The sequence below is a fragment of the Sinocyclocheilus rhinocerous genome, unplaced genomic scaffold (assembly GCF_001515625.1).
Source record: "Sinocyclocheilus rhinocerous isolate Xijiao unplaced genomic scaffold, SAMN03320098_v1.1 scaffold584, whole genome shotgun sequence".
In the NCBI taxonomy this organism is placed as follows: domain Eukaryota; kingdom Metazoa; phylum Chordata; class Actinopteri; order Cypriniformes; family Cyprinidae; genus Sinocyclocheilus; species Sinocyclocheilus rhinocerous.
This window is the reverse complement of record NW_015630348.1, coordinates 2,419,023-2,491,111: the sequence shown is the minus strand read 5'-3', so window position 1 is coordinate 2,491,111 and position 72,089 is coordinate 2,419,023. Positions and strand designations below refer to the sequence as shown.

General features: G+C 37.2%; 4 protein-coding genes and 1 pseudogene across 6 annotated transcripts in view; 4 read left to right on the top strand and 1 right to left on the bottom strand.

Annotated features, from left to right (window-relative positions):
- The first annotated feature begins 22,789 nt into the window (after positions 1 to 22,789).
- On the top strand, positions 22,790 to 38,879 carry LOC107740144 (glycine receptor subunit alpha-4). Its single transcript, XM_016552478.1, has 8 exons — positions 22,790 to 22,883; positions 23,461 to 23,528; positions 24,373 to 24,596; positions 25,976 to 26,058; positions 30,249 to 30,386; positions 30,665 to 30,879; positions 33,779 to 33,928; positions 38,079 to 38,879. Exons 1-8 carry the CDS (start codon positions 22,805 to 22,807, stop codon positions 38,370 to 38,372), a joined length of 1,251 nt encoding a protein of 416 aa, XP_016407964.1. The 5' UTR covers positions 22,790 to 22,804; the 3' UTR covers positions 38,373 to 38,879.
- LOC107740146 (uncharacterized) lies at positions 32,357 to 33,496 on the bottom strand (annotated as a pseudogene).
- A 15,247-nt stretch (positions 38,880 to 54,126) lies between the features above and the next one.
- gla (galactosidase, alpha) lies at positions 54,127 to 58,411 on the top strand. The gene is made up of 7 exons (XM_016552476.1): positions 54,127 to 54,387; positions 55,041 to 55,215; positions 55,916 to 56,093; positions 56,181 to 56,272; positions 56,887 to 57,048; positions 57,163 to 57,360; positions 57,466 to 58,411. Exons 1-7 carry the CDS (start codon positions 54,227 to 54,229, stop codon positions 57,751 to 57,753), a joined length of 1,254 nt encoding a protein of 417 aa, XP_016407962.1. The 5' UTR covers positions 54,127 to 54,226; the 3' UTR covers positions 57,754 to 58,411.
- An 882-nt stretch (positions 58,412 to 59,293) lies between these two features.
- Positions 59,294 to 70,261, top strand: LOC107740143 (tyrosine-protein kinase BTK-like). The gene is made up of 18 exons (XM_016552477.1): positions 59,294 to 59,339; positions 63,049 to 63,211; positions 63,764 to 63,868; positions 64,710 to 64,791; positions 64,976 to 65,104; positions 66,558 to 66,622; positions 66,713 to 66,903; positions 67,160 to 67,222; positions 67,339 to 67,394; positions 67,458 to 67,539; positions 67,782 to 67,909; positions 68,001 to 68,075; positions 68,331 to 68,502; positions 68,914 to 69,130; positions 69,216 to 69,280; positions 69,367 to 69,485; positions 69,570 to 69,727; positions 69,866 to 70,261. Exons 2-18 carry the CDS (start codon positions 63,071 to 63,073, stop codon positions 69,932 to 69,934), a joined length of 1,917 nt encoding a protein of 638 aa, XP_016407963.1. The 5' UTR covers positions 59,294 to 59,339; positions 63,049 to 63,070; the 3' UTR covers positions 69,935 to 70,261.
- An 881-nt stretch (positions 70,262 to 71,142) lies between these two features.
- Positions 71,143 to 72,089, top strand: part of LOC107740185 (magnesium transporter NIPA2) — a 3,269-nt gene continuing 2,322 nt past the window's right edge. Inside the window, exons 1-3 of one of the 3 annotated variants that reach the window (XM_016552527.1) lie at positions 71,143 to 71,227; positions 71,740 to 71,875; positions 72,026 to 72,082. In XM_016552527.1, the coding sequence (XP_016408013.1) occupies positions 71,740 to 71,875; positions 72,026 to 72,082 (193 nt within the window). In that variant the 5' untranslated portion in view covers positions 71,143 to 71,227. The other 2 variants (XM_016552530.1, XM_016552529.1) reach the window with 2 other exon arrangements.

Here is a 72,089-nt window from a genome sequence, read left to right as displayed (position 1 = left end):
CTGAAATAGTTCAAACAAGGACATACTAATAAAATACAAAGTGTATAAACTGTCCATATGTATAAAATACCACTGAAAAAAGCAAACAGCAAACCTTTTAAATGAAGCAAGTTGCTGGCTCTTTAGTGTGTCATTGTGGATCAGGAAGAGGGTCATCACAGATACTTGAGACTGTAATTCAGTCCTCTCTGGATGAAAAAAAGACAATCAAGCTTAATTGTTACGTGCACCATATTCAAATAGGGACGTTCTCAAACTGAGAGAGTAATATGAATAGAGAACCAAATGTAAAACACCCCTTAGCCATGTAAAATTTTGATTAGCTGTCTAAATATCTCTTTGCTGCTTTTAGACTGTCACAGCTTTTGAGATCATTTTATGTTGTAGTTGTAACTCAGTCTGTTCGCAGTCTAAAAGGGACAGTTTAAGCTTCATACTATGTTTCATTCAAATATTTTAATATTTTTAAGGGCTGTCATTTAACATGTTGAAATAATACAATTAATTATTCATAAAATAATAAGATAAAAAGTAACACATTTAATCACTCCTCCAGACTTGTACACAGTTCTATAAGAAATTTGAATTGTATTAAATGGTCATATGTTTATTATGTGTATTAACTTACTTAACCTAACCTAATAACAAAACAAAAGAAAAAAAAACTGAACAAAAATGTTTTTTACACATTGCAATAATTAACCCACATAAGGAGATAATTCAGAGACATTACATTAATGCATTAATCAGTGTCTCATTTTGTAAAATGCAAAAGACAACTCTAAACCCTACGGATCAGAATAGATTTGTGAATAAATGCTCAGTGATACCTGCTGGTGGATTCACTGAGTTCTGCAGCACTACAGTACAGTGAATCGAGAAGGCAACAGGACTCGTGAAGCTGTGAAGGACAACAGAGACAGACAACGGGTAAAAACGGGTGACTTAGCAACTTGATTTGTGGCCAAGCCATAGCAGCCAATAGGGCAAAGATGTCACAGCAATTGATATTCGACTATATTTGGTTTCCACTTCTATGCCCTTTCATGGTGTTTGGTCCCAGCAGGGTGACGGAGGCATCTCCAGCTCCATATGTCAGCAGTCCTATAGGGCCATGTGAGCACCATACACAAGGGAAACCAGAAAGTCAGCTCAGCATAAAGGTGCTACAGAAGTATTGGCATCTGCAGCCTTGACACCCCTAAGCTGAGGGGTACAAACACAGTCCATATAGTTTCACCTCACCAGCCAATGTTTTTTTATTGCAAAAAAAAGATAGATAGATAGATAGATAGGGTTATTTTAGGCTGGATTCACTTTGGGATGTTCTGAGGCAATGAATTTCACGGTCATAACAAAGAACAGAAATGAAGAAGGGTTGCTTGTGTTTTCAAGCTTCACATTTCTGATTCATTCTTTTAACAGGCTCTAATGCATCTTTCATAAGCCAGGCTCTGTACACCAGAAGCCCAAAGATAATTGCAGAGGTGAGTGTTTAATCTCACATGTTTTCCCCTGAAAAGATTAAAAAGAGCGAGACCTTTATCTCCTTAGGAGACGGTGGTATCAGCGGTGTCATCCGCTGAGAAGATGAATGACTCCAGCTGAGGTAATTTGATGGTCAGGAGCCACAAGTAATTTTTCATTCAGAATGAAATTTCTCATGTGGTGCCTTTTCATCTCGAGTTTACAAAGGAAAAAACAGCCCCTTTCAAAAAAGAAATTTCTTCAGCACCCTGCTGAATGGAATTTCCATGCTGGTCTGAGATGGTTTATACAGGTTTGGTGCTGGTCTGAATTATTCAGATTTAATTAAAATTTAATTTAATCAAATGTATTTATAATTTAATTAAATATACTTTTTCTTAAAATATTTTCATATTTTACTCTTGTTTGTAACGCTAGAGGAACAAACATTACACTGTTTAAATTTTAAATGCTTAATTAGAGTAGGTGTCACGTATATAATGTACATACTGTAGGCTATTCTCCATTATCACATTAAGGTACATGGTATTTACCATTATAAGCCAGCTTTAAAATATTAATATGAAACCTAGCATATGTTATAAGCACATCTCTTGCTCTCATGTTTTTGGATCTCCTTCATTCCTTCAAGTACACACACACACACACACATCTGTGCACTGAAGCAAAGCCTTAAAGTGGTTAGTCCTCCACACTGAGAAAAAGAGAGAGAGAAAAAATAACTAACATAAAGCCAGAAAAAAACTCCATCCCCCTCTCTGATCTCTTAGATCCTCCTCTTTCTGCTCCGCTTCTCAGTGGGCTCACCGCACGCCATCTCCCTGCCTTCAAATGCACTGCTGGCCCTTTAAATCCTCTCCATTATAATTCCTGAAGCGAGCAGCTGGCCATAAAAAAAAGAGCAAGAAAGAAAGGGAAAAGCACATAGTCTCTTCAAATCACAAACCCAGACACACAGACATGCTTGCTCTCTCACCTATTCTCCCTGACATCTGAGGGTGGGGGGGGCCACTGTGGAGGATTTTCCAGCCAGCAGAAGTGAGCAGGGAGGAAGGCAGAAGAAGTTTCTTCACAGACAGGCTCGGATCACTCTGCAAGACAATGCATTCATGTCGAGTTTTACCTGCTCCTCTCTGGATTTGGTAATTCTGTAGACTGTAAGTTCTTCAAACGGTCTGAGAGAGAAAGAGAGACTGACAAGAGAATGCTCCCTCAGGTCATAAGGATTTTATACATCTTGTCTTTTTTCTTTTTCCAAGGGGGCTTTATCAGGTAAGACAAGTAGTGGTTTTTCATAGCATGCATGTATTTGTTGTGTGGTTCTTTGCACAATGTATATTGTGAGAAATGTCATATTGATTTATTTTCTTCTTTTCTTAAGAGTAATAGTTGGAAGAGATTTTGGGTCAAACATGCAAAAAATGCATTACTCTGCTTGGACTGTAAACTAACTCTATGTTGTATCTGGAAACTTGAGTTGAAGCTTAAACTAGATGAGAAGAGTTTTCTTAGTTTATTTTTATAATTTCAAAATAATGACTGGTAAATTTAAACTTTCTCAACACAGAGAACAGTCAGTCTATGGAAATGTGGTCATTTTTTAAGAAAAATACAATGCTCCTCTCCCAATTCAAGCAAATGCAAAAATTCTATGCAGCATTTTTAAAGGAGAGATGAAAGCTGCTGAAATAATCTCTTTGTAAAATAAATAAATAAAAATTGTGTGTGTGTGTGTGTATTGATCCATTTTGTTTAGCAAAAAAAAAAAGATATTTTTATTGCCTGGAGTGCCTAAGAAACCACATAAACAATATCAAACAGCACAAAACTCATTAGCTCACAGTAAGGGTTTTGTCTCTATATTTTATTAATACAACAACAAAGCAAGATTTTGAAGAATTTGAAAGATAGAGAATCTCAGTGCTATTTAAATCATATGATAGCTTTTTAAATAAAGAAAAACATCCAACAATTTAAAGAAGCTACATACAGCAACTGTTAAAAAAGGAAAACGATTTTCTCCCTCCCTCTCTCTGTCTGAATTTAAAAAATGAAAAGTTTTGCAGCAAGTGCACTCCCTGTTTCATGCCCCATTGCATCCAGGTGTGAACAGGCTGGAGTTAAATTTGCATAATCCCAAAGCCTGGGTCTGCCGACGAGCATCCGCTCTGAGAGAGCGAGACACTGACGGGAACTCCATCGAGAATCAGAGTAAGGGATGAAGAGAAGATGGAGTGAAGTCTTTCTAGATGAAATTACAGGAAAAGTGCTGGGAGTCATGATGATGTAACGAAAGGTACAACTAGTGAAGGTGTGAGAAAGGTGACAGGGTGACTGGCACAGGAACATGTCGTAGATGTTGCGGTATGTCACATGTTACATGTACACACGAGCACAGAGGCTTCGGTGTCTCTGAAAGGCCTGTAGTGTGACTTGCAGGCGGGAGATGACATCCCTTAGCGATGGCACTCACCAGCTCAGTGTGTCAACCTGCAGACACTGTGTGGGCGATTCAGAGCGGACAGAACATGGAGGCAGAGATGAGCGGTGTTTGGGCTGAGCTGTCCGACTCTGAGGTGAGGGGGCGAGAATGGCTGTGAAAGGAGCCGTGCAGAGACCTGGGTAGAGATCCAGCAGGTGGCTGATTAGCAGGTAGACAGGTCACGAGCGTGGCCACTGATATCGGCAGGAACTTACAAAACATACTGGGAGGCAGAGTGATTCAGAACAGCCTCAGCGTGTCTGTGCAGTCTACAGGTCAGCTGTGTGGTGATTGAGTGAAGATGAATATGAGAACGTCACTATCTGTTTTCACAGACATCTTTCGGTTTCATAAAGAAAGTTTTGAACAGAGTATAACCTCAGGGAAAACATAGGAAGAACATTACCTCGAGAAAAGAGACGCGTAGTTTGAAAGAGCATCTGGCACTGTGTGAAATAAAGACGTCTGTCAAGGCACAAACAGTGGGATTTGTAAGGAAATAAAAGATGCTGAGATTGAAAACAAAAGGGGGTTTGCGCAGCTCAAACTTTGTGTCTAATTAATAATGAAGCAGTAAACAGTTTTCAGTGCTGGACTGCGCACCAATTTCAGGCATGAGTACACCATTTCCACCAATCAGGAGTGTGTGCCAAATTTGACCCCAAAGTCACACCAGCACAGCTCTCAGCAGCAATACTAATGCAGAGGTCAGGGGCCACTGAGCAAAACGCTTGTTATATATAGATTCTCTGCACACACCTATTGGATACTTTATTCTGATTGGCTAACTGAATTGTGAAATATTTCTGAATAATGCCCATTGTCCACAGCAGTATTGTACCTCAAGTGCTCCAGTCTCTATATGATAAATATTTTCAACTCTAATAAATATTTCACATGTAAACACATGATATAATATAATATAGGTAACACTTTAGTATAGGAACCAATTCTCACTATTAACTAGTTGCTTATTAGCATGCATATTACTAGCACATTGGCTATTTTTAGTACTTAAAAAGCACATATTCTGCATGGCCATATTCTACATCTCTAATCCTACCCAATACCTAAACTTAACAACTACCTTACTAAGCAATAATTAGTAGTTTGAGGTGAAAGTCATAGTCAGCAATTAATTAATAGCGAGAACTGGACCTTAAAATAAAGTGTGACCATAACATAACATAACATAACATAACATAATATACAAGTAGCTGTGCTGATAATATATAATATAATTAATTATAATTAATATAATAGATATAGATACAATAATTTTTCTTAGCATTTACATTTTTTTTACATTTTATATAAACTATACTCACCAAGGCTGCATTTATTTGATAAAAAATGCAGTATATTACATTTTTTTATTGTCACTCAATCTTTCAAAAATCATTCTAATAAGCTTATTTGGTGCTCAATAAATATTTCTTATTATTATCAATGTTGAAAACAGTTATGCAGCTTAATATCTTTATGGAAATTGTGATATATATTTCAGGATTCTTGATTCTTGATTCATGAATAGAAATTTTAAAGTAGAATAGTTATATAAAACAGAAATCTTTTGTAATAATGTAAAATAAATGTTTAATACTTGTATTCTATTACAAAACAAATTATAACTAATTTAGTTCATTTTAGCCACTTTTTGCATTATTTTAAAAATCTGCTAATCAGGATTCAACAAGCAACTCTGATACAACATTGTTATTCACCCATTTTGCTCCAACAAAGCAGTGCTTGCACCTCTCCCACAAATATTTGTCTGTCTACCTCAGCAGCTCTGAAAACAAAGAGAGCATACAACAGTATGCAGAGTGGTAGATGGCGGGGCAGATTTAACCCAGGGTTTGCAACAAAACTGTGGGACAGCAGCACAAGTGGTTCAGTGATGCGAGCATGAACATACAGCTGAGAGGTGACAGACTGCTGTGCAGCAGTGTGAATCATTGTTCCTGGCCAATTTCTCTTACCATTGAGGTGTGAGAAAAGTGCGTGCCCTTCGCTTTTTACAAAGTGTAAGTTGTACTGCATGTGGGGCACCCAAAAACTCTTGAGAGGTCTAAAAGGATGAGGGATCTTGTTAAAAGTTAAGCAGTGATAGAGAAACCAGTACATTTGTTCAGAAATGTTCCCAAACATAAAGTATTCCCTTACGTTTTTGGTACTTGACTCTTAACCTGGCAAAAATGATTTTGAGCCTGAGTGCATAGCCAATGGGCTGTGGTGAAATGAATTTCTTTCCACTGCCAGCTACCATTCAGCACCACAGCAAGAGAAGCACAACATGAAGTGTAACTAATGCGGTTGGGCCACAGCGCCTCATTTAAATGAAGGGCCTGTGGGATTCTCCTCCTGCTCGTGGTTTGACAGATTGAAGCCCTGTTGGAAAAGCCCTACTGGAGGTTGCTACATTGAGCTATTACTTTCAGCGCAATTAAAAGCACATAAAGGAGTCTTTATGTTGTTACTAATTCAGAGACGGCAAAACAGGTTAGCGTCCAACGAATTAGCGGTAAGGGAGATGGAACATCATATAGATCGATGTTTGAAGAAATCTATACTCTATAGAAATGTATGTATTGCACTGTTCCAAAATGTAATCAAAGGCAACTCATTACATAGGACCCTGTCTTCTATGGAAGCATCAATACCACCACAGAACCTCAAACATGGAATGTTCATAGCAGCAAGTCTCTGCTCTGCACAAATAGTGTATGGGAGTACTTTAATGTTAGCCTGTTGCTAAGCTAGCAATACTGTCATAAGCTATACTCACAAATATTGTAAAATATGATTACACCAAACTATTGTAATAGCTTTTTTATAACTAAGGTTTTTAGTATTGAATTAATAAAGTGTTGCATGGACCTCAGACCTTCTAGGGTCATAAGAAAATTCTGTACATTTTAATGTTCAATGCATCACTTTTAAAGAGAAACAGCCTCAACCCTGTTTCAGTGAACAAGATTTAATTTTCTTTGCACTGACTTTAGGGACTTAACTCAAACCTTTTTTTTAGTTGTGATAGTGTCTCTGTTCACATTTTATTGTCATTATTCATATTTTTATTTATTCATTTTATATCACTAAGAAATACATCACTATTGTAATAAAAGGATGGTACTGGTAGCAATGGTACACTACAGTAGCAAAATTACAATAATTATGTCTTCATTTCTAAATGGGGTTTACTACAACATTACTGTCATCCGAGCCATTCTAAGATGCTAAAAACAATGGATCATGAGCTGCTCGATATAAATGAACACAATGCAAAAGACTATTAACGTATATAATGAAACCGCAACCTTTAGCAATTTGATAAATGCATTAAGCCATATCGCGATTTTGATTAGTTCGACTGATGCTTTGCCAATGAAATGCAGCAAAACACAATGTTACAGATCTTTTATGCTGTTATGAGAAGTCTAAGTGTAGACTTAATGGGAAACACTGGAATATCATATCTACAAAGAATTTAGCCCTAGAATTTGGCCAAAACATAGTGTCCTAGGAAGTAGCACCGCTGGTAAACAGCCTTTCCTTCAAATTCTGCCTCTATATTCAGCTCACTATAGGTTTTGGAACGGAGCATTTGTCTTGCCACTGTGCATGCTGGTCACTTTGTCACATCCAATGATAGTACAACAAAGTTGTTTGGCTGAAGCAGAAGATCTCATAACAGCTGGACAGCTTTGACTCATCTAATCCTGAGGGGAGATCTTTCAAAAAGATAATAGGACACAAACAGAGGTCTTGGCAGGAGGTGCTGTTTCTAATGAAAAAATAATACAATCGCATAGCCATTGGGAACGAATGAGCACAATACCTGCAGATCAGGAAAATGAAGCATGCAAACAGCACATCCCCAGGCTACATGACACAAGGTCATTTACTTTAGGGATGGATAGTAAACACAAGTAACAACAACCACCAGGACACATCAGTCTCTCAGTCTCTCTCTTTATCTTTTGCTCTACTTTCCTGTTCACCAGCCTATGTCACGCATGGCTGGTGAAGCAGTTTTGGGAGGTAGGTGGGGAGAGATGGAAGTTGAAGTGGGGATTACAACTGTGCGCGTCAGATAACACAATGTCAGGGAGCGAGGCGGCACTTTTTTCGGCATGAAATGAGAACACAAGCACGCTGGAGCCATGTAATTCCACTGAACGCTGAATAAATTATTACCCTCTGTAAGGGCACCCCTTGACTCCGGCCCACTATTGTAGAAACAAATTAAATTCAATAGTGCTAATCACAACTTTTCAGTAAATGCCTGACTAACGCTCTGACCTCCAGACGGGCTCAGAAACTGGGCCACGCCGACCCAGTGTTTGGTTTATTGATATTTCTGGTGTCACAGCAGTTACGAGAGCGCCGATGCTAACGGCTGGAGATTTGCTCTGCCGGTCAGTTGCCATGACAATTCTGATTTATTGATCTATTTAGCTTATGGCCTTATCCATTAACCCTGTACCACAGATGATTTTTTCCTAATGGAAAAACGGAAGCAGCTGCAGTTTCTCAAAAGCAAAGCAGCAGTGGTCAAGGAGGATGCAAACAGCCTAAGGTCACGCCACAGGATTCAGAAATACATTCAGAACCATTAGCATGACTGACTGGCTTGACAAGGGAAGTACAACAGGTCATGAGGATGGAGCCACTGAGTCTGAATTAATGGTATTTACCGTAAAATACTATTGCTATATTTCTAAGACAAATAGACATAAGGCCATTACAGAGAAAGTTATGTCAGTTCTTGTGACTGTATGGCATCAGTCTAATAAACAAATAAAATGCTCATGGTTCTAATATACGTAGGAAGCTGTTTTATTCTGAAAACAATCAAATTGTTCTATTTACTTTAGCCTGCGTAAAATACTAATTTAGTTGATTTAAGGGAGTGGAACGCCACCCATGCTATAATGTATCATGAACATCAATATAGTATGCTATAGGAGTAACCGGAGCTAGTAGTCTCACTTTTGACTCCAGTGAAAATTCCATGGGTTGATTTGTACTATAAAAAAGCACTGACATTTTTACCATCATTACACAGGAAAAACAAATACAGTTTAATGAACACATGTTGACCTCCTATAGTGCAGTAAGTTGTCACAATGTGACTTGCCATTAATCATCCTATTATGGGCTTTTCAGTACAATTTAAAGTAAAATTATGAAAATTAATGAAAATTAATTAAATAAATATATAAAAGCATAATTTATTCACCTATAAACCATTTAACTTCAGTTGTTTAACTAACAGGAACAGTACAAATTATGACATTGGGTTTTTAGTTTGGAAGATAAAATTAACAATTCTATAGCTGCAATTAAAAAAAAATATTTTTTAAGAGGCTTATGAAATAAAATGGGTGATTGAAACCAATATACAAAGAAGCAGCCAGAGACTCACCTCGCCTTCAAAATAATCCAACTGAGGTGCATAGACCAAAAAAGTTTCCCAAAGGTGAAGAGCTTGAAAAACGTCCGCACACTCAAACATCAAAGAGTCACAAGCGAGATGAAAACAATATAAGCAATTTACTGAGTGAAACAAGGCAAACGTTTCGGTCACATGTTGACCATTTTCAATGCCAAGCTAACTTGCTAACTAGATTGTTAGCTTGGCATTGAAAATGGTCAACATGTGACCGAAACGTTTGTACAAATACAAACTACAAATTACAAATATGAAATATACAAAGCCACTGCTAGGCAATAAAGCATTTTTGTAATTTTACTTTTACTCAAACCCTTATTTACTAGCCCTTTTCACACCATCTCTATGTGACAAGTAGTCCCAGTCTTGCCTGTTTAGAGTTCTATTTAACCAGCTAAGACAACAGAAAATTATTAAGAAATATATTACATATACAACCTGTATATACTCCCTTCTGTTTGCCAGGGGTTAGAGCTAGAGCCAAAAGATGGAATTAGACATGCATGACCATGCCGACTTTCTCTTTATCTCTGTCTGCACAACCAGCTGCAAGCCCATGCCTCATCCATTACCCAAACGCTCCACTATCAGCTCATCGGGGCTTCCCACATCGCTTCCCTGTTTTCCCTTTCTTCTCTGTCTTTATTTTCACCCTCACCTTGATGTCCAAGAAGAAGGTTTCTGGCCACCAATCTTCCTGGCCCAAGCCAGACTACATTAGACACTGTTTGCTCTGACTAATGGCACCAGTGCAGGATTCCTGGAGGTCAGAGAGAATATTTGCATCCATACAATGGAACATTTCTGTCTGTGTAACTGTTGTGTTGTCGGTGTACTTTCTAGATTGGAGACTACATTCCCTGCTTGAACACAGCATGAAAGAGCACAGAGCTATTAGCGGTTCAATCAGTGCAGAGCAATTCAAATCATGCAGCATGGTGACTTCATCTGAAAGACTGTTTCTCAAACACCCCTGTAAGGATTTTACTTTCAAACGTTTTAGGGCACTTCACGCTAGAGGTTTTAGTGTGACATGAGGCCATTTGTTAAAGTTACAGTTGTTTGGTTGGTGTGAAAGATTTTTTAAAGAAAATCGTTTGTGTTGGCTAATAGCTGATTAAAAACACAAATCAAATTATTAATACACACTAAGGAAAGAATTTAAAGTTTCAATGAAACGGAAGTAGCACAAGATCCAAATGTAACAGATTACCTTAAAAAAAAGAAACAACTTTGTTTTATCCATCGGCTGTTGATTTGGATTCTGAATTGTGAGCATTGCAATTTTCATCACATGCCATCTTTATAGAATACAATAAATACATTTAAAAAAATACTAAATCAAATCTTTTAATCAAATCAAACTGTGTAGTCAACCAAAAGCCAGTAAATCACAAATCAAACGGATTCACTGTTAACCCAATGATTAACACTGCATTACAGTGGCAAACAGCTGACATTAGTGCTTGTGATGCTGACATAGCATGGTTTAAACCTAAAAGTGCATTGTTAAAAGAGACCAGTAGTGAAATTAAAGTTTGGAAAAAGTGTGAAAACAGCCTTATAACAAGAGGAGATTAGCTACTTGCTACTTTAGCTACTTTAGTAGATTTCACAAGAAAACAACACTTTAAGCAATGGAACAATCACAGAAATCCGAATCATCTTTGAGGTAAATGAATTTTACTCTCTATAGTTGTTTTTAGTAAGAAGCAGTGCTGTGACGATAGTCACTTAGACTTATACAGTAGATGAGCTTCTGGGAGTGAGGCCAAACTTAATCTAGACTGTGGATCCCTTTACCCCCTTAAGCGAAGTATGGACTTTTCCCACTAAGTGCCTCTAGGATTCTTGTGTATGACATACCACCCACACTGAGCGCTTCAGGGGAGAGCAACTGTACCTCTCTCTGTTTATAAAGATTAATCACAGCTCTTCCTGTATGAACCGGCTCCAAAATCTACTCGTTTGCAGTGGGTCAACAGTGCCTGAAAAAATCATTTGTTACTCTGCCGGTGTTCAGAGTAGTGAGGTGCATTGGAGAGTGCTCCAATTAAAGTGGTTATTTCAGGTGTGCTTGAGCAGACTATCTAAAGTCCCATGTGCCTCACTCCATAAAGGTGAGAGGAACATCCTGACCTCACTACGCTAGCATGAGAACCCCGACGGTTCATCCAGACCATTTGTTATCATTTATCACAGTACCTGCGTTCAAAATCGCATACAGATGTACTTCTCGTACTACATTTGAAAAAAATTCAAATGTGCAGCATCCATGCAATTCATTGTATGCAAATTGTTTCTACGCACGAGATATTCAGACGACACTGCATTCATCAAAATTTCAAACTTCCTCTGCAGATTTCAGAAACTGAAATATGCAAACATTCAGCCATCTATCTATATCTATCTATCTATCTAAAACAATTAAAGAACATGGTAAATCTTTGACAACTTTTAATGTCCCAGGTGTCCCACAAACTCATTATAATAAATATAGCTCTGTCATAATTTAGTGTGAAATAACAGCAAATGATGTTTCACTGTATGTCATTACCTCTCGTAAGCACCGTTATTCAATTGAATGAGGACTGCAATGTGTCTGTGAACGGCCGCTTGCTTTTTTCAATGTTTCTGTCTGTGTTCAGATGAGCTAAAAGTGAATTTATAGTAATGTGTTACCAGCAAAATTACTCAATACTTTTTTATATTTTAAATATTTAAACCTTTAAATATTAAAATTATTTTTAGATAAAAAACTATATTACAATACAGTATCAAAAGCACACTTTAAAAACGACAATGCATATGTTCAGAAAGAAAAACAAAAATTATTTTTGAAACATGCTGAGAGGCCATAGCGCACCACAGGACCTCAAAGAGTTCCTTTCCCATAATCCCAGGAAGACTGGAAACCGCACACGCAAACACAAGCCATTGTGGTCCTCACTCTCTTTCATGCAAAGCAGAAGCACACACTGACATTGAGGTCTGGAACAGCTGGAGGCTCTAAAACACAGCGAGTGACCTCTCCGCACACTTTTCTGCCCAAATCGGCTTCCAGACTTATAGTACAGGCTTCACAGACAGGTGGAGCGTTGTTGAAGCCATGTGAAGGTAGAATGAGTCAGGACCACCTGAGGGAGAGCTAGTGAAAACAGGGAGGAGAGCTGTGAACTACCCAGCACAACTGCACGAGCGCCACAGCCCCTAAGGCGAGCAGACGGGAGGGCCTCATTACCTAAACAAGCTAGAGAGTGTAGCAGATAAATGTGTGAAACAACAAGAAGCAGATCTCGGAGTGGATGGATGGCGTACAGAGACTCGCTTAAGTCTGTGGAAATAATCCAGAACCTGATGAGAACTGACACGTCCATCCATATTCATACAGCACAGGCATTTAATGGACCACATTTATCATTCTGTGGTAGCATGCTGCAGGTCCTAATTAGACATTTACTGTACATACGTACACGTGTGAGATGTGTTGTTGGGTATAAGCAGGAAATATCGTTGTCTGTCACAGAGAAGTGAAGCAGAGAGTGACTCTGCGCTGCTGCTCAACTTCACTCATTAAACTCTTCCGTTTCCTGGCCTTCATTTCTCTGTCACACCTGAAATCCAGCCCAATTTCTCTGAACTCTCATTTCATTAACCTGAATGGGCACACAGAGAAAAATCACGGCAGCGCTCCTCTGCCAGGAGGCTAATCTTTCTTCTCTGTGGTGACATCTTTGCATTGGAGACAGTGGAGCAGAGAGTTTCCATTTAGGTTTCAGAAAAATTATGCATTTCAGATAAAATCGTCATTGAATTTTTTGAGATTCTTTCTCTTACACTGTAAAAAATCAAAGGTTGAGAAAACTTAAACGTTTAAGGCAACCAGCTTCAGGAGATTTTCGAGTTTCCTCAACTTGTTTTTGTAGGAGATTTTTGAGTTTTCTCAACTTTTTGTTGTATAAACTGAATACAAGAAGATGAGAAAACTCAAAAATGTCCTGAAGCTGGTGGCCTTAAACGTTTAAGTTTTCTCAACTTTTGATTTTTTACAGTGTGTAGTACATATAGTACAAAGCACACAAATTTTGTTTAACAACAAAATTTTGTTGTTTAACAACACAAATTAAAACTTGTACTGTCAGGATATTTTAAAGAAGTCAGTACTATTCAGAATTAATTAATACAAATATTAATACTATTTAGCATGGATGCATTAAATTGATCAAAAGTGACGACTTTCACACTGTTATGAGAGATTTCTGTTTCAATGCTTTTCTTTTGAACTTTCAATTTCCCAAAGAAATTGAAAAAAAAAAAACTATCACAGTTTCTACAAAATATTAAGCCACACAAATCTTTTCAACACTGATAATAATAAGAAATGTTTCTTGAGCAAATCAGCATATTAGAATGATTTCTACAGGATCATGTGACAGACTGAAGACTGGAGTAATGACAGGAATTACATTAATTACATTTTTAAATATATTAAAATAAACACAAAGAAGGGAAAGACTTGCTTGATTTTCCAAGATTGCAGGCGAGGTGAGAAAATCATAAACATACCTAAATCGCTTAATATTGAAAAGTATTAATAAATGATAAATGGCATTATGCAGCAAGGCTGCTAACCAAGTTCTGAAACAGAGTTAACATACGCTGGCCCTTACAGAAGGGTTTGATTTTTTAAAACTAGACCATCAGTTACCACAAAAATGTGTAATGAACACACTGAAAAAGGAAAGGTCTAAAACACTGGATGGCAGATTGACGATCCTGAAATGTCATCCATGGTCCCTGATGAGAGAGACGGGCCTGTGGGACCCTCTTGGGAGGGTGAATCTGATAGGCTTCACTGCTTATTGCTCTGACAGTGTAGATCACGTCACAAAAAGACCCATCACAGCTCTCGGTCAGAGTGCTGGCACCATCAGACAAGTAATCAGAGAAGTTGGAGCGCTGTCTCACAGACTGACAACAGACATTCCCGACTGACCCAAGGTCTATCTCTGTAAGGGAATAAAATGAAGGCGGAGAGGACAATAGTAGATATTGAGAAACTTTCTTTTACATTTAACTTTTTTAATGGTGCTGTATCTTAATGGTAATGTATTCATATCGTTGTTTGTTTGATTGTCTACAAATTAAGTGGGAAAAGCAGGTGGGTTCATTTGTTGTACATTTTTGTGAGATGAAGTACCAATTAGCTATGCTACGGTTTGATTACAATTAATGTAAATGACAGCCTTGGTGAATAAACAATCAGATGAGTGGTTTTCACAAAAATTACTTGCACAACAAAGCCTATTCTATTAATTGACACTATGGGGCTTTATGTAACCAAGCAACACTGATGACTTTTTTTTCCCACTACATACTGTACCGCCAATTACGTCTAATTTTTTTCAAAAGACAGTTGCTGGAAGATGAATTGAGCATTCAGTTTCACATTGAAATATTTATGCAAATCATTCAATTAATTCCTTTTGTGATCAAAAAGAGAATAATAAAGGCTACAACAAACAAGTACAATTTATTACATTGGAGAAAAAATGCTTACAGTATCAGTATAAACTTCAAAAACAGCTCTTGTGTCTTAATTATGGCACACCAGAGCATTAAGCTGATAGCTTGGGAAAGCTACAGCTAAACCACAGTTTAAACAAATCGTGAATCTGGGGAGAACGGTGGCTAGGGGCAAAGAGGAAGATCAGATTAAAAAATGAGACCATCACGGCATTAAATGCATTTCTCAAGGTTTTCAGCAACAGAGAATAAATTTAGCGTTGAAACATGATCTGATCTAATGGGTCTTCTGAGATGTCAGAGACAGCCTCCCCCAAGGTTAAAGACTGCATTATGAATTAAAATGTGCAATCTGTGGGCTGTGAGGAGTTTCAGCTGAGCTCGCCATTTATAATAAAGTTATGAGCTGAGTTATATACATTTCCACTGAGTTGCTTTTGCACCACATCATAGATCTAGTTTAGAACAATGAGTTTTCTACAGACACTAATAATGATGCAGGATTTGTAAACAGCGAGGAATAAACCTTCTTGGGAAAGAGCTGTGAAGCATCGCTAATGATTTTAAAGCTTTCAAGCTCACTCTAAAACCAGATTGATGAAAAAACTTCTACAGGTTAAAAAAAATGCTAGCAATATACTCTAAATTCACCATTACTACAGCCACCAGATATTTAGTGGTCTGATTTCTGCATGGTCCGTCTATTCTACCTTTTACTGCTTCTGGTAGTTCCTACGTGAATGTCAGCCTAGAAAAAAAATTCACTGATCGCTGACAAATGTAGTTTATTCTAGAGTTTTTTTCACTTCCATGTTCACAAAGGGCAGCTTTGACCTATATGTGTGAGCCGTGTCAGATTCCAAACATGTTTTTCTACCGAGGCATCTGTCCAGTCACTGCTTAAGGGCAGTGGGTGATTGAGTCCACATACTACCACTATATCCCCCTGTGTCTCCATGGACACAGGAACATTACCACAGAAGGGACATAGATCACATCAGCCAAGACAAATGCACCTCGGAAAATTGCAGAACGAAAACCAAATCCTATTCCTCTGATGATGCTGTTAATCAAAAGTAAAGCATGGATAGAAAAAGTAGCTTTTGGAGAAGAAACCAAATGGAATAGCCAGACTGATATTGACAGTTTTTTTAATTACAGCAATTTGGGTAAAAAAGCACGAAACTGGCAATGGAGTAGATTCCATTCTAATTCAAATACACAGAACATTTTATTCAAATTATTATATTTAAACCCCCACAAGAAAGACCTGAAGATCCAAAGGGTAAAATATGGTTGAGTGCGAGCGTTCAAGGAAATGATCAGAGATGTATTTTGATGACAGGTCGTAAGACCTGTAAAAACTCCATCTCATATTATGCTAATAGTCCTAAAAATCGAGTGTCTAATGACTATCATTTCCCATGCCTTTGGTAAAAAGTGGCCACTTTGAAAATTAATATGCTTTCTGATTACTGGCTCCCTAATGAAAAGCAATTAGCAGCATATGTTTGCAAGTCATGTGCAAAGTGTATGCTGGGACTAAATGAAACCAGGGTGGTAACTGTGATTATCATGCTCTATGAGACGAACTCCCATAATGGTTAGTACTGGTTTGGCTGGTGAACCAGCATAGCGATGCAAAGCCTGAAGAAACTCTGATGAAGCTTGTTGCTAATTAAAACAAGCATCTAAAACCCAACATCTTTTCAGGAGGTTTACAGCAGCGTTACCTTTGTTAAAGTTCCTCTGTTTCAATGACAAACCATTTTAAAAAATACTCAGGTGAAAGTGTGAGATTGAGATGGCCTCAGAATTCTTAAAGGGATTGTTCACCTAAAAATACAAATTCTATCTGCATTTACTCACCCTTATATCATATTCTAGAATTCTGGGGCCATGATGAGTCATATGGAGAAAGGATAACCTCAAAGTGTCCAATGGGCTCTATAATAGACAGCCCTTTGAAAGGGCTTTAACACCTAATTCACTCAAAAATGAATAATCTGTCATCATTTACTCAACCTCAAATCATTCCAAATCTGCATGATTTTTTTCTGTGGAAAACAACGAATATATTTTGATGTGAAAATCACCCTTTAAATAATGATATTCTATATTCTCAGTAGGTTCTGACAAAGTCTGTATTTTTAGCATTTATCTCTGATTGAATATTATCTGAACATCTGTAATTGTGGTTTCAGAGCCCATGAGAGAAACCAGTACTTGCTGAGGGTCACAGTACTTACTGTGAAGAACATAAGGACTCAAATCATGTGTATCAGCAGAGTCAGACCTCTTATGAAGCTTCTCATTCCAGCATGTTGCCCCAAGGCCTGTCTGATAATATTGCAGCTGACTGGGCTGAAATCTATCCAGATTTACTTTCCTTTGGAAGAGTTGGCAGATTATAGCACTGTATAACGCATGTGCAGAGGCTAATTCTCGCCCCTCACAATTAGCCAACATAAAAATATGAGAGCTGATACTAAGAACAAGTGTACCAAAGATGTGAAAAGTTATCTGAATAGCAGAACATATCTGCTATCAAATATCAAATAAAAACCAGCTAGAAAAATGTTTGAACTTTTGCTGTATTACAGTTTTATCAACAACACATTCTAAGAAAGAAAGAAAGAAAGAAAGAAAGAAAGAAAGAAAAAGAAAGAAATATGTTAAAAGATGTGATGTATCAAAAATTACAAATCTAAATTATGTTTTGTTGAGCTACACTGCCATTCAAAAGTTTGGGATCAGTAAGATTTTTAATGTTTTTTTTTTAAATGGAGTCTCTTATGCTCATCAAGACTGTATTTATGTGATCAAAAATTGTGAAATATTATTGTAATTTCTAATATTTTTTTCCTAGTTTAATATACTTTAAAATATCATTTCTTTCTGTTATGCAGTGCTAAATTTTCATCCGCCATTACTCCAGTCTTCAGTGTCACATGATCCTTCAGATATCATTCCAATATACTGATTTATTATTAGTGTTGAAGCTCTTGTGCTGCTTAAATTTTTTTTGGAAACTGTGATAATTCTTTTAATTCTTTGATGAATAAAAAGTTAAAAAGTACAGCATTTATTCAAAATAGAAATCTTTTCTAACAATATTAATGATATAAGTCTCTACTCATTTTTTATCCATTTAACACATCCTTGATGAATGAAAGTATTCATTTCTTTAAAAAAATGAAAGAAACAATTTACTGACCCCAAACTTTTGAATATAGTATATATTGTAACACAAAATTTCTATTTTGAATAAACAGTTCTTTTTAACTTTTTATTTATCAATGAATCCTGAAAAAAAGTATCACAGGTCCCAAAAAATATTACACAGCACAACTGTTTCCAACATTGATAATAAATCAGCATATTAGAATGATTTCTTAAGGATCATGTGACACTGAAGACTGAAGTAATGATGCCGAAAATTCAGCTTTGCTTCCCAAGAAATAAATTATATTTTAAAGTATATTAAAATAGAAAACTGTTATTTTAAATTGCAATAATATTTCACTTAATTACAGTTTTTTTCTGTAATTTTGATCAAATAGATACAGCCTTGATGAGCATAAGAACCTTTTGAACGGCGGTGTAAATCATGACTTCAACAAACAAAACTGGGGCACATGAAAAAATTTAAAAAAAAAAAAAATTCTGTAATCAACAGACATCTTTCATATAATAATGTCAAAAGAACCTTTAGATCATTTTTGGTGTTTAAACTTGGATCACACAGGAGTTTTCTGCTCAAAAACAGTGTCTGGGTAGGTTTTTTTTATTAGAAGCATAAACAAAACAGTCTTCAGTGTCTGAACACTGAAGACTGTCAATCTCAAAACAGTCCATCTTTTTTAAAGGCAAAACTGTCAGCTTTTTAAAATGGATTTTCAACAATATGTGTGTATGCCTTTGATAGTGCCATCACAGTCATTAATTTCAGGATGCTGATAAAATGAGAAAATAACTGAGCTAGTGTTGAGCAAGGAATGAGTGTTAAATATTCTTGTCATTCCTCAGACAGGGACTCAGGGATCAGACAGCAGTATCGGGCCCTGAAAGGTCAGGCTCATTAAAAGTCCCTTACTTGCATCTCAATGATTCAAGAAAAAGCCCAAGCTTTCATTAAACAGGCCTCTGGTACCCCAGTAATGCTTCCTGCGGAGCCATTACCAGCAACCCCAGTGGCCTTATGACCAGCCGACAGAGGCTGTGCCTGTCAGACGAGAGGCAAACACTTCACTTTTTCTTTTTTTTTTTGCCAGACCGATAGAGAAATTTTTTTGTTTTCTGTCTTGAAGTTTCTAGCTTCTCATTTCATCCCTACCACAGCGGATCTGTTTATAAGCTGTTGTCCTGGGAATCCCTTACGTGGCTCCCTCTCACTGTATCCCAGCATTTCCACACCTCAGAAACACTCCACTCACACTTTGATGAGTAGCTCTCATGTTCGCACAGTTACGTGACTGGATTGCTGCGCTGGTACAGTTCTGTCTTATGGGAATGGATCTGAGATACTGTGAAGTTAGCAATGGTATAAAGCAGTTATTATAAATTCATGACGGCTGATGAAGGGGTCAGCCATCTCTCGAGGCTTACAGTAATAAAAAAAAAATGTTGTGGTCATCACCCAGTTGAAGGCAACAGCCCAGCATGAAACAAGCTTAGATCTGCCTCCATTAACATCCCCCCAGTTATTTCCCAGACTCCTCTGAAAAGTTCAGAGAGGGGAATTTTATTCTAATCTTTAATTGTACCACCTTCTAAACTTTTCTGCGTTGTCGTTGAAAAATTAGGCATGCTTTAATACATTATGCTGATGTATTCAACATCTGAAACCGTTTCTGATGACTAAGAACTCATGGAGGGGGGGGAGAAATCCAGTCATGAATCTTTCCACATAATCTTGACAAAAATAAAAGGAAGAAATATTGAAAAACAGACAGTAACTAGTAAGATTCAACACACAGGCACTGTGCATCTATAATCAAGTGCAGTAAAACCTCCAGACAATTATAGTTTCACAGGGCAGCAGGTCAATCATTGAAGTTAATTAATTACTTTTTAATTGACTTTTTAAACGCTGTTGACAGACTGCTTTTGTGAAAGAGATGGCAGGTAATCACATGACTGGCTAACTTAATCTTTTCGATGCATGTTTGTGAATAATTCTTTTTGTGACCTTAGTGAACTTTTCTGTTGACTGTCTGATAGATTTATTACACCACTCACATTCATTGTTTTCAGTTTTATCGTTCTCTCTGAGCTAGTCGTGTTGAGCTAAATGTTAATTCCTGTCACAAATTGCAAGAAATATTGCTAACATGGGAAATTGTATTAAAGGAGATCTGAGATTCATGTGTCAATATTTCATGCAGACTAAAGAGATAACTGTCGCAGGAATTTGTCTTTCAACGGTCTTCTCTACATGCAGCCCTGAAATAATGTTTCCAAGCTGTCAGAGGAAATCATATTTCAGACGAATCATTACAGTACATCCAAAGACAACTATAATTATAATACAACAAAATAATTGAAACATTATGTTAATTTTAAAATACAGATGAAATACTAATGCTAAATTATTTTAGAAAATAGTTTAAGTGTGCAGTTCCACTTTTTACTTCCGTTGTTCAAAATGAGATGGGTAAAGATAAAAATGAAGGCAAAACTACTCCTCCTAATTATATTTGAAGAAGTCTAACCAAAAATCAGAAGAAAGTATATAACATATGGCCATAAGAAATATGACTAACCAAATTTGCCACGCATTATGTGTCATGACAAAGGGTAAGCTGAATGCTTGCAAATATAAATAAATGTAAACATGTCAATGCAAAAATAAATTTAAAAATATATTTAAAAAATGAATAATGCTTAACAGTTTTCTTATGGAATCTCTCATCATTAAAGACAAATGTATCTCTCAAAATATAAGGTTAAATATTGGCTATAACCAATATAAAATATTGGCTATAATCTTTTTTCCCTTTTTTTCCAAGGATGGATCTGGACTCTACCACTTTATTTAATTAAAACCTTTCATTTTGTCATTAGATGGAGAGCACATATACTATAATACCACTACACCCACCACAGCTTCACAATGGATATTGCAATCATGTATACAGTCTTATCACTGGCCTGAAATGACAAGTTTGTGCATTTCAAATGCGACTGCATAATCTCTTTGGAATATTTGAAGTGGTGCTGAATACCGGACAACCAAAACAACAGAAACCATGGATTACCCCCAGCACAAACACAAGCAATGGACCTTTGCCATGGCTTCTTGCCATAGCAGTTCTTTGTGTGCCTGAGCCACATATTATATAAACCATTTTACTGGGGATTAGAATGTAATCGGACTGTCCGTAATACACTGTGGTGTTAAGAAGAACATTGATTGTTTAGGTGAGACAGAGAAAGAGGGAGAACGAGAGAGAACGTAAAATATATGGTTTCTCTCCTAGTGAAAGAAAGGGCAAGAAAGAGGAAAACCAACCTGTAAAGAGCTCAATGGAATGAAGCTTCCCAAATTCAGAAAGACTTAGATATGAACTTGGCACAGTTGGCGTATAAGCCGTGGGGCCATGAGGTTTATAAACAAAATCTGATGCTGATGGTACTTGGATGCAAACGTGAGTAAGACACTCAAGGCTGAGAAACAAACTTGATTGCTGCCTGGCTCTCCTGCGACTTTTTAAAAATGCATGTTCTGTTCTAGCACGGTCTCGTCATAAACCCTGCTGAAAGGCGAAGCGGGAATGTGAGCGAAAAGCCAGATTTTCTAAGGCAGTTGGACCACATAAAAAAGTGGGGGTGATTCATTTAGCAGCCTTTCTCTTCTATTTCGGATAAACAAGATCTGAACTGGATGATGAGGAAGCCCTGGAGCCCTGGAGGCAAATTTAAACCCATATTGGACTTTTTCTCGCTCCAAGAAAGATTTGTATCTTCCAGGGCTTCGGGAAAGAACAGACTCGGGTTACACTTTTTTTTCAAACACTATGCAATCTAAGTAGAGACTCACCTGGGAGCTTCCACTAAAATTCACTCCACACTTTCTGTGGTAAAAGCACTGAGAAAGACTCACTGATCAGAAAGTTTGACGTTGGGAGGATGCAGGGAGTCTGATGGCCCTTCGCTCCTCAGGGGCTGGGGACTGGGGACATGACTGATCTGCTTAAAACTGTATCAAAAGCAAGCAGAAAACACTTCTTCTGAAGTATCAAGAAGTAAAAAGATCCAGTCGAATCCAAGACTCCGGCCTCTGGGATCCACTTGCTCCGGCCTGGCAGGTCTGTCAGGCACAGACTGAGTCCCGCTGGAACTGGAATCAAAGTCGTCTCCCCTAACTGTGACATTCGCAGCATTTCAATTGAGCCATCAGTCTGTCAGACACAATGCCTCCCCCTGCCTATAGGGATTTAGTGGGTTCTGTTTTTCTTTGCCATGATCACTGTGACAGGCTTCAGTAAAAACACAGCATGACGAACGTATGTTTAATGCATTATGCATCTGTATTCCCTGATGAATATACCAGTATTGTAGGTCACAAGCATATGTTTGGGATGTTGGTGTGCTAGTTCCACCAGCTATGAAATGCATGCTGGTCTTTTCAACAAATCTTTTTAAACAGTTATTTTTAAAATATCCGTTAAAACGGTTCATGCCAGTCTTCTTTGTCATTATCACTGACTGTATCTGTCATCCTTTACCTCATCTTTCTCTTGCTGTTTTTTTTTCTAAACCCCTTCTTCTTCGCTTTCTCTATCTCTGGCAGACTGGGCTCCTGCAAAGAGGAGATAAAGTCCTCCAGCAGGTCAGCCCCAAAGCCTATGTCCCCATCGGACTTTCTGGACAAGCTGATGGGAAGAACCTCTGGCTATGACGCTCGCATCAGGCCCAACTTCAAAGGTGTGACAGAATGTAAACAAACAGGATTTGTCGGTTTGCAACATAACTTGTGAAACTGGTAGCAGCTTGACAATAGTGGCTCCTGGAAACTTAATGAGGTGACAGTAGAAATAACCCAATGACCTGACTGTGTGCCATTACTCCAAATACATCAAGGACCAGGAATGCTCATCTTCTGTTCTGTTGTTTTTATTATTAAAGGGATAGCTCACCCAAAAATTAAAAAATTCTGTCATTATTTACTCACCGTTATTTTATATCTGTACGTTTTGTTTTTCCGTGAACCACAAAAGGAGATGTTAGGCAGAATGTTCATGCTGGTCTTTTTCTATTTCTCTCACTTCCGTTATCTGTCATACGCGGAAGCCGTGCACGCCGTTCACCCCCCCCGGAGCGGTGTGAGGCACGTTTATTATGAATGCCGATGTTAGGCAGAATGTTCATGCTGGTCTTTTTCTATATAATAAAAGTAAATGGTGACTATGTTTTTTTTTTTCTTCATTCATTATTCAAACTTCTCTGAACAAAAGTAAGTGTTAGTCTAAACGTAAGAAACTTCTCCCTTCTATTTCAACAGGACCACCAGTAAATGTCACCTGTAATATTTTCATCAACAGCTTTGGATCCATTACAGAGACAACTATGGTATGTAATCACATGGTTCAGTTTGGTTTATATCAAATATTCAGCATTGCAAAGGGGAATTCCTTCTCTTTCTCTCTATTCTTTCAGGCAGTATGCCCTGTTACAGTTATAATACTGCGGAGTGAGTTTTTAGTCACTTACCTGACTTCTCCTTGTCTCGAGGAGCACATAACTTAGTTTAGAGTCCAGTGGGTCAGCTGATGTGCTGATAATGAACTGTCTTCCATGCAATTAAAATGAAAAATTGAAAGAACGCCCAGGATCTTGAGGGAAAAAAAAGTAACGGTGATATACCCATCCTCTAAAGCCTGTGCTTAAATGTCTCTGTCAGCGGAATGTTTCAGTTGACCGATACAGATTGCCATTGTTAACGGTCTGGTAGTCGGTTAACCTGGGATTTGATAATTGGAAATGCAGGTCTTCCAACAGAAATTAATGTCAAGGGAGAACAAGTTATTTACTGGCATATTAAAGGGTTATTTATTTGATGACTTGTGGACTGTTCAACTGCAACACCCGCTGACTGCAATGATAGAGCTTGGAATAGCCAGGACAATTTTTAATATAACTCGGACTGGATTCGTCTGAAAGAAGAAAGTCATATACACCTAGGATGCTTCGAGGGTGAGTAAAACACAGTCTAATTTTTATTTTTGGGTGAGCTAACCCTTTAAGAACATATCTGATTCAGCTTGTGTTAGGTTTGCAATAAAAACGTTAGAAAAAGAAGAACTAAAACGAAACATTAAAACTAAAAAGAACATTAATAATAATCAAATCCAGAAATCGACCTATAAGGTTTCAGGACCTAACGTTTTTTGGTTTTCTCTCCCTCTTCCTACAGGATTATAGGCTTAACGTCTTTCTACGCCAGCAGTGGAATGACCCTCGATTGGCCTATAGTGAATATCCTGATGCTTCTCTAGACCTGGACCCTTCTATGCTGGACTCCATATGGAAACCTGACTTGTTCTTTGCTAATGAAAAAGGTGCAAACTTCCATGAAGTCACAACAGACAACAAGCTGCTGAGGATCTTTCAGAATGGGAATGTGCTATACAGTATTAGGTAAGCAGTGAAGTCTCTCATAGATTTAAGAGAACACAGAGGAATTTACAAGAACTAGTGCAAAAGTGCAATTTTAATTTTTTGCATGAAAATTCTGTTTCAGGATTATATGTTAAAGACATGAGCCAAAGTAAACAGGGTTGGTTAATAGCATCACAATGATCACAATTTGAGCAATTATTAGTCATAGTAAACATACTATAGGCCTACATAAGATGAGAGATATGTGGCCTAGAAACAAAGTTAGTACTTTTAAGTTAGCACTTTTTTAATTTTGCTCTTTTAAAAAATTATATGATTTAAAACGTTAATTCTAAGGGTGGATGGAATTGAAAATAATCATGCCAGGGTTGCTCTTTGGGAGCTTCAGTGGGGGAAAAAATGTCACGTGTTGAGCCTAAAAAGGTCTCCACATCAGTGTGTAAGTGTAGATATTTTGGGGTTTGAATTTAGGGTTATCACAGCACAAAAGAATCTGGCTCTTCAAAAAAGCACTGGTGGCTTTTGTCTTTCTCGGAGGCATTGCATTAAAGCAGGTAATTACACTGTTTCCTCTATCTAAACTATTCTATTCTATTAGTGGTGACTCTTCCTCACGGCTAAAACCTTAATGTGTCAGCAGCATGATAAATAAATGTAAAAGAAAAAAAAACTGTCAGACCGTTAGTTTGCTATTACCAAGAAGGCACATGATACAAAAACAGCAATTCACTGCCTCATTTGGGGATTCACTCTTTAATCTCAAAGGGAATTAGTGTACAGCCATAGAGATCTGATCTTGTAGAGAGACTGTATAAACTGGGATTTTGAATATTGGTGCATTCTGAAATAAAATGGCTGCCCTTAAAGGCATGAAAATTCAGTCATCATTTACTCAAACTCATGTTGTTCCAAACCTATGACTTTCCTTCTTTGAAACAAAAAATAAGACATTTTGAACAATGTACAGGTTGTTTATATGGAATTACAATCACTGGGGTCAAACTTAAAAATGCAAAAGCATCTTGATTTTTTTAAATCTTTTTTTGGTCTTTCTTTCAAAGGATCCATCTCAAAAGAATAATTTATTCACAAAACACTATAGGAGTAGTGCATGAGTCATATTGGCCATTATTATGATATTTTTATGGTGTTTTTGTGTCATTTTGAAACTTGATAGCCCCATTCTCATTCACCAAAGTCATTTTAAAAAGCTTTGTCAGATATTTGTTAAAAAAAGAGAGACATATGGGTGAGTAAATAATGACAATTTTCATTTTTGAGTCTTCTTTGTAAGCTGGGTCTTTCTCTGTCCTCTATTTAACACCTCTTTCTGCCCTTTGTGGGTTCACTCTGACTCTTCCCCACTTTCTGCTTTCCTGTTTTGCACTGTGTCTTAGGCTAACACTTATCCTGTCTTGTCCCATGGACTTGAAGAATTTCCCAATGGACATTCAAACCTGTACCATGCAGCTAGAAAGCTGTGAGTATTCTATTCTTCTCTTCCTCTCTCCCTCCTCGCCCTTCCCCTCCTCACACTTTGCTGCATTCAGTTCTTCTGACACTGATATGGAGTGTTAATGTATGCACTGATAGCAATCACCATAAAGGTGAAACACAGCAAATATATTTAAAAACTTTCTTGTGTGCATTGTTGCATAAGGTGAACATATACATTACCGTTATAAGGTTTGGGGATGGAAATGTTTTTGAAAGAAGTCTCATATGCTTATCAAGCCTGCATTTATTTGATCAAAAATACAGCAAAAAATAGTAAAATATGATTGCAATTTGCATATATATATATAAGATATGTGTATATGTAAGATATTTTAAAATGTCATTTATTCCTTTGATGATTTTTTCCATTATTCCAGTCTTCAGTGTCACGTGATACTTCAGAAATAATTTTAATATGCTGAATTGGTGTTAAAGTAACATTTCTTGTTATTGTAAATGTTGAAAACAGCTTTGCTGCTTAATATCTTTGTGGAAACCACAATACATTTTTTTTAATGATAGCTTTTCAAACAACAACATTTATTTGAAAATGTGAACATTTCTAATATAATGTCTTTACTGTCACTTTTGGTCAATTTAATGCATCCCTGCTGAAAAAAAAAAATCTTATGAATGTTAGTGTATACCATGGACTGCTACCATTAACAAATCCTGTTACGATCGTAATGACAATCCACTGTTTGTCTATTTCCACTTGCAAACCCGGTAACCTTGAGCATTATGAGATCTGTAGAAAATGAATAAACAGGAACAGTTTTCTATGTCTCACTGCACAAAAAGAAGTAGAATCTCTGTATCAATGTCACAGCATCCTCATTTTAAAATTGTGGGTAAAGTGTCCTTCCTTATTACCTTGATAAAAGAAAGAGGGAGTCAAAGAAATAGACTATTCACCACCCCAGTGCCCTCAGAGCAGATAGCATCTTAACTCCTGGAACCAATTTAAAGGATATCAATAATGAAACTTTCATTTTGTATCCCCTTTATTATGTGACCCCCCTCAGCTGCCCGAGAGGCTTTTAATTCCACCTCCCTGAGACAAAAGAACACCCCTTTCTAACAACCAGAAGAGCCAAATGAGGAATCTGTGTAGAGCAGAAATGCACTGCAGATGCCACTTAGCTTGACGTCTGGATTTGCCTGTTGGATTATTTGATTTGAATCCCCATGTATGTGTCGTGACCACAGACAACACCTGAAGTATATTCATTTAACATTCAGTGACTCATATGGTTTAAAAGATTTAGGGCGCTTAATACACACAGACAGTGTGTTTTACTGTCCTTTCTGCGTCCTCTGTATGTCTACAGTATTTATTCAATGAGTGGAAAAATCCCTCCTCCGTGGCCGCAGTTAAAATTGCCCTCCTCTAAGGAGTAGGGTCAGACAGAAAGAGACACACACAGGAAGACAGGCAGGTTTACTGCCTAACAAAGTGGTTATGGAGGGCATAATCATTTCTGATTAAACAAGAGCACCTTTTTTAGAGCACCTGTTTTGACAAGTGTTAGGACGCAGCCGAGGGGTGGGATCACCTTGTCTGGAAAGGACACATCCTGGTAGAGAAATCTGATGCTGAAGGCAAGAGGTATAGATTAAAGCAAAGGTGTGAACAGTAAAACAAAGGAGGAAAGTAAGTTTTAGGAAATTGGGTGTGCAAAAGTGTTGTCAAGGGAACAAATATTTTAAGTAAAATGATGACAAAGACAAGAAAATGGAGGAAAAGTGGGAACATGACAAATTAAACAAATGTAAGATTATTGTAAAAACAGGCTATGTGAGCCTTTAGCATTAAGGCTTCAAAAATGAATGTTTTTTTTTAGGTATTACTGACACAGATTTAGCGAACAGATGCTTTTGTGGATTATAAGGAACACACAAATCAAACGGGTTGCACAGACCAATAACATACTTTTTTGACCCAAAGTAACACTGAAAAGCAATAAAAAGAAATATACACTAACATTTAAAATATTTGAGTCAGTAACGTGTTTTTTTTAAGAAACCAATACTTTAATGGCTCGTTTCCACTGAGCGGTACGGTACAGTACAGTTCAGTACAGTATGATTCGGTACGGGTAACTCTGATCAGGCTTGCGTTTCCACTGCCAATAGTTCCCTTACTTGGTAGGCGTGGTGTATGCCGGAAAGTAGCAATCGATTAACTTTGTGCTCAGCCAAAACCAGACATGACCAGGAACAAATAATAGATTCATGAGACCATGAATGCCTGTTAAATATAGCCAACCCAAAACAAATTGTATCTCATGTTTAATCACAACAGAGACATCAGAGCCAGCGGCAAATGTCGGAAGGACTAGCCGAGCTAAGGCTGCTCTATGCGGATACATGAGCACTGAGCGCCCGGTGATCGCCTGGAGCTCTGAAATCGGCATAGCAAATTTTCAAATAGGCACTATCTTTATAAATAAACCGCAGATTTGAGTTTTAAGCAATTATGTTCTCGCCTGAAAAACTCTTAAAACTACATTTCATGACACAATAACAGTAATATTTAGAAAATGACGCAGGTTTTTGGGCAATGGCATTTCACAAGTCCACAAGAACAGACAAGAACGCATATTGAGAAACGGCTATTGTCTGTGTGAAAATATAAAATGATAAAATACACGGTTATATTTTTTTGTGTTTGCACACTCTGATGTAAATAAGCCCAACACTCATGGACAGCAGAGCGGAACGAGTGAAGAAGAAGCTTTATCCCCTTGTATCACGCAAAAGTGACGATTCTAGTCAACCAATCAACGTTCTGCAGTGAGTTTAGCTCCACCCTTTTGGTACCCTTTGCTGTGGTAGGTACCCCAACGGAAGGGTACCAAAAAAGTGGTACGGTACGGTTCGCTATTTTGGTACCATTCACAATTTCTGACAGTGAAACGGAAATAATTGCATACCGTACTGCTCAGTGGAAACGAACCATAAGTAGCCACTGAATTTATCAGTGACAGTGAATACATTTTTAATATTACAAAATATTTCTACTTCAAATGCATGCTGTTCTTTGAATTTTCTTTTCCTTAAAAAGATCCTGACATTTTTTTTATCACGGTTTCCACAAAAATATTAAGCAGCACAGCGGTTTTCAGCATTGCTAATAAAAACAATAAAAAATGTTTCTTGAGCATCATCAGCATATTAGAATGATTTCTGAAGGATCATGTGACACTGAATACTAGAGTAACGGCTACTGAAAAATTAGCCTTGACACCACAGGGATGAATTACATTTTAAAAATATATATTAAAATAGAAAACAGTTATTTTAAATTGCAATTATATATCACAACATTACTGTTTTTACTGCATTAATAGATAAATGTAGCCTTGGTGATAAAAGCCTTTATTTTCACTTAGACTGCCTGCAACAAGTGAGTTCTAAAAGACTAACAATATGGGAATATTATTGCATATAATGCCTTTTTGATATATACTGACATTTGAAACAGCAGACAAAAAACCCTTCCTCATCTCGGAAAACATTCATATTCCTAGTACTAGTTTGAATACAATGTTTGAAACCACACCAAACTTTTCAAAGACACCATGACATTCAAGGACTTTCAGTCTTCATCCTTTTTTCATGGGTTTGTTGTTTTGAAGACGAATGGGGGACGGGAGGTTTGTGAATAATAGATGCCCTTGTAAATCCCTGAGGGTCTCTGATAGACATCAATATTATTCAGATTTGTCAAGTATTCTACACTGTTATTGCATGCCTCATGCATTTTTAATAGGCCCCTAATCTCACCGTGTACTACAGAGCAGTTAGGAATGATGTGGGGGATGTGAAGACATTGTGGCAAGTAGCATGAATGAAGCAAAAAATAATGATATAAGAGAGAGATTTTCAATTAATTTGCTTAAATACTTTGTGGTCATACTGTATGTCATTTCTAGACTACTGTACGCTGATTGTCTATAGTGTAATAATCCAGAGCATGACATCTTTACTATCCAAAGGTCTGTACCAGACCTACAATCTATCCATCCACTACTTTGGTATGTTGTCTGACAGATGACCTTTTACACAGTGTACAAAGTATGGGATGAGAGAGGAAGCATGACAGGTCTAATTCACACTCTTTTGCACAGATGTGCATTTTTCTATCTCATTCGCTCTCCTTTTTCACAGTTGGCTACACCATGAATGATCTGATCTTCGAGTGGCTTTCTGATAGCCCTGTGCAGGTGGCGGATGACTTGACTCTTCCACAATTTTTACTAAAGGAGGAAAAAGATCTTGGCTACTGCACTAAGCACTACAACACAGGTACATGTTTCACTATGACACTCATGCACATCAAATGATATCTATATATATATAAAAAAAAACATATACACTGTGGTATACAGAATTGATTTCAAGGCCCTCATATGAATTTTTAAATGCATTTAATGGTGTCACCAATACATAAACCTGCAATAAGATTATTAAATATACTCCAGAAATAAGTCACAACCAGAGGTACTTAACCAGGTGTAAAAAATGCATTAAAAGTTGCTATGCATAATTACTTACCTATTATGACACTCTTTGTGATCTCCTAGGTGAATTCACCTGCATTGAGGTGAAGTTTCACTTAGAGAGACAGATGGGCTACTATCTCATTCAGATGTACATCCCCAGTCTGCTGATTGTCATCCTGTCTTGGGTGTCTTTCTGGATCAACATGGATGCCGCCCCTGCTCGGGTAGGCTTGGGTATCACCACTGTGCTCACCATGACCACCCAGAGCTCCGGTTCACGAGCTTCTCTACCCAAGGTAAGATAACCAGAATGACTCTGCTCCTGTGAAGAAAAAAATAAAGAGAAACACTTCAGAAAGTGCAGTTATAAAATAATGAGTGCATTAATGAGACAATCAATAAAAATGAGGAAAAACACATGAGAGTAGAGAGAGGTGGGAATAAGCTTGAAGTGCTATTTGTTAAATTAGCATGAAAAGGATGAAAGCACAGTTGATTCCGTTTCAGAATTCATTCACTAAAAAACTCGTTTTATGAATTATGTTTCAAACGCAATACCGATTCCTCTTAACAACTCCAATTCCTTAACAGTTCCATAAACAGTTCTTATAACACTTAAATAAGACATACGAAGAAATGCAATTCTTACTGTATTTCCTGACTACTATCAGATCGGATCAGTGAGTGTTTTGAACTTGAGACCCAGATCAGTCTAGTTCATGAACAAATCATTGGTTTTGTAAAGTTGATCAAGTGATTTACTGAAAATATAATTTTAGCCCTAGTGTAAAAGAGTGGCCAGGATTAACTTACTCTTTCAAATTTCACATTTGTTTTTGAAGACAGAAAGATAGTCATATAATTGTAGGACAATTTCCGTTAATAAAGACAGAATTTTCATTTTGGGTGAACTATTCCTTTGAATTAAATAAGACGTAGATCTAAGAAACATGACAGATTTTAATTATGGTTTTGGGGGTGTTTTCAAAGCAAAGTAAACAAACCTTATGCTGAGAGGGATAAAGCTGAAAAGTAGGCTATAATGCATTACTCCTTAATAGATCATTCACATCTTTTCTGAAATCAAACTGTCACTTACATGAATTCTGTAGGTCAGAAGAACTAAAAAAAATCATGAATTCTGTAGGTCAGAAGAACTGGGAAAAAAAATGTCTCGTGCCTGGGCGCAGGCGCTTTCGCAACAAATGTTAAGTTAACAAAGTTAGACTTTTAAAAAGAAAGGTGTTCCAACATTCCGTGACATTCTTTTATATTTCGCGGTACTGCGTCTCGCGTTTTTGAACGCGTTCTATATGAACGGTCCCTTGTGAAGTGAAGTGATGCACTTCTTTACCTCAGGAAAAAACCAACGTATGCGCAGAGCATGGTGATGACTAGTGTGGATAAGTCAAGTGAAAAAAGAAATTAAGCATAAATTAATCATAAATTAAACATAAATTTCAAAATAAACAAATTAATTATTGTAAAATTTGACATACCCCGTTTTAAACCAAATGTTTTCAGTTGTTTTTTGCCTTTCTACCTGCTTATAAAAGTATGAAATTTGAAATATTCATTTACAATTGAAATAATGTACACTTCAGATGTTTTAGCACTAAAGACTGTGTGCTGTTTTCTGTGAAAAGGCATCAATTGATATCAAATAAAAATCCAAAGTCAACACTGCCTCATTATTCCTAGCCATGCCTTTATTTATTAAAGGCACAATATGTAATTTTCGCTGCTGTAAAAAAGAAAAGTACAAAATATAAGGAAAAGTGCAAACACTTGTATGAGAAAGAACAACAAAAAATTCACTAGGTTGTATAACCACGAACCTAGAACATACCTCGCAACCTAGAGCGTCTCCAAAAACAGTCATATCTCATACGATCCTACCTGTAATCAGTCCAGGTGAATAATTATGTCGAGTCAATGCCTTTTCCTTCAATGTAACCAAACGGTCCGCGGTAGTACGCTTTCTTTCCTTCTTTACGCGCCTGGTCGATCAAAGGCCATAGCGCAGCGTGAGCCAGCCGGTCCTCTCTCGTTAGATCCTTTGTGAATCGAACTCCGCGGTCCCGGCAGACTGATGAGTTCTTTGTTGATTTCCAAATTTCATCCCTATATTTACGCATTGTAAACTGCACAATCATCTGCCTTGGTTTCCCTGGCTCCTTCTTGCCGATTCGGTGAACTATGTCAACAATGTCCTCTAATTTCTGAACCAGGTGCGGTGCGTTTTCAGCAAAAAGACCGATCACTTCCCTGCGGGGTTCCTCTTCAGGCTTCTCTTTCATACCGTTGATCCGGAGATTCCATCTTCTTTTATACCGCTCGAGTTCAGATGTTCTACTCGCCAGGTCTTTGTGCGATGTAGTTAATCCCAGGAGGGATTTGCTCGTCTCTCGGCACTTATCTTTGCACTCTTTAATTTCAGCGGCATTGAACTCGACAGCCTTGGAAATCTCTGCGATCATGACACTGTTCCTTCGCATTTGGTTCGCCATTTCTTCTAGTTTTTCATCTTGTGAGTCAAAGCGAGCCGTCAGTGAAGTTATGGCATGCAGAGTTGCATTAGTGATATCCTCGTCGTGAGGCCTTCATTTTTTCAAGGCGTTTGATTTAGTAGGGGTGAAATGTGACGAGTCACGGCGTTTATCTGTTTGAGCGGACTGTACCTCCATTTCTGAGTCGTCTGAGACCGAAGCTGGGGTCGAGCCACGGGCCGGAGGGATGATAATCTTCGGGAGGCTAGTTTGCTGTGAAGATTTCCGCATTTTGAGAACACAAAACACACATACGGTGTTTAAATGCTATTTTAGGTAGGCGTAAGTGAGACTTGTGTAGTTTCAAGACTAAATTGGGAGATTAGCTAGGCAGCTCGGTAAAAACACATGCGTTCAGCCCGCCATCTTATCCTCCGTCTGTTTTCTACAAAACAAAACCGGAAATCAAGGGGTTATGACGTGATTGGCAGGCGACACAATGACATTATGGACACGGTCCGTGTCACTAGTTAAAATTGCTTATTTTTCTGGATTTAAACATTCTTCGAAACATTTGGGATAATGTAAATATACAAGTCAGCAAAATATATAACACTGTTCTAGTGGTTTTTGGATATTTTAATAAAAAAAATCTTACATATTGTGCCTTTAACTATTGATATTGGTTTGACCATGTGATTCCCAGGTGTCCTACGTGAAGGCCATTGACATCTGGATGGCCGTTTGTCTGTTGTTTGTGTTTGCTGCATTGCTGGAGTACGCAGCAGTCAACTTCGTCTCAAGGCAACACAAGGAATTCATCAGGCTGCGCAAGAAGCAGCGAAGGCAGAGAATAGTAAGTGTGACAAACGCACACACACATATACACAAACAAATACAGGCTGTCCTGTCACCCTGGATTACACTTTGACTCGCATCTCTTCTCATTGTTCTCAGCCACGTATCCAAACACTGGCAATGGCTGCCACCACACTAGGCTACAGCTGGCTGTCACATCTCATGTGGGGGAATTCAGATCAGCCTGTTTCCATAGTGAACAGTCCCCTGTGCTGAGCCCACCATTTGTGCCACCTTGTAAAGTCTTGCCACAGCCAATTTCCAAAGGCCAACAACCTGCTTCCTGATCCGAGATCACAGACACTGACTGAAATTCTAAAGAGGCTTCTAAACGAAAAGCTTAGAAAATACCCTCAGGGATTTGGAGAGTAAAATCACTCTGAACACATTAAATGTTAACAGTTTTTAAATGAAATTTCTATAAATCCTGAAATTTTGGACTATAATAAAGCTCAAAGCCCAACAATCACATTTAAAACTATATTGGCTAAAACAGCTAAGGCACTTTCTGGGCTTGTACGACAGTGTTCGCCGTCCAAGCTCACAGTGCTGGAGATTTACGAGTGTGTTCATTGGATCTGAATCAATAATGAGAGAAAAATGAGAATAACTCCTATTAAGAATGAGCAAGTTCTCCTCCCCCTCCTGCCTTGGAGATCTAGGCGGCCATTACTCTTCGTCCTATTCTCTCCCGCCAAGAAAGTCTCTGGTCTGAATGATCAATCTGGGTGGTATCGATGCACGGGTCACTGGCTGAGAGAGCTGTTAGGCTGATGGACCAACTACTGGCCAGAATTAATCAATACAACAAATCCTTGGCTTTATCCTGCCTTAATAATACCATAGACAAATTAGCTCAAGAAAACACAAACAGATGGGTGCTGAGAGGATCGTGCCCAGTTCAGGGATGAACAAAACCACATATTTTCAACCAGCTGTGGGTTGCCTGAAAGACTAGTTCACTTATCAAATGTATAATTAGACTGGTTTCAGATTCATGCAATGCCTTTTTTAGGGGGTGCTAATATTAAAAAAAACATTGCCGTTATATTAGTCATTTTTATTAGTTTTAGTTATTTATAAATATATAAACACACAATATATATATATATAAATTTAAGTTAAAAAATACAATTACAGAATCAATCTACCAAAAAAAATCGAAATAGTGTTGATCTCTGCTGATTAGTATATGTGTCTTAAACATCAGCATGACCATTATCCACTCGTCTAAAAACTTTATCAAGTTTTGCTGAAGAGTCTGAAAGATAATGGTCGGATTTAGCTTGAGTGTGCACTTTATTGGAGAGTCCCTCAGAAACCTGCAAAGAAGTGTACACTCACAAGTAGTGTTGCCTAGCAACTTGGATGGTGCTGGAGAGCAGCGGCTTGATAGCTGTTGTCTCTTAAATTCTTGTTGAAGTATTTACACAGTTGCCAATATTAATGAAAATAAGTCTGCTCAGCCTGCCTATATAATGTAATGCACTATTTGATGCTTGAAAATGCACTGAACTGTGCAATATACATAAGAATGACAGCTTGATGGATGGATGGATGGATGTGCTCTATTGATCCCCAGAAGTTAATTTAGAGAAAGAACGAGACAGATGTTCCAAACTGTTATATAACAGGAACATTTCACAATGCACCATGCTCACTGCCATTCTTCCTCACGAAGGATCAAGCAATGCAGCCAGGAAGCTTCGACTCACTACGGAGAGTGAACAAGCTCCCTGGCAACAGCGCCAGCAAATTCAACCAGCACTGCAACACCTGCGCCAGGGTAAAAATACCATCTGTGTCCCCATCTTATTTGCCCACGAGCAAACACTGAATCCCATAAACCCAGAACCCCCTCCGTCCTACTGGCCCAGTTCACAGCTGGTATAAACATACTTCTCAAGTGATCGCTTACAATTGTCGTTTATTCCTGAAAGTAATGTGTCTCCTGTGATCACTTGTGATTGGATATAGAAATGAATGTTAATGCTAGGTGTAAAATAGGGCATTATTGTCCACACACTTCCTTTATACCCATTAAATGCATACAGTGTTAACACAAAAACAGCTTGGTTATTTAAGCACATTTACTTTAAGCACATATGAATTACTCCTGAGCAAATATGGTCATACTGAAGCAAATAAAAACATTGTAAACAAACGTGTAAACTTTATGGTTAAAAAAAACCCTGCAGCTGTGGTTGCCAGAAATATATTGCAAAAAATACAGTAGAAACATTGTAGGTTTTATGGATTTAACTTAAATTTATAGACTGTAGCCTATATTAATATACTATGTACTATGATAATATACTATGATACTAAGATATAACCTAACACCGTAATGTGCATAACTGATAAAAAACAATGTCAAATGTAAAGTGTTCCACAAAGAATTGTCAAATTGTCAATTTACAGATTTCACTGTAAATTCTGAGATGACTTGTTCTTTTTCTGAAATTGTAAATTTAACAGTATTTTACTTGAAATTATTACTTAGATTTATTAGCTTTTTTCACTGTATAGTGAGGGAACGTATAGAACTGTTAATCAATTATGCACTTTTTACCGTAGCATTTTTACCATTACAATTACGATCATTTTCTCAGTGTATATTTAGCAAATGCACCAATGAGTAATCCTCAAGTATGTGCTTATAGTAAAGTATTCATACCTCCACCCAGAATGTTTCTTTCCTTTAGACTTTAGATTCCTTTAGATTTTGTTGAGTGACCCCAGTGTGCAGTAGCCCTTATTCCTCATACAAATGGAACTGACTTGTTTTTGCAGCAGAGTTCTTTTTACATGCTAGACTCAGACTCTGAGTCTGTATACGGCCTGGCCATGATTAATAAGGTAAGCATTGACCTAAACTGTGTTCACAGGTGCACTCACTTTAAAGGGTGTCTTTATCTTAAACCAAACACATCATTATTCCTAGGCACGTGATTGACTGGATTGTTTTAGGTGCAAGCAGAGGATTTAATGAAGAACTAAACGAGAACTTAATCTTCTTATCCTCTCGAGGAAAGGGGTAATTTGTCATAGATTGACAGATAAACTGATCCAAATGACTAATTTATATGGCATTAGAGGCAAAGAACTAGGCCAAAGTGTCACATGTGGAAAAGTAAGGGGAATACCTACAAAATAAAGCCTTCGTTTTTGTTTTGTTTTTTGGTAAGGAAACCATGCAGGAATCATTCTTGTGTCCATCTTCACCAATTTTTTTTATAGTTTTTTTTTTTTTTTTTTACAACATGCAAGATGAAAATGAAGATCTTTGGGATGCTGTCAAATTAAAAAGAGTTAAACTGTAAAAAAAAAAAAAAATAAATTATGCTGAGCTCTGTCTGCCCTTATTAAATGCTAGAACGCATCTCATTCTGTCGCCCCTACATGTACAACTGACTTCTAACATAATATGGCAAGAGAGAAGGAGACAAAAAAGCAGAATCCTTTCACTTTAATGACCCTTCCTCACAACACAAGTAATTGTAAAAACAGATTATTTAATTCCAAGGATCAGAGTCATGGTGGAAAATTGTGGAATAACTAAATAACGATTAAAAAGAAAATAAACTTTTACATGAATTAAATGAATATATGTACTTTTTTTTCTAAATATTCTTCAATTAAAATACATTTACTTTTGAAGAAAAAATACAAGATATTAAAAAAGGAATCAAAATTCATCACTTTAGACATTTTCAGAAAAACAAAACTTTATGTAATTTTGCTTTGAAAGTAAATGTATCTTGATTTAATAATGTTTACACAGAAACAAGACAAAATACAGAGTAAGAAAATGACTTTTTCCAGTAATGACCTCTAAAATATTGCATAAAAAGGGTCTAAATGAAGCTGTACTGTTAGATTTCATTCACTTGACATTTCACTTTTTACATACAGTATCTGCATTTAAGAATATATTGCCCCCTAACAACTAAACCAATATGTGCTTTCTAAAACAAGTATAGCCCACCAACAATTGCAATTTTTAGTGCTTTTATTTGAAAGTGGCAGTGTCCTGCAGTCTCCTGCAGTTTCTGTGATGGACTGGTACTTTTTATTGTGTGGCGAGAGGAGTATTTATCAAATTTTCTTTGTTGCCTGCTTCTAAAAATGCTTTTCTTCTGTTAAAGGAGGAGGAGCTTGTTCGGGAGAGCCGTAGCTTTTACTTTCGTGGGTATGGACTCGGCCATTGCTTACAAGCAAAAGACGGGACAGCTGTGGAAGGGTCCAACGTATTCGCCCCACCACCCCCAGTGCAAGTGCTATACGACGGAGAGGCCGTCCGGAAGCGTTTTGTGGACCGAGCCAAGCGAATCGACACCATATCCAGAGCCGTGTTTCCTCTCAGCTTCCTCATATTCAACATCTTCTACTGGATCACCTACAAAGTGCTGCGGCACGAGGACATCCACGCCAACCTGTAATCTCTCTTTGTTACACCACTTGCTCATCTTACTTCTTTTCTTATATCTCTTAATTTGAACCAAAACCGCCTGTCATACTCACACTAGAAGTGCATTTCAAAGGCATATTCACCCCAGAAATGCCGTCAGTGCTAAAACCATGTGCTCAGGTGTGACTTCTGGATTTCAAAAAGATTTTAAAGTGCCCACTCAGAGTGAAGGGGTAGAGCTCGTAGATGCAAATGCTGCTGTTGGGGACCTGGCTCTCCTCTCTTTCACATCTTCATTCGAGTGGATTGCACTAATAGCCAGTGCTATTGTCCTCACTTTGTAGGCTCCATTTGAGTTATTGGCTGAAAGATTCTCGGTTGGATAGAAAATATTGACTTGAATTTTAGCACATGGCGCATCCTAGAACGAATGTTTTTGAAAACCTCAAAACAAATGTGTTTTTTACATCCTAAAATGCCAAACTAATGGGCTGTGAAGGGGAGGATTGGGATTTATTATTCATGGGAACAGTTACAGGGCAACGGTGTACTGTTTTACTAAATAATGAGATTATAAATATATATGACTGTATAAAGTGTATATATGCAGAGTTGTTCACAGACTGCAGACAGCACAAATGTGTATTTCTTTTTGTCTTTTGAATTTGAATAAATGGATATTCTACCAGGATGTCGGAGTTGTTTTGTACCGTGGTGCAAAATGTTACACAAAAGCACAAAAAAAGTATTAAATCTGGATTTATTTCAGGGTTAACGTACTACGAACTCTATTCAGAGTGATTTTTCTGTTGTTTTTCATTAACATTAATCATTCCATTCGGAAAATGCAAAAATCCAAATCATTCCATCATGTGTTAAATCGCTTAAACTAATGCCCGTAAGAAACGGATGATTTGTGACGCTCTGTCACTGTGGCAGCACTAGGCTTTAATTGTCAACAAACAGAGACATGTATCACGCATCACAGCCATTCTTTATTATTGCTAGCCCCAAATGTGTCCCTCAGTCAAACATAAAAGCCGTCGTTTATTTTCCTGTCCGGAGAGCCGTTGGAGGATGTGCAGAGATGCAGGGTGAAGGAGAAAAGCCTTCGTGCTGAAGAAGGACGGATGAGGATTTTAATGGGAATCACAAGGTGTTTTTTATCAGCTAATGAGTTTGAAAAGGACTCTGTGTTCTTTGCTAATGACAATGAATTAAGGCCGTCAACCTCTGCGCACAGCCCTTTGTCTGAGGAGTAACTAATCTAGTCTTCTGTATGCTAGTGTCCCATGGGTGAGTGAGCATATGTACAGACGAGCAAGTGGAAAAGGAAACAAAATGCTTTGTGCAGGAAATGATAAATGCAGATTAATGCCAGCCCATTTGTAAACAGATTACCCTGGTTTCTAACACCTAACCAACAGAATGACAATTACTATGCTCATTAAAGTCAAGTCAACCCTATTTCGTTCACCTTGTAGCGAATCAGCTCATGGGGAAATATGAATAATTAATCATAACTAGTTATAATTAATTATAAATATTTAGATCCGCTGTAGATATTTACTTGGTGAATGGAAAAGTCAAGGCCGAAGCCTGGCACGAACTTAAGATGTCCTGGAGCGTTGTAGCTCACATTTTCATCTTCTCAGAATTCAACCAAACCACCGACTCTGGGCGGGTCACTGGTGTGAGGCCTTTAAGGTCTGAGAAGATTCCCGCCTCTCAAGATGGGCTTGTCCAATGAGTAAGGCTGAAATTCCAAGCGGGAGGTGGCAATTGCTGGAGGGTTTTATGACCCTTTGTGTGAAAGCATGGTAATTTGCATATGGAACTTGAATCGAAATTACTAATGATTCTAAGAACACTAATATATTGCCTATGTACCAACATATAATATACACTCTCGTTCAGATCATCAGAAGGCGAATTCATAGATACTAAACATGGTAGAGTTACATATAGGTAAGATGACAGGAATGAGTGTTTCCATCATAAGCCTGCATAAAACAGTATAAAATCTCAAAGACAACATACACAATGACCTGAAGGATATGTGTGTTCATTCAAAGAAAGGTTTTCCTATGGATTAATTAGAGAAAAGTCCATTTCTACTGTGCATTGTGTCTCTTCCTATGGAAAAGGCAGTGATTTTCCCTACTCACATTCCATTAGGTCGTAAATGTATCTGGTCTAGCAAAGGTGTCGTGGTTGCCATGGGGACCAGGGGGGGCCTGGTGTCGTTGCAGACATCCTGGCACCCAGTTTATTGGGTGAGGGGACTGTGACGATTTGTTAATCTAATGAATAACTGTTTTGTTAAATCAAATGAAAAATTGTGTTTTTGATTGGTCCAGACGCTACAACCTTATTCATCTATTTTCTAAATGCACCTTATTGGACTTATTATGAAGGTTCATCCATGTACGTTTCATTTTTATAAATTTTTTTGGCTTGCTAATTTTAAACAAAATGACAAAACTCGATCTTCTGTTTAAATTACAGACTTCTCATTGGTGATGAATGTCGGACTTCTCTAGTCACTTTGTATACTTAAACCCTTACAATCAGATCCCAATGCCTCCATCCAATCAACAACCAGAACAAAGTTCTCGTCCTACATAGTTTTCTCTTTCATTCACTCTCACTTTCGTTCAATCTGTACATCACAATATGGGAGAAAAGATATGTCGCTACATCTTTTTCATAGCAACCTAAAGGTTATTCAGATAGCAGCAAAATACAACCTAAATCCTGACTCATGGTCCTTTCCAATCCCTTAATCTGTCCAATCCAAATAAGGGTAAAAACATTATATAAATACATTAAAAAATGAATTATTAAAAAAAAAAAAGTTCGATTTTGTCATTTAGAAGAACTGAAATGTGCAATAATAAAATGCAACACAAAAACTTTTCTCAAATGTTAAGATTATCTAGCATTTAAATTGACAAAATTCTAATTAAAATTTTTGGAACTCTTTCCAGATTTTATGGATAAATGTTGTATGAACAGGATAATTCAAGAGTCTTGCCTGTCAGTAAATACAGTTGAATGTAAACATAGCCAGTGAGGTCATGCATATTGTGCAATTCTACTTGACTTTAGTTTAAAAATGTGCAGAAATGCAATCCTCCTAACTAGTCCATCCAGCACTAACTGCAAAGATGCAGGAGTCCTATCAAGCTATAATGCACTGCTGTCAAGATTTCAACCTCCGCTCATTTCAAATAAGTGAGTCTCACGATGAGAATGTTTTTTTAATTAAAAATTTCAAATACAAACCAACACCCCACTCAAACGGCAGCTAGAATTGGATAGTATAAGGTTTCTCAATTTGAGCGAATGTGGTGGCTTGACATATTCACTTAAGCCCTGCACACATGCTGACAGTTTAAGTAGATTTTTTTTCCAAGAGGAAATCTGGAGGCAATTGGCAAATGTCAGAAAGATTGGCTATTGTATCTCACGATGTGCATTTTCCATGAGAGGCTTTTTGAGTTAACACGGTGGGATACTGCATTTACTGCCTCTGAGAAGGTCCGCGCAGACCATGAAAGAAAGAAAGAACCCTTCGGTTTTCTTCATTTCCTCCAGTCGTAACCCGTTTGTTACATGGAGTTGTTTGGTTTGGTTTTAGGGGGCAAACTGTGCCTTTGTAGGATTTTAAAAGATTTTCTAAATCTGCAGCCCATGACTGACAAACACAAAATAGGACTGTGATCTATAGCATACAGCGACACTCCTCCTGCCCTCCCCTCGATCAGTGTATCTCCCCACAGTGCCGCCTGTATCACAGATACAGAAACTCTAATGGATTTCAATCACAGAGGAAATCACACAGACGCCTCCTGTGAGATTGTTCCGTGGCTCTTCCCCTCAATAAGCACCAAGGATTCATAAGCTAACATCATTACGCTATCCATCCCCACAACATTTACTTCTACAAATGTGCGTATTTGATCTGTGCAGGTGTCCTGAGACTTCGGATAATGAGGCCTCGGAATTTGTGTGTGCAAGAGAGGAAATGAGAGATAGCTAAAAGAGAAAGAGAGACAGAAAAACAGAGAGACATGCATTCAAGGACATCCCTGAGAGAAATCAATGAAACAATATTCCTCTACATTTATTGATTCGAAATATGCTGTTGCGAATGAAGTGTAGCCACAAATGAATGTTCTGATATTCTGTTTATCTCTCCCTGAAGAATTCGGTTCAAATCGCCAAAAAGCACAAGCCAAACGCATTAGTCATATTCTCAGGAGAGCAACTGAGGTCTTTGCATTTATTGTTCATCTTCATGTAAGCAGTCAATAACATGGGAAGTGGGCAGGGTTGTTGGTGTGATGAATGGGAGGTCCAGATCTTATCCTGGGTCTGTCCTTGCACCAACCCAAGGGAATAATCAACATCTGAGTAGAATGTTAATAGAGCCTTGGGGAAAGTAATATTGTTGGAAGCACTCTCTCATTCACATTTTCAGCTAGATCAGATATTGGGGGGGTTCAACTGTGTGTTTGTTCAAGAAGTTATTGAATTTAAACAGCCACTAATCAAATAAGCAAATGTGAGCACTGAGTTTGTGAACCTTTAAAAAGATGGTCAGGTGTTCTTGCTTTCGTTGAAGCACAAGATTTGGATCTTTCTCAAATCAGCTGGATAGCATGATCATCAGGTTTTACACAAACCAAATTCTCTGATGTTAATATAAGAATTAGATGTTAGATGTTAAGGTAAGAATAAGAAAAGTTTGAAAAAGACAAGAAGCAGTTGTCCTAAAACACTTATTACTGAATGCGATAGACAACTTTGAAACGTATAGATACAATGCAATTAATTCATAAATTAGAAAAAGGGTACAAAAGAACATTCAAGCATTGAGATGTTCCAGTCTCTGTCAAAATATCAGCAAGTGAAAACTAGGCTATATCAAACCACTTTTAAAAAGCGTATTCAAACCAAAATCTTGAGAGAGATGCCTCAGAGAGACTAGCAGTTACTTTGAAAGAGCTGCAGAGTTAAGTAACAGAACAGTTTTAAAAGGAACAATAGGCCTACATAAAATGGAGAATAAAGAAATAGAGAAATACCGCAAGCAAAAATGCTGCAGTTTAAAAAATATGTATAAATATACTGAGATAATGTTCAACAATGAACAATGACCTCAAACACATTCAACATAAATACTTGAGTGGCAGATCAATATAATGACTGAGTATAAACATTCACCACTGCAAGTAAGAAACTGTGGCACTATTTGAAAATTGTGTGGCACACAAGCATTAGTCAAACCTTAATCACCTTGAACAAAGCAGTGTGTCAGTCTAAAGCACACTTAGATACTAAGTCTAACTGTAAAAAAAGATCAAAATTGTTACAATTATTCAAACTGCATTTTTAGTAACAACACATTTATGTTAAGATATAAAACAATGTAACATTTGCATTTAAAATAAAGTGCATTATTTGTAAAGATTTGTTTAAGCATCTGAATGCTTTTGCAAGGCACTGTATGAATAGTTTTTGTATGTGTAAGAAGTGAATTGTTCTATGTGAGCAGGCTTGTCAAAATGGATTGAAATGTACCTTTCATATGTGGTCATGTCACTGGCTTTCTTTGCCTTTGTGTGTAGTGTGGAGTGATCCTATTTCTCTGATACTCTGTCTTAAGATGTCCCCTGACAGCCTTATAAAGGCTCATGTCAAGGTCTGTTTCTCAGTGAATGCCACATCTACATTAAAGCAGCAGGCTTTACAACATACACAAAGTTTAACCGTGCATATTATCACTTATATTAAACAAACACATAAAAGCAATCAGAGTCATGATATTCTGTAAATGAGGATATTTAGTGGGTTGATTCATGTCTCCTGTTTCTTTCCTCCTCTCACATTTACTATTTGAGCCAAGTCATGTCTGCAGGGAAAGAGACAAACCCATTACGGAGATGAAAATTAATTTTGGAGGCTAGCTAGGTATGCTTCAGGTGTTCTCCAAGATCAAGTACACAAAGAGGAAAGTATTTTTCTCCTGCCCAGCCACCCATCTGTCAGACCCAACCCCAGGGTGGGTGCCTTAAAAGCCCCTGTAATTGATGGAGCCCGGAGGTCACGATGAGACAATATTTGATATAGAATATAGATTTTTTAAAAACACATTGGGCCCTGTTAAAAATGAAAGGAGAAGGATGAAGAGGAGGAGGGATGGGGGAACAGACAGCCTTACGCAATCGCACCACCCTCCAAGCTCTTTGCTGCAGCAACCCTTTCAATCATTCAGCTAGAATTACTCACATGCATGATTGAGGTTTTGCTTTACATTACTTTCACCGAGTTTCATTCAGGCTCAGTCAGAATTAGTGGACAGCAGATAAGACAAGAATTGGAAAAAGACTGATGCCCATCCAGAAAATTTGCAAAAACAGCAATATCACACAAGTGCTGTTTTTCACAAATATACAATCACACAGCAAGTGGTGATGATATTCATAAAAACAGCACGATTATGAGTGAGAAACTTCAACAAACATGAAATTAAAAGAATAGTTCACCCAAAAATGAAATTTTGCCAAAAACCTACTCACCCTCAGGCCACCAAAGATGAGTTCTTCATCAGAAGAGAGTCTAAGAAATGCAGCATTACATGACTTGCTCACCAATGGATCCTGTGCAGTGAATGGGTGCCGTCAGAAGGAGAGTTCAAACAGCTGATAAAAACCACAAAAATCCACAAGTAATCAAAAGTACAAAATTTAATGTCTGCATGTTTGTAAGAAACAAATCAATCATTAACAAGTTTTTAATTTCATTGGTCATTTTGTTTTGCTTCTGAATAAATTAGCGTATTTCAACAAATCCCACTCATTCACAAAACAGTCACTTGTCGCAACCAACTGGCATAACAATGTAAACTGCAGACAGAGTCAAATGTAAAGAAAACTGTGCTCTGCTAATAGCCTACATTCTGTCTGGAATGCACAAAAACAGAAAATCAAAGCAGTAACTTGTAAATTTACCCGAAGCAACTTGAAAAATATTTAATGTCACACATCCACACACACCTGTTATAAGCCATCTGCCTGAGGTGAGCTAACTGTGATTAAGTTTCACCCACAATTATGGGATTTGTTCTGGGTTGTTGTTGACCAAATTCTAGCTACACACTAGCAAAGGGGAAATCTAATACTGAGAGCTGGACCGAATGCTTGACAGATAACTGCCATATTGTGTATTTATTTATTTACATTACAGAGCTGTGTCTGGAAAGATAAATGTGAGCTCTTCTATTTTTTTTTTTACGCCCAGCGGTTTAAATGAAACATTGCAGAGAGTTGTCGGGAATGCCTGTTTGGACAGCGCACAGTTCCGTGGGTGGCGAGCAGTAAATAATGGGGTATAGGAACTCCTTCATATACCAGTTAGTGCAGTAAGAGGCTTTGGCAATTTCTTTAATTGCTTCACCTTGTGCACTGACTCTTTTCTATATCCAGTAAGAAAGCCTGCATCTTCTGCCAGTCAGGTGTTTTACTCCATTTCAGGTTCGCGTTAGCTGACAACATTTGCAGTACTGTCTCTGACCATTGATCCTTTTGCAAACCCCTTTTTTCTTTATCTGTTTGGTTCGTTTAGCTGGAGGAACAGGCAAAAAGGCAAAGCTCTTCTCAAAAAGAAGGCAAAATATTCAGCCAAACATGAAAAATCTGTTATTATTTACTCACTGTCATGTAATTTCCACAGAAAACAAACAAAAAAAAAGTTTTTACAGAATTCTCACATAGATTTTTAAAAGAAGAGCGAAACAACAATTCAATGGGACCACAGGCTGTCGAGCTCCAAAAAGGGGGAAAAAAACAACAACAGCAACATACGAGACTTATTGTTATTGACGTCCAACTTGTGCCATACTGTCATATTTGATTTGAAAGCTGGAATATTATTAGTGAATAATCACTTAAACCACATGCTGTTTCTCACACAAACCTATCACAAAGCTTCAGAAAATGTACCATATGGACTACTTTTATTGTGCTTTAGTTTTTGTCCTTGTAGCATCTGGACCAATCAAACACACAATATATATTTTGTTAGCTATATTTAACAAATACTCTGTAACCCCCCTCAGTTAACAAGCCGTATGAGGACCTATGGACCCTTCCCCCGAGATGCGATCACACTTGACGTTGTTCATTGTTTGCTCATAACTGGAGTCCCTAATCATGCAGATTTATGCTACAAGCTCTGTGTAGAGTTGTACAGTAAGAAAGTTATTTCCCATAACCAGGAAATTAACGTTCTTAGAATTGACAGACAGTTGACCCTGAGAGGTCAGCTAAATATCTACAGCGGATCTAAAATATTCATAATTAATTATAACTAGTTATGATTAATTATTCATATTTCCCATGAGCTGATTCGCTACATCCTTTTTATGATATTTACAGCTTTTAGTCACTATGAACTGCTGTTTTATGGAAAAACGGTTTTATTTTGAGGTGAAAATTTCCTTTAATTCTTCACTTTCCTCCACTCCTCCTTAGAAAACCTCTTCATATGCATTCAGGGTAAACAGAGGATTTCTTCTCCTTGCTCTTTCTCCCCACCCGTTAGACATCCTTCTCACTTTAACACCTTGGAGACAGCTGGAAAAGGACAACCTGTGTGCTATTCCTTCGCCGTGTTGACACTGAATCAGTGCTACAGGTCAGCAGTGTGAGATGAGAAATAATGACTTTCTGTGGAGACAGGGAGGTGGATGTTCCTGATTCACAGGTGGTCAGGTTAAAGTGCAATAGCTTTACAGTTTTTACCATTGGCAAAGTGAAGCCAGGATCTCCCTATAACACACACAGTACCACACTGCAAGCCGACATCACTAGCCGTCTGTCACCATGACAACTGACACGCGCGCACACACACACACACACATACTGCAATTTCCACTTCATACCTTAAAGGACTCACATTTTCTTAGATCTATCTACTAAAGGTTTAAAACTCTCTTATATATGTGTATGTGTCTATACAGTTTAAACCAAAAGACAACAGATGAACAGAAAAGTCACGATGAAAAGCTGATATCTATCAGCCATTCACACTACACTCTGTTCACTTTCATTGTCATGCGTATGAATTCACGCACATGCTATGGATCAAAGATGTCTGGTGACCCACAAATTTGTAGAGTGAAAAGAAATTTGACCAATGGAGGATCTGAATGTCACAGATTGACCATTTAACTCTATACAATTTTAGAGCTGCATGGTTTGCAGTGTTGTGGTCAAGTAAAAAAAAAAAGATTTTGTTGTTTTATGACATGTCAGCATCTCAGACCATTTTCATTGAAAGAACAAGGTAAAATCTGTTTTAAAAGATAGGTCAACAAAACATTATTTGAACATTAAAAAGGGCATACACTGTTAAAAAAAAAAATCTAAATTTTTTTTATACTTGTGGCTTCTCTATAATAAAACCAAAAGTCCTAGAGTGTGACATCATATCCTGTTGCAGGGACCGAAGTGATGTCACATGTTCAAAGCCAAGTGTCACTTTGTCTTCACTGTCTACTAGAAAGCTAAAAATGAAGAGACACGTCTGTAGGAGGAATAACCTCTGCGCTGCCCCATTGGCTCCACAGAGAACAGGCTAGTGATAAATAAAAAGGTCACTTTCTCCATAGCAATTAAAACGGGGTAAGTCCTTCTGCTAAATATCACTTTGGATTTCTCAGAATGTCACCTGCAGCATATTAATGACCATTTGTGATGTTTCTTAAGGTTAGGCTTGTTTGTTACATTGTCTTTGCTTGCTGCTTCAGTATACACTGTTTACTCAGATTGTTGAGGGAATCTTACAGAACACTTTCCTCGCTTTTCAGCACATAATCAATACTCAAGCTCTAGGTAATAAGCAGAAACCAACAACAGAGACAGTTCAGAGATTTAAACCACGGTCTGTGATATACTGTTTTTATCACATCAACAGAAATACATTTAAGAATCCTATTGTGACTGGAAGTGCCCAACAATCATAAAATGTTTTTACTACATTTCACAACATTGCGTTTTGGTTGCAGGTAGATAACGTCGAAATATGATGCTTAAAAATGTTCTAGAAGCCACATAAAATGTCTTAAGTAGCCTCAAAATGTCAATATATCATTTGTACAATAAAAACAAAACAAGACCAGACTGAATCATTGATAGAAAGCTTTATATGGGTTTTAAAGTAATGTACTTTATCCATTTAATAAGGCATCTCAGACACATAATGAAAACACCAGGCCGCATTACAGTGATTGTGGAAAATCATTTGTCTACTTTCTTACTGAAATACTGTGCAAATCCATGCAGTAAGGGGTAATTTATGACAACTGCCAAACATTTCACATAAATACATATTATATATTATTTATACTTGAATGTGAAAAGAATGTTTCTCACTGGACAATTCTATTAAACAAAACTTTAATAAAAGAACACTGGAAATATGCTGGTTATTCAGATTTACATGGGTGGGCATGATCAGGGTCCAAAAATTTTATAAGGGGAACTATAACAACATTTCTGCAACGTTTTGAAAATATGGATTTATTATGCATGCACTGATTTTAAAATTCTGTCTGTCCCTGATGCAATGAAATAGCTATTTCATATTATAATTCGATACTATGTTGTCTATAAAAAACAAAACTACAATCAATTGTTTTAACATGCTAGTGAATTTAGACATTAAATCATTATAATGTGCATGACAAATTCATGTTCATTTCTTTCAGCTTTGCTGAAGATTACATTTAACAGGGTTATTAAGTTATTAAGGTTATGAATTAATAATGTTTTTAAAGATTAACTTTAGATGATGTCAAAGGTAATCTAAATGTAAAAATAGGGGAAATGTGCATTTAAAATTAAAAATTCAATGTTGACTGATACCAATAAAATTGTACTGAAACAATAACTGATATAGTACAATGCCATTTACTGTGCTTCCCTAGTATTTGTTAAACTTTTCATAATTAAAAAAAAAATTACAATGTAGCTGTGCATCTCATAAATTACCGAAACATAACGATTAGTACTAAGAAGGGAGAAGATATGGTACATATGTCTGTATTACATAAACTAGAGTCAGTTTTGAGGATTTATACAATCAGTATACCACCATTTGCATTTGTCACTTTATTTAACAAAAAATGTTGATAGTCTAATAGGGGGAAACAAGTGGTACGGAACAGCCCTTGTTGCCACGGTAACCATTGCCTACCAAGGACGTGGAAGTAATAAGTCTATTGGAGTGGCAGGGGGGGGGGGGGAGGGGGTTACCAAACCCAAAAGGAGGCAAATAGATGAGAGTGGAAATGTGGTGCAGAGAGAGGAAAGGATGAGAGGAAAAAGATGTATCTGGGACTCGAGTGAATTGAGCTCATGCACCATTTCTCCACCTCCACCCTCAACTCCCAGTGCCATCATTATCAATATCAACAACATTTGTCTCTGCTGGGGCCTCCATCATAAAAATCACATCATCTCTCTTTATTACAACTGTGGTAGACCAGCTCAGGCTTGCCTCATCACCCATGGAGGATGGCGTTTCAGTCCAGGGGCCAGTGACATGCCGTATCCAGAGGGAAGGATCGAGCTGAAGGAGTTCCTATACCCCATTATTTACTGCTCGCCGCCCACGGAACTGTGCGCTGTCCAAACAGGCATTCCCGACAACTCTCTGCAATGTTTCATTTAAACCGCTGGGCGTAAAAAAAAAAATAGAAGAGCTCACATTTATCTTTCCAGACACAGCTCTGTAATGTAAATAAATAAATACACAATATGGCAGTTATCTGTCAAGCATTCGGTCCAGCTCTCAGTATTAGATTTCCCCTTTGCTAGTGTGTAGCTAGGATTTGGTCAACAACAACCCAGAACAAATCCCATAATTGTGGGTGAAACTTAATTAGGTGGTTTCCTGCCTCTTGACAGTAAACGGCTGAGGTGAGGAAAACTGTATGAGGCATAACACATAATGAAGCCAAATCTCTTAAGCTGAAAGTTGTGTTGACATTCGCTTCCAGAAGTAGGCAATTCCCCTGACAACTCTGCACAATATTGCTGCTCATAATTATTGGCGGAAGTGACATAAAACAAGAATTTGGTGGTCCCACACAGTCAGCACTTTAGGGTCACATTACGGCTCTCTGCTAAACCTACAAGGCATATGACTATCATGGTTCCTATAAAACAATAATTAGAAGTTGGTCCCAGAGTAACGTCATTCAGAGGCAGTGCCTTATAGGTTTTTTGAATTTGCACTTAAAATAATTTAGACATAAAGTCCTGCAGGAGCCATTTTATACACATGCCCTAAATTGATTTGTTCAAAAAGGACGCAAACTAATTTTGATCCAATTTAGCCCACAGCAAGTGGATCCCATGCTGCTAGCTGTGCTACTCATGTGTAACAAAAAGGAAATGGATTGTGTTGGCTTCATTTAGTGTAATGGACAATCTGCACTGGAGTGCACTGGAGAAAAACACCAGAATGCTGAAGCATGGATTAGGCTATTTGAACCAATGAGTCAACTGTGCTGCTGTATGAATCTTTATATGACAGGGCCGAGAGGAATTCAAACTTTCTCAAGAATTTTGCATTGGCCATTGTCTAAGAGAGTGGTTCCCAACCCTGGTCCTCGAGGCACCCCAGCATTGCACATTTTGCATGCCTTCCTAATCAAACACACCTGAATCAGGTCCTCAGCTCATTAGCAGAGACTCCAAGACCAGAAATGGGTGTGAATGACAACGGAGACATGGAAAATATGCAGTGATGGGGTGCCTCCAGGAACAGGGACCAATAAACTGAAAGATTATTTTGTAATAATTTAGTATAGACTAATTAGATCTTATCTAATTGCAGTTTTCATTAAAGAGGTCTATCCTAAAAGAAAATATAATTTAAAAAAACATAGTATAAAAATGAAAGTGAGCAAGAGATTGGCAAAAGAAGTGAGACGGGAGGTAGATTCCTAAATTTCTTGTAGGATTACACCACCACTCTTGCAACACCGCAGTAATAAGCAGTTCTATCTAATTACTACAAGAGCAAAAGATCAATCAGTCTTTACAAAAAGTACATTGTAAAAGGACACACTATTATAGTACAGTAATCATGCCATACAAGAAGGTCATTTCTGCTCACTCCATGATGCTTTGGAGGACTGCAAGCAGGATTATGCATTGATCACAATATTAAAATTGATTTTCTCAAAATATACTAAAGCTCGCTCACCTCAGCCTTGTAACTCCTCAGTGAAGGACTTGCTATGAGCTCATTGTTAATAATGTTGGAGAGTAATAAAAAACAAACTATTATTGGAAACCATTTTCAAAGCAACCCAACATTAAGATTATAATTAAGACCATAATTTCTCAAGTTGCACATTTGACAGGCATCTTCATAAAGGAGAGGAGCACTAAGGAGGGGGGTGGTGTTGCAACCACTTTCCAATTTTAGTTTGGTACAACCAGCTCCATCCAGACCAATGGCTTAGCAGGCAGTGAAATATTACACATTCACAAAGAACAGGAAAGGCCTGTGAAAAGGTAATTAGGGAATTTCCAGTGCTTTCAACTCTTAAATAAAATCAATTAAAATCAATTTCGTCCGCTAAAACTAAGGCAAGCCATTTTATCAAAAGATCCTGATAAGTCGGATCTTACAAACTACAATAAAACCGCACTGGGGAGCCTCCCACCAATCCCTCCCTGACTCCTTTCCATTTTTACCCGTTATTTCATAACATGTCTATATATAAGCCAGAGGTGACAACCTGTTCAATTAAATGGCACAGTGGCAAAATGGAATGTGATGGATAGGCATTTGTGCCCCGGGAAGAAAAGAGTGGGCTGTGGACCTCTACAATCCATCCTTTGAAAACACAGCTGAGGTGGAGATAGGCAGTTCCTTCTATGCAATGAAACAAACATCAAAACATTGGAGAATCTCTGCTGTAAACCCGGATGCTGCCACACTACTGAAACCAGTTTTGTTACCAGACCCACTGACTGGTCCATCCATCAAAAAGCCCAAGAAAAAGTGAACTTTGACATTTGGAGGCCTTTGCAACCATTGCTTTGATAGAAACTACTGTGAGTGATAAATTGTTTTTACCATGCCTGCCCTCCTTGGTACAACATTTAAGTTGATATTACTGAGTTACCCAAACTCTTGACATTTGGAAAAAAGGTCAGACTTTGTTTCCCCAAAACAGTCAATTTTCAAGCGTAGACAGCAAGGAAATGCAGAATGACATTAAAGTAATGCCAGATTATGGAGTGTGTGATACATTGTGTATAGATGCTCTGCCAAGTGCATTTTGCAAGAGATTTTTATTTTCCTACACCTATGGAAAAAGTAGATCTGATTACATTGAATCAATTCAAGTAAATTGATGGCTGGGAAATTAATTTTAAAATATGAAGCGTGTTGAGCAAACACTCTTACTGCTAATGCTGTTCAATGCACTCAGCAAAAGCACAAGAGTTATACCAGGAGGTGTAAAGCCTTCCACACACTGCACGATTTTGGCAATCCTATAAGATCATTGCAAATCACACTGTGCGACATGGATCTAATAAACTTGGGTACAACATGTATGCAGACTGTACAATGATGACACGTAGTGACTCGCAGGCTACGACGCAAGATACCATTGAAGAATAAAACATCATTAGCATGCAGTAGTGGTAAACAAAAATAGCATGATGAAGCACAGTTTGGCAATTGTACTTTCTATGTTTGATGAAAAAAATGAAGTTAAAAGAGTTTGAGGTAAGCAGTTTTAAGTTTTAGCGCCATGTCGCGTTGATCAACATGCCATTTCATGTCCCATTTTTACTGTCAGTAAACATGGGTCGTAGAAGCAAACACACTGTGCGATGATCATGCTGATGCTGAATTTCTGACACTGTCAGAAAATTATCAGACTATCTTTGGTCGTAAGACAGTGACAACGGCCGTCTTTGAACCTCTCTCACTGTACGACATAGGACCACCGATTAGGAGCCACAATCCCAGAAATCGCCACGATTGTTTCACAATGCCAGTCTTTTGTCTAGGACAGCCGAAAATCGTGCAGTGTGTAGAAGGCTTAAAACTATGTTAAGACTTAATGAATCTGAGAGTGAATAGCATTCCTACTATATTTCTACCTAACACCCATGCTTGAAATAAAATGCAATAGCCTAACTCAAAAAACTTGGTGCTGTGACAAGGCGTAAATTGTAACATCACCAGTTCAACCAATTAGAAATGAACTACAGGGGTGATGCCACAATCATACATAATGCCCACCCTCAGTACCATGTCATGTCTGTCTAAGAATTTTGTTATCATGTTCATGGATGTTAAATGACAGAACTAGCATCAACCAAATCAAAAAAATATAATTACTCACATGGTGGGAAAGGTTGTAACACTTCATCTGGTCCCACGTAGCAATTTGGGGGTGGTTAATAATAAATGTTTAGCACAAATAAATGTGTTTTCCACAATAAAATAATACCTAAAATGTTTTCTATTAGCGTCACGCAACACAAAAACACACATTGATATTAATTTACACAGTTTAAAGACAACTAGTATAAACTAAATGCATTACACTCCTTTGTCTTCTCGCGCATTTAAGTTTCTTCTTGTATGTACCATACAAAACACTATCAACATCAAATAAAGCGCCAACAAAATCATACATACGCTTATGATTGTTTTGACTAGAGCGTACGTGTGACGTCACTGATCGAGGAGCGTGCATGTTTGCACCTGACTACGCTGTGAACACGGAAGTGAAAGAACTTGTTGCCCTAGATTCAGTCATTCATCTGCACAAACATGAGTGTCTCAAATATAGTGTTAATCTGGCTTGTGTCTTTATTAGTCCCAGCTTCGGCGCTGGATAATGGGCTGGCTATAACTCCCACCATGGGCTGGTTGCACTGGGAGAGATTCATGTGCAACACCGACTGTGATGCGGATCCTCAGAACTGCATTAGGTGAGAGCGTGACCTAATGACTGTCAAAGTTTTACTAAACAAATCATAATGAAGATATTAGAAATTAGTTCAGTTTTGGATGCTTATCATTGAAAAGTGTCATAGTAGCACCATATTTTCGACAGAATGTTTTTCTAATTTATGATCTATAAATGAATATGGTAATCATTCAGTATCATTCATGTCTGACTAATACGGTATGGAAAAACGATAAAAAGAGCAAAGAAAACAGAATTAGTAGGTAAATAGGTAGTAATGTACATGGATTTTTTTTTTTTTAATGAATGTATAAGCAAAAAAATCCTGTCAAATTTACAAAAAAAATAAAAATAATTATAGTTACAAAAACGGATTTTTCATGGATACAATTATAGAATTACATGGTGACTAAGAGAATGAGGAAGAAGAAAATTATATACCTGAATACTTACGTCACATGAGTGACTGCTAAAGCATGTGATGTAAGATCTCATCTCATCATAGAGATCTTCTCATCCTGCGGTCGAAGGGCAAGGGCGTTTATGGGTCCCATATAGTACTGTTTAGAACAGATGCTGTTTTTCACACTTGCAAACTAAGAGAATCTGTCCCATACAGTGGACAGATGTTTGACCATGATGCCCTGTTCCTCATGCCCTTCTGTGTCTTGGCAGAGAGGAGCTGTTCATGGAGATGGCAGATGTGATGGTGAAAGAAGGATGGAAGGATGCTGGATATGAGTTTGTGTGCATTGATGATTGCTGGCCCTCACACGAGAGGGACGCCCAGGGGCGTCTGCAGGCCGACCCCAAGAGGTTTCCCAGCGGAATCAAAAAACTAGCAGATTATGTGGGTATCTGTTGGCTTCATGAAAGGCTAGAAGAGGATACATGCATCTGGCTCACATGCGGCATTGCCTAGAATTGAAAGGATACTTCTCCCAAACAATTCTGTCAAATCTACTAGCCCTCATCTTACGTGAACACCTTATGATATTAAGCGGAAAATAAAATATTTAATGTATTCCTCACACAAAGCTATCATGGATATTCTGCTAATAATTTGATAAATATTTTAAATAATCAAAATTAATTATTCTAATCATTTTATTTTATCAAAATAATCTAATAAATATTTTAAATAATCATTAATTATTAAGGAGTAATTTTATATCATAATCATTGTGTACTATTTTATATAATCACTGTGTTCAATACTGGGGAAAAAAAACATTATTATGTACAGTACATGGAAATGTTATCCCTTTAACGAAAGTGTCTTCATATCCATATAAATGTCATTTCAAAGGTGAATTAGCACACACTTAACTTTTCAAGCAACAACAATAACTGAGAAATGATATTTTGTTTTCATTTAGCAATCTGCCATAGTTTGGCTGCTCCAAATCTTTTTGTCAGTTATATATCGCCCCCTACTGTTGTCTTACTGATATCACAATAAAACGACATACTGATATCACAATAAAACGACATTCTGACCTAATGTTATATAACTTGTAATGAATATTAAAGCTTTATTGTGTTCTAAGGTCCATGCCAAAGGTCTGAAGCTGGGAATATATGCAGATGTTGGCACAAGGACATGTGCAGGCTACCCTGGGACTTTGGGCTACTATGACATTGATGCTAAAACCTTTGCAGACTGGGGTGTGGATCTGTTAAAATTCGACGGATGCTTCATGCCTGACTGGCATCAGCTGGGAGAAGGTAGGTCGATATGCAAGTCTGAGCAGTATGCTGATAAATTTCAGAGTTTTGCTAAGAAATGCTTTACACTATTTTGTTGTTTCCCAGGTTATATGAACATGTCGAGAGCTCTAAACCAGACAGGCAGAAGTATTGTTTACTCCTGTGAATGGCCATTATATGAGTGGCAACACCAACAGGTGAGACACATGGAGATTTTTTAATTAAAGATGCAGCAAGTCATTTTTCACTTTTGCATCATTGCTATCTTAAAGGGATAGTTCATCTAAAAATGAACATTTTATCATTGTTTACTCAGCCTTATGTTGTTCAAAACCTGTATGACTGATATTTAGTTTTTTGTCATTTTCATTGAATTAATTTCCTGTTTAATTATACAATAAACATTTCTTTTATAAAGACAAGTATTTCTTTTTCTTCTCCTTTCTTTTCATTTCCTTTTTTTCTTTTCTGTTGATAATACTCAGCATCAAAACATTGACTCTTAAAGACAACACATATATTTTGAAGAATGTTTGTAACAAAACATTTTCAGTTCCCATTGACCTGCATTGTAATTTGGTCAATACAATGGAAATCATTGGGAACCGCAAGTGTTTAGTTACCAACAATTGTTCAAAATATCTTCTTTTGTGTTCAGCAGAAGACAGAAAGTCATACAGGTTTGGTGAGTAAATAATGACAGAATGTTCATTTTTGGGTGTACTATACTTTGGAATCAAATTCTTTATTAAGTGCAAATAGTCTTAAATATCGCTTAGTTAAAAATTGTTTTGTGTATCTTATATTCCAGCCTGACTATGAGGCAATTCGCAAGACCTGTAACCACTGGCGTAACTATGGAGATGTTTATGACCAGTGGACCAGTGTGAAGAGCATCCTGGACTGGACAGCTGATCATCAGAAGATCCTGGTTCCCGTGGCAGGACCAGGTGGATGGAATGACCCTGACATGGTAAGAAGCATCTCATCTGATTATTTTACTCTGAAATCACAAGTTCACAATGGGTAAATTAAAATAAGCTTAATGTGAAACAATTTTTATCATATCATATTATGATACCTCAAGCTGATCATAGGGAACTTCGGCCTGAGTCACGATCAGCAGCAGACTCAGATGGCCTTGTGGGCTATCATGGCTGCCCCACTTCTGATGTCCAACGACCTGCGGAACATTTGTCCCAAAGCCAAAGAACTGCTGCAGAACAAACAGATCATTGCCATCAACCAGGACCCTCTGGGCAAGCAGGGCCATCGTACATTAAAAGTAAAGTATCTTAGCCCACCTTAGTGCCAAATGACGGTCTTAACCTATCCTTTGTTTCATTACGGTATCTGTCAGTGAGCTGGAATACATTTATCTTGTTCACAGGGTGACAGTTTTGAGGTGTGGGAACGGCCCTTGTCAGGCAACAGGCTGGCCGTGGCAGTGATGAATAGACAGGAGATTGGTGGTCCACGCAGATTTATCATTTCCGTGGCGACGCTGCCTAGTTGGCAGCTCTGTGACCCGAAGTGCAACGTAACGCAGATCCTGCCTGTGTACCAGGAGATGGGTGTCCAGAATCTCTTTTCAGAGGTGATGGTCCAAGTCAATCCCACAGGCACAACACTTCTCACTGTCAGCCCTATCAAAAGCAATCCTCATGACACCCTGTGACATGACTTGGAAAGCAAAACTTTCCAAAGAAATGGGAAATTTATTATTGCACTAATGTGATCGAGTTAAACTTCCTGTTTTTTTTTTTATTAAGACTTTTTTCCCTTTTGAATACTGCTGTACAATCCATTTTTAAAATGTTTAAAAGTGCACACTAAGGAATCAAAATTCAGTTGTAGTAATGTATCATTTTACTGTGCATAAAACATTCAACTCTAAGAAATGTTGAGTTTATACTTTACACACCTGTATTACCTATGTTTTCGGTTCTCTAAAGATGTACTGTACTACAAAACCTTATCACATTCATCCATAATCTGTTCCACTTCACAGTGAAGACTTACAATGTGTTTAAAGGTTTCAGTGCCAAATAACTTCTTATTTTAACATACATAAAGACCCTCAGGGATTTTACAGATCATTTGGCAGCTCATGTCTTGTTCTGTAATGGATATAATTGATCTGAAATCAATTAAAGCGTTTATGTAAGTTTCAGTGCTACTTTTTTGCATTACTATAAAGCGATGGGCACTTTACGCTCAATATATTAATCAATATGCTGGTGAAGATTTATTTCATATATCTCTTTAGTCTCTTTCTTCTGTTCTTACAAACACTGGTCAGATTGGCATAAACCACAAGTTGACCAACAACAAGATTTTCTGTACCAATAAATGTCAAATTATAATAAATTATGTATTGTGTTGGAAATGGCATGTTAATCGTGATACAAAATCGTACAGTACAAAACATGTAATCATGACATTTCTAAAAATAACACAAAATTTATAAATAGCCCAATGACTTTACCAAAAAAAAATGTGTTTGTTTTAACAACAAAGTCATAAACATAACAAATATGAATTCCCCATGACATATTATACAAAAGATAACACATTTTTACAAAAAAAAAAAAGAGTCATTGCTGTAGTTCATGAGTACATTGTAATAGCGCCACCATGTGATTTGGAGGAACATGACTCGTTTTTGTAGTGGGCCAGTGGGTTCATTCTTGTCATCCACACATGTATGAATTGCAGCATCTGGTAGTTTTTACGATTATGAATTTTGCATCATTTTACGTATTTTGTGAGTTATTGACATGTGAGAGCATGAATATGGTGTTCACTAAAATCAACCCTTTGACTAGGTACATTGGTAACAACACAGATCACATCCAAACTATACAAATTTTATGTATAATTTTGTAGGTTTAAATGGTGCTATAACAATTGAGAAACCATCTGTAATGGTCATATCAAAGGAGTCAGGCAGGCTTTGGAATAAATTATTCGAATTAACCACATTCAGCCTTCTCAAACAGTATATCAAAGGTGCATACAGGTCAGTTGCATGCAGTGTATGTGAGTATTAACAGATTGCAAGAAACTGTTAGCAGCAGCCCTGCATGAGTGACAGTATGAAAATGAGCAGGAAGCAAAAGGGGAACTGAGTAACAAGAGTCCTGTGGCTGGGTGGAGTTTTGTCCATTTGTTGATCACATTCACAGTCCAGTTTAATAGCCTGCACTCAGTCTGACTGCTTTCATCCCGGTGCCAGATCACAGTGAAAAAAACAGAGCTCAGGTAAGATTTCTTTAATAACTTAAGACTGGAGTTCCTCTGTCAAGGACTAAGATTGTGTAATTTGCCATTAGCTATGACGTAGAATAATGCTGTTACTTGATAGATATAAAGTGACTAACCAAAGCAAACAATTTCAGTTAATTAACAGATAGCAACATGCTAGAGATTTTAACAATGTAGCAGAGAGAGACACTCCATGATAGTGTCTTAAAATGTCTTAACTAATCCATTTAAGCTCTTGTCTCTGGTCTGTACAAATGCTGTTTTGCAGCTTTTGCTGTGTTGCCAATTTTACTGTTTAGCCATGCTGCTTTATGGTCATACAAGTAAATCAATGTGCCTACATTTTTTATTTTATTGTATTATATTTTGCAATACTATTTACAGGAACACCACAAAATACACAACAGTAGATTAATAACATAAAACTATATATGTACAAAAATAAGAATGCATAAGTAAAATAAGAATTATTACAAGAAAATGACTTAAATGACAGTTACAGTTCTCACTACAGTGACATTCCACTTTATCTACTTGTTGATAAATTGTATACAACTCAACATTGCTATACTGAATTAGATGGATCCTGCATACATATCTGGCTTATAGAAGGGAGAAATAAGTGGCATGTCTTGGGAAACAATTTACCTCATAGAATAGAAGATTGCATTCATTAATATGAAATGAACATACAGTGAAACTATTTGCATATGAAAATAGTCCACTCCACTGGTTAGTCTACTTCACACTTTCCTTTTACTGTGTTACTCAATAATGTCAATGCATTTTGTAAAAACGGATCCGCAGACTATACCACAGTGGTTTGAAGACAGTATTGAAGGGTTGATAGTATTATTAATGAGGGTTATTTGCATAAACAGATAACTCCGTTTTTAACCATTTTCAAAAATCATGTTTTTTCATTGTGCATTCCAGTTAATCTCAATCAACCTGCAGTTGGGTTATTTTGGTTAGGTTAAAAAAAATAACAAAAAAAATACAGCTAACACTAACAAAAACACAATTTTTGACAATTAAAAAAACACAGTTTTCTGTTTTTGCAAATAAACTTCATTATACAGAGTGCATTTATAGTTCTTCATGTAGCAAATTCTTTTATCCAAAGTGACTGTAAAACAATAAGTGATCACGAAAAGTACAATAAGGTTGTTTTCATTTTAGAGACACATGCTGCATTCTTTCAGCCAGTGTTCCAGTTGTTCCAGTGTTTTAGCAAAGTAACCTAACATAGAATATATAGAGGGAAACAAATTAAAAGTTTAGGAATCTGACATTAAAAACTCATATTTATCAATAATTATTCTAATAATTTTAGGGAATTGTCCTCTTCAATGTTTATGATGTTTATATTTCTGTTTTGGCACTGTATCGCGTATAAACATTTAAACAAATGTCCATACTCCTACACACCTTTGTGGACGTCATGTTTGTAAGGCTAAATGCACGACAAGATACAATCAGTTTCATTTGAGTTTAAATTAGCCAAGCGAATAAGCAAAATATGTAGCACTGGTATAGAACCACAGAGGTGTAGATAAATTGAGGTCTAATGTGGCAGACTATCTTTTGCCCAGTTCCCTCCCTCCGAACATGAGTGATACTCGCATACTTTATCATTCAGGAACCTTACAGACACAGGACACTCTAGAAGGTTCCTGTTGCTCAACATCACTTTCAATGAACACAAAAGAGTCAAATAAGCAACTATTCTATAACATTTTACTACTTGGCCTAAAGTAAAGGCCTACCTGTCCTGCCACTAAGTAACATAGGAAGTTATGGTCTTCATTAAGGCAGTATTTGGTAAATCAACAAAATGTTATTGGTTACATTTGTGCAACATCTGCCTGAAAAAAAAAAAAAAACCCTGATGTGAAACAGAGACAAGCTTAACAGTAATTATCTGACTCGTACTACTTACTGATGCCGATACGAACTGTGTTTCCCCTTCCTCTGTATCACAGAGAAACATTGATGCAACTTCCCTGTGTCAAGTCTTATAAGTCATTGCCCTTTGAAAAAGCTGTAGAGCTTTCATGGTAAACAAGGCTGTTAAAACTAGTACATGTGCACTGCAGTCCTGAAATATCAAACCAACACCTTAAACCCACACCACTATCATCCAGTTGTTTAACAGAGTGCATTTAACACTAAGCACTGGATGGTTGTAGTCTTTTAATAGCGAATTATAAAGAATATAGAGTGCCAACTCAAACATAAAGTGGCAACAATGTTCATATTTGTCACAGTTTTCACCTCAAAGTTTTTGTGACAAGCTTTTGAAGGTGTTAAAAGGCGGTGTTGGTGGCAAAAGAAGAAACCAGGAAATGCTTGCATGGTGTTTAAAATAAGCAGTTCAGTTTCTCTACCACAGAACACAGACGACTCAGCATTTAACGACTATGCCAGAGAAGCTTAGTGCGGAGGCACTGAAAGTAATGAGGAACAGAACTAACTGAGATGTTGTTTTAAAGGACACTGAGATACAGGTAAATTTAGCAAATGCTTCTCTGGAGTAAATTTTAATTTCCATATTTTAATCAGAATACAAGAAAGGTATTTGTTTATTAAGAAGATATAAAACCAGGCAGCCTAATAGGCTAATCTTTACAGCTTCATGTAAATGTGTGAAGCTACATTAGGTTAGAGATTGTAGAGCAAAACTAAAAGCTGTATTCAGTTACAATGTTCATGAACGTGTTCATTAAATGATTAACAAATGCCTTTTTCCTCAACACATTCTTTCTCATCCGTTTACTGGATCCAGTTGGGCCATTATGATGTTGTTTAATGTTGAGATGTTTGTCCAAAAATAGTGTTTTTTTGTTGTTGTTTTTTGTATTGTCTACATATGAAGAGTTCATATGCAAAAACAGATAACTCCGTTTTTAACTATTTTCAAAAATCATGTTTTTTCATTGTGCATTCCAATGAATCTCAATCAAACTGCAGATTAGGTTAAAAAAGAACAAAAAAAATACAGCTAACTAACACAATAAAAACATGAGAACATAATAAAAAAAGCATGATTTTTGAAAATTGTTAAAAATGGAGTTCTGTTTTTGCAATTAAACTCTTCATATATATTTTAACCTACAATATCAATGCTGAATAAACATACTGTTCCTAGGACCTCTTGCTGTTGCATTAAACTAAGACGCAGGCCTTTTGGGGAGAAGGATGTGAACGTTCAGTTTTGTTTTGTAGATAGTGAAGATACATGGTGAGATGCTGATATGCAGTGAAAGGTTGAGTGAGGTTGTGGGTTCACGGGTTAGACCAGAGCAGGAAGAAGTGTTCAAAGGAAACAGATGATCTACAGGAGGAAATATTGGCAACAAAGGATCTCATTGACACTGACAGGAGGGCCCATGCAAACCATTCCTAATCAGACACAGCCACCAGGATCCACATTCAGCATTGGACCAGAACAGTCCTGTTGGAAAACTAGAACGTAGCATACATGCTACCATTAGATATTAACATTTGGATATAGAGAGGTTTGACTGCAGGGGACATAAGAACATTTCCCTTCAGCATTCTTTATAAACATGAAGAGGAAACCCATATTTAACAAACCAATATAGCCAATATAGAGTTACCCATCACTCAAATTTAACTAACAAAATTAAACACGGAGACATGAAACATGTTCAACATAACAGTTTGTCTTTTTTCCCCCAAGTTCACATCAGATATAAAAGAACATGCCAGACAGCATTCTGGAGGAGATTTTTATAAAACGGTCCCAGCAGAAAAAGAAGACCTCACCTTTAAACTTCAAAGAAAGGCTGTTTGTACTCACTCATGATAAGATATCCTACTACGACTATGATGCCGAAAAAGGGGTATGTATGAATTTGACATCATTTTCTGAGCATAGCCGTATGTTTGGAAAATAATTCAGATTTGATTTTGATGTGTAGACATTCATTAAAGTCAACATGAATTGGAAATTCAATATGTTTTCTAAATGCATCTTATTGATCTTATTCTAAAGAATTCGTCCGTCATGCGTTTCTTTTTATTTATTTTTTTTTAGCTTGTGATTTTTTTATCAAAATGTCAGAATGCAATCTTCTGGTGAAATGACAGACTTTTTTACTGTAATCATTTAATCTACTTAAACCCTGTCCTTACGTTCTTACAATTGACCGCAGGCTCACTTTCAGATCTGCTTCTGTCCGAATAAAACCTGATAGATAGAATAAAGTCCCCATCCTACTTTTTTTTCCTTTTTTCTGAAAATCCACCTCTTTCCGATGTACAGCACAATATGAAGAAAAGATCTGTTGCTAGTTCGGTTACATCGTTACTTTAATATTTTAAACCACTGTTACAAGTTCCAATATTTTGTGCTTTTGATTTTATTAATAACAATCTTCCTACTGACTGTTTAGAAGAGGAAAGGCCTGAAAGGTTATGTAGACACTGAAAAGATCAAATGTGTGGAGATTGTTTTACCAGAAGACAGCGCACCTCCTGACCGACTCTATCCATTTCAGGTGGGTCTCAGCAAAGAATAAGACATTAAAAATCATACTTGTCACCAACTTCTATGGGAACACAACATAGATTTTTTTTACCATTACTAAACAATTTATAATGCATTCTTGGTGTACAGTATTTACAGTAATCTTGTTACTTGCCTCATTAATATATTGTACATCACCATGTCTTAGTTTTCAAGTTGAGCTGAAGTGATGTTTAAGTGAAGTCTGTGTCGCTGTATCTAAACTTAAAGTTCCAGCATTAGCTGACTAGGAAGTAAAGGCTAACAAGATCACTCAGGCTAGTAGAAATATGTCTCATGACAGAATGCAAGAAGAAACACTGCTCAGGCTTTCAACCACAGAGTAATGGAGCAGAAGTGAAACCTTTCCTCTTCAAGGTCTAAAATCAGAGGAACAACAAAACGCAACAGGTGCTGACATTGTAAAACTGTCAGTCATATAAAAGCACTGTACATTTAGCAACTTAAGCACAAAAAAAGTGAGTTTTCCATCCTCAGACCACTGACAAAAAGAAAGGGCGCCAAGAAATGAATGCATCAAACAGCAAAATTTTGTGGTTTTCAGTTTCTCAAAAGATTAACTCTTAAAATCATGAGCTATATGTATTTATATATCTTTATAAAACATAACTTGTGATGTAAATTTGTGCAAATACTTCGAAACCTTCAAAAATGTAAACTGAGTGCAATAAACTGTCCAGTAAATGAAGCTTCAAAAGAAAGAGGAAACGTTTGGCAATAGTAGATTATTTTGAAATGCAACAGTTGATTCATCTATCAGCCAAAGTCATATATAACTTTGTATTGTGATGCTTTTTTCTTCTCTCTCACAGATAATCTATGATGAAGGTCCTCTTTATGTATTTGCTAAGTCAGATCAAATTCGAAAGCATTGGATAAATGAGTTAAAAAATGGTCAGTATGTGTTTAAGTCATTATCACAAACTCCATTCAAATTAGCAAGCCACCTTTATGTGGGCTACATTATAGCAAAGATAAGAAGAAAAGTAGGAATGCTTCCCATAACACAGCATACAAGTCCTATGCAAAACCCTGTGCTGATTCAATGTAAATGACTTCCAATGTACCTGTCTTTAAGTGGTGCAATCCAACAAGGACCTTATGCAAAAGTATCACCCGTGCTTCTGGGAGGATGGCATATGGAAGTGTTGCCAGCAGGAGATGAAGCAGGCAATGGGCTGCAGGGTGCTGGAGACCAAAAATGGAGGTCTGTTAACGATATTTTAAAGTGTTGAAAATAAATTTGGTTCCGTTCTCACATGTTGATTTTTCTGAAATGTCGTACTCTCATATCGTTTCCTGCAATACTTGTTTGACGATGCTGAATATACAGTAGCCTACAATGCAAAACTTCTCAGCATGACCAGTGTAGTCTGATTCAAAATTAATAACTATTCATTTTGACAACAAAATTTGAACAAAATGGTTATTCTTGGTGAATCAAAAACATATAGCGAATCCAGTCTAATTTCCAAACGCATGAATCTAGTGAGCCGAAATGACTCTTATGAGTCGCTTCTTTTTAGCGACTCCAAAAAATTACACTACAATCATGCATCAAAACATCCTGTAAGTTTCAGAACTCAAAACTTTCTTGTTAGTCTAAAAACGGCTTATATTGAAGCCAGTCTGCAAAAAAACAACAGCTTGTGGAATGTACCACTCTATGACAGAAAAGTGTGGCTAAACACTGCCTCCAAAAAAGAAGATCAGCTCCTGCTTCTACATCGCTGAAGCGAACGTAGGTCTACGCAGAAACCAAATGATAAAGATGCTCCAGAGACAACAAGACGCTGTGCAGTGCCAACTTGTGGAAAAAGAGTCTTTGCATTGCCTTCCTTCTGATCCCAACATTAGGAAAGAGTGGATGAAATTGATTTTTAATTAAGTTCCAGACCACATCAGTAAGAACTTGGTCCTTTGTTCATTTTAATTTTACTGTGGATTCATTTACAAACAAGGCACAATTGGACGCAGGATTTTCAGAAAGATTGAAATTAAAAGAGGATGCTGTGCTGATATTGGATAATGTCGCATATAAAGTAATGTTGCAACACACAAGTGTGAGTAACTGTTTTTATTACAAGGTCACTATTGCTTTGTCTGTTAAACAGATCATTTAATATGAGTATTTATGCATTTTAAACCCAAATCACTGCAGCTTCCTTCTATGAATGATGTAGGCTGTCAAACATGCACAACTATTAGCCAATCATAGCAGTGGGCGTTTACTCCGAGTCTACAGAGGGTTTTAATGAGGGGGGTTACAAGCAGGACAGAAAATAGCCTATTACTTCTAAATTATGTTTTTTTGATGCAAAAATCTTCATAACATTACAAGTGGACCTCAGAGAACAGTATAAAAAAAGGCAGTTCATGACCCCTTTAAAAAGTCTGTGTAAATGCACCTTTTGAAATGTCTGAAGGGTATTATTATCATAAATTTGCAATGGAATTGTCTTTCTTTCAAATATTTATTCTCTAAACGTGCTGAAAGTATCATTAATGGGACAACATTAATGATTCTTTATGATTTCCATCCCTATTCAACAAGGCATCATTTCAACACTTAAGTATGGTGCAGTATTTAATAGCTAATGGTACTTAAACTCATTTGTATTTCATCAATACATGTCAATATCTTTTACCCTTCTTCAAAGGGTTTTTCAAAAGGGGTTCGAAGAATCGTGATTCCAGGAAGCCTCTCCCACCAACACCAGAGGAGGTCTGTTACCAATCTATCCAATCACTGACAATGTATTCATCACATACCATCAGATTTACTCTTGAGAACTGATCTATGTTACTTCCTTAGGAAAAGCCGCCCAGGCCTCTGCCCCCCCAGCCACCCATGCTCACCCCAGGCTTCAGTATGGGCATGACTGTTGTAGCTGAATATGAATATGTACCAATGACTCCCCATGACTTGGAGCTGAGAAAGGATGAGGAGTACACACTCTTAGAAATCAATGATCCCAATTGGTTTAAAGCTAGTGATAAATACGGGTAAGAGACGATAATTAAGTATATGATTAGTAATCAATTATCTATCTGTTGTATACAACAGATATATAGTATGAATGTGCTAGTGGAGAATGTATTTGATAAACACATACGTAGACACCTGTCAAATTATTTACATATCTGGGGAAACTTTTACAGGCTGTGGGCGAAAGGTAGTCAGGTGGAACTAGCTGTGCAATCAGGGCTGTGTTTTTTTTCAGATATGAAAATCATTACTGATCTCCTACACTGTTTACAGAAATGAAGGATACATCCCAAGTAACTACATCGCTCAGGCCTTAAATGGGTTGGAGAAATATGAGTAAGTATACATTCGAGAACATAGACAACCTCAGTCCGTCTAGTTTGAAAAGGTGAACACTTTTAAACCTTATAAACATGGTCCAACCACATTTTAACAGATTTTCTGTCTCCTAGTTGGTACTGCAAGAACATCAACCGCAGCCAGGCAGAGAATTTGCTGAAAACAGAAGTTAGTATAGAGCTGTGGTGGCAATCAAAAATGTGGTTGATTTATCCTCAAAAACAAAAAATCTGTAAATATGGTGGTTTTTTGGTCAGAGACTCTGGCAGATTCACTGGAAAATACACTGTCTCTGTGTTCACCAAGGCTGGTGGGTAAGTTCGATAAAGCTACACATTTGTTTCACAGTTAACTTATCAAAATGAAAGTGGAAAACTGACCCTACAGAAGAGAGATGTAAATCTCTCTTTGCAAAACTATCATAGGTCAGGTTTCCCACTGTGTAAATTGTCACGGGACTGTGCTGTTCATCTCTCTCAAGTTTTTTTGTGAGACAAATTAAGGATTTGACTTGATTACCAAGTAACTGAGAATTTCATTTCTTGTCTCTCTCCAGGGAGACTGTTGGCAGCTGCAGACACTACAACATATGCGTCACCGCAGAAGGCCAGTTCTATTTAGCAGAGAAGCACAACTTCAGCAGTATCCCAGAACTCATTAATTACCACCAGCATAATGCAGCAGGTAAATCTAACTTTAACTCTTTGCATGCAAATACACAATGACAAATGATCGGTGTAAAAGTATTTATTCAAAGCAAATATGTCTGTTTCAGGTCTGGTGAGCAGACTAAAATACATTGTGTCAAATCGAGCTCAGAGTGCTCCCTGCACTGCTGGTCTGGGTTATGGTGAGTTTATATTTGTTAGAGCATTGCACTAGCAACGCCTAGGTCATGGGTTTGATTCCTAGGGAATGCATGAACTGATAAAATGCATAGCTTGAATATACAATGTAAGTTGTTTTGTGATAAACGCATCTGCCAAATGCATAAATGTAAAAATGTAAATGTAAATACTTGGCTGTATGGTTCTGACAGTTCTCACTGTGGGTTTGATTAAAACTTTGTGCTAAAATTGCCCTCTTCTCCTACTTTTCATTCCAGGAAGTTGGGAGATTGATCCCCGTCAGCTTACATTTATCAGAGAACTTGGCAATGGTCAGTTTGGAGTGGTAAAGTATGGGAAATGGCAAGGCCGTCATGACGTGGCCATCAAAATGGTCAAAGAGGGCTCTATGTCAGAGGATGACTTCATTGAGGAAGCCAAGGTCATGATGTAAGTTTACACTGTTGTTAAACAAAAGTATGGTGTTAGTAAGATTTTTTTCAGCAAAGAGTTCTTTTCAACTTTCTATTCATCAAAATATCCTGAAAAAATGGTTTCCGCAAAATTGAGTAGCACAACTGTTTTCAACACTGATAATGAGAAGAAATGTATCTTGGGCACCACATTATTAGGATGATTAATATTAGAATGATTACTGAAGGATCGTGTGACACTGAAGACTTTAGTAATGCCTTGCTTGACGCCACAGGAATAAATTCCATTTTAAAAGATATTCAAACAGTAAACAGTTATATTAAATTGTAGTAATATTTCACAATATTAATCTGTTTTACTGTGTTTTTGATCTGTTTCAAACATGTTTATGTCTATAATCTATCATTTTCTGCTGTATAACACTAGGAAACTGTGTCACAAAAACCTGGTTCAGCTCTATGGCGTCTGCACAAAACAGCGACCCATCTACATAGTCACGGAATATCTTGCCAATGGATGTCTGCTGAATTACTTACGGGATGTTCTGCAGCACCCCTCGAGTATTTTGCTCCTTGAGATGTGTAAAGATGTCAGCGAGGGCATGTCCTACTTAGAGGACAATCAGTACATCCACAGAGACCTGGTTTGTGTGACACAAAAATGTTCCTTTCCACCTGGAAGACCTATTTTACCATTAAAATGTCTAAAATGTTATTTTTTTCTCATAGGCTGCCAGGAACTGTTTAGTAGACTCAAATGGAACCATTAAAGTGACTGATTTTGGATTGTCCAGGTAATTTTATGCATGGACCAGGACACTATTTGAGTGAAATTCTCTAATACTGACTTTCTATATAAAAATTACTGCTTTTCTTACAGGTATGTTCTGGATGATGAATACACCAGCTCCGTAGGTTCAAAGTTTCCAGTGCGCTGGTCGCCTCCTGAAGTCCTCCTTTATTGCAAGTTCAGCAGCAAGTCAGATATCTGGGCATTTGGTGCGTCACCACTGCATTTCCAGCAGAATTTTACCTTCTGCCAAAATCATGGTTTAATTTTCTCTTGTATTATTTGTCTGACAGGTGTTTTAATGTGGGAGGTATACACTTTGGGCAGAATGCCATACGATCGGTGGAACAACACAGAGATAGTAGAGAAAATTACTGCAGGTCATCGACTTTATCGCCCACAGTTGGCCAATGAAAAAGTGTATTCCATTATGAACAGTTGTTGGCATGAGGTACACAGTTTATACTAAGTCAAAACATTTTGTGAATCAAAACAGTTATCTGATCATGCAAATGTAAACATGACAATAGTCAAGTAATTAAGGTAGTTAAAAATCTCTCTCTCTCTCTTCTTTTTTTTCTTTTTGTAGAGACCAGATGAGCGGCCCACATTCAACGATCTTGTCATGACCATTAAGGATTTGCTTTTCAATATGTAATACGCATAACTACTGAGCACCCTTGGACATTAAGGATACAGTCCATCATATGCAATCTTGTGTATGGAACAGCAAGAATCATTATTTTTGTCAGTCTTGAATAACCTCCTTAATTTCTTTAATCTAAGGAACCCAATAATGTGAATTCAGAATTAGACACTTCTTGGATAAATTAGTATGAGTTCAAAATGTTACAAGATAAAAAGAAGATTGGAATGTGATTTCTCATGTAACATTGCAGTCTTTCCTTACATTTTCCTCAAAGCTTTGGCATATTATGAAATTCCTATGTTTCATATCTAAATCAAAAGCTACTCTTTAATATTTTTTTAATTATTAATAACCAGCAGCAGCAACAACAATACAAATAAAAATTCATGACTGTAATGTACATGTACATAAATAATGTCTGTGTATTGATTTTTATTGATTTGGCTGTGTATTTATATACAAAAAAAAATTATAGAAATAAGTAAACTTTAGTAAAACAAAGTACGATCTAGAAGAAATTTTCCAGCCTTGATGTGTAAATATTTGTTTTTCACCTTGTCTTCTGTGGTTGAAATCTGATGGCTATTTAATTAAAGACTACACTTTGTCTTTTTCATTTGGCTGTGTATTGAATAAAATGAGAGCAGTGTCCAATATTCCTCTGCCGCCACTGATTTTTGTCACTCTTTTAATGCTATTTGAAATTATGTATTTGTCACCATTAATGTCAATAAACACTTGTTTGAAGAACAGTGCCGGTTCTTTTAAGTGCCGGTTCTACTTGAACAAGCATAATTTGGATTAAAAGGTATCTATTTTAACCTGTTATCTGTCGGTTCCACTTTTTGAGCATAGACCTGAAAATGACATTTGCAACTTAAATTGTTATAAATTGTGAATGCTTTGGAGCACATACTTAAGGTTGGTCTCTTTTTTTAAAAGTCTAAAAAGGTCTCCTGGCCTGGTCCAAACTAACCTTGACACATACTTCCATGGTACACAAATGTATTTATTTATATTTTATCATCAAAATACAAACTGCAGATTTTACAGTGGAACACTTGATGAAACACTCGATATTAATGTTTACGTACCTGAGGGGTTTCGAAAGAAGACATCTGACACAAAATGACAGTTTATACAATTTCACCAAATTCAGTTCAGATAAATCCCCCCAAAATGTCCAGACTGACAATATTTGAAGTTAATCAAGAGTATCTGGCAACCCGCGTTACAGTCACTTCACCAGGAAGTTTATTCACACGAGACTAAAACGCCACCGATGGAAGATTCGAATGCAAGGTTAGTCAATTTAACAATTATTCATATTTCTATAGTGTTTCAAGTGTAGTCTTAAATGTTAATATAACTAAGTGTCGAAACATGAAACATCGCTACCTGCTAGCACAAAATACATAAAAGGTTAGTGAGACAATCAAAATCTACCTACATCATTCTAAAAAAAAAGTAGCTTTCCTTGTTTGGAAATGCTGTGATGGTGCATTGTCTGTAGTCATAAACGCATAGGGCAGATAGACAAACAGTATACAGTAAAATATGATGTTTTATTGTTTTTAAGAACTGGCGATGTGAAAAGCAGGCGTGAATCACATGATATGACTCGCTTCCTTTTCTAGTCTGTGGCTGTAAATCATGTTGTGCTGCCTACATAGACATCATGTTGGGGCATTGTAAGCTTACGCAGCTGTGCTTACGATGCCCCAAAATGCCGTCTAGGTAAGGTAGCTTACTAGGTTCTTAGACATAACCACTTCTGGAACTTTATTGTCTAATGAACTTCTAACTGTTTTCAGATGGATGCTGCAAACCGCTCTGACTTCTACATTGGTTTGGCACTTGCTGTAAGCTCGACTATCTTCATCGGTGGCAGCTTTATATTGAAAAAGAAAGGCCTCCTACGACTGGCCAAAAAGGGCTCTACTAGAGCAGGTGGGTCAATAAAATTTGCAGAGTAACCTATCATTGCACAATATATTATTAGGCAGTATTTGAATTGCATTGATTTTTTTTTATGCCTTTGTCATTGCCACTGAAATTTTCTTGTGCTGTCTAATCAGGTCTGTTCTCTTCATTATTCAGGTCAAGGTGGATATGCATACCTGAAAGAATGGTTGTGGTGGGCTGGGCTTATAACAAGTATGAC

Bases quoted from the DNA above. Each gene is read 5' to 3' on its own strand.
- LOC107740144 (XM_016552478.1), top strand. From the start codon at position 22,805: ATGTCCCCATCGGACTTTCTGGACAAGCTGATGGGAAGAACCTCTGGC. The intron at 22,884-23,460 runs GTGTGACAGAAT...CTATTTCAACAG, and splicing joins CATCAGGCCCAACTTCAAAG to GACCACCAGTAAATGTCACC. The intron at 26,059-30,248 runs GTGAGTATTCTA...CCTTTTTCACAG, and splicing joins TACCATGCAGCTAGAAAGCT to TTGGCTACACCATGAATGAT.
- gla (XM_016552476.1), top strand. From the start codon at position 54,227: ATGAGTGTCTCAAATATAGTGTTAATCTGGCTTGTGTCTTTATTAGTC. The intron at 57,049-57,162 runs GTAAGAAGCATC...TGATACCTCAAG, and splicing joins GATGGAATGACCCTGACATG to CTGATCATAGGGAACTTCGG. The intron at 57,361-57,465 runs GTAAAGTATCTT...TCTTGTTCACAG, and splicing joins AGGGCCATCGTACATTAAAA to GGTGACAGTTTTGAGGTGTG.
- LOC107740143 (XM_016552477.1), top strand. From the start codon at position 63,071: ATGCCAGACAGCATTCTGGAGGAGATTTTTATAAAACGGTCCCAGCAG. The intron at 67,223-67,338 runs GTAAGTATACAT...TCTGTCTCCTAG, and splicing joins AATGGGTTGGAGAAATATGA to TTGGTACTGCAAGAACATCA. The intron at 67,395-67,457 runs TTAGTATAGAGC...AACAAAAAATCT, and splicing joins GAATTTGCTGAAAACAGAAG to GTAAATATGGTGGTTTTTTG.